Here is a 67,901-nt window from a genome sequence, read left to right on the forward strand (position 1 = left end):
TCCCGAAGTCGGTTTTGCGGTAGATTTGTATCTTTGGGGCGGGAACCCTCGTCGTAACGGGACATTGGTTTCTGCTTGTGACACGTGGGACGTGCCGTCGTAAATCCCCCCAGACTCATAGTTCACGCGCCCCCCGCTCCGACGGCGAGTTTTGCGGTTTTTAAAAACGAAACAGTTCGTCATGATTACTGCCGTGATGCTCAGACGTCATTCCCGAGAGCTTTGGGGTATTTTTCTGTGAAATAAATATCACTCAGAAGGGAGGTTTGTTGCTTCCGTCCATTTCAGGGAGGTGGCGCTGGTCTTGGACGTGCGCAGAGGAAAGAGCTCTAATGGGGGCCAGGAGGGGGCTGCTCCACGCTGTGCGACCTTGGGTGACCTTGAGCGACCTTGAGTGACCTTGAGCCATCGCCTGCCTTCACTTGCTTCGTCTCCCGTCTGCAGAATGGGGGGCCAGCTCCGTTATTCCCGAGACCCTTCCCGGCTCTGCCTCTCTGGAATTCAAGTTCATCTCCTGCCCCCAATCCTCTCTGGAATCAAACCTATTTGGCAGTTAATAATATTAATAATAATAATAAGCTAGGGCAGACCCCAGAGGTTCAGGGCTCAGCCCCACAAGACGGCCCCACTTCAGATGCCAATCACAAGCGGTGGGTCCCCGGTCACCCAACATGGCTGCACATGGGGGGGTCCCACCCCACCTCCCCACTTCAGGTTGGACAATTTGCCACAGCAGCTGCAGAATCAGGGAAGCAGTTTACTTACGAGATCACCGGTGTGTTACAGGGGACACATCGCAGGAACGGCCAGATGGAAGATGCACAGGGCAGGGTGTGGGGAAGGGGCGCGGAGCATCCATGCCCTCCCCGGGCGCCACCCTCCCGGCCCCTCCCGTGTTCCCCCCGCCGGAACCTCTCTGGACCCCTTCATTCAGGGTCTCTATGGAGGCTCCATCACGAAGGCACCATTGAGGGCATTGCTAGTCGTTGGTGATGGACTCGATCCCCAGCCCCTCTCCCCTCCCGAAGGTCGAGGGGGAGGCTGAGAGCGCCATCCCTCTGACCCCACGGTTGGGTCCCCGGGCCACCAGCCCCGTCCTGTGCTTGTAGGGTCTTTCCAAAGCTGCCTCATTAGCATAAACTCAGGTGTGTCACGGGCTTGTTACAAATAGCAAAGGACGCTCCTTTCGCTGTTGCGCTCTGGGGCTGTTTCAGAACCAAATGTAACAGAAGATGCGCCCTCGTATCACTTAGGAGGTTCAAGGGTTTTAGGAGCTGGGTGCTGAGAAATGGGACTAAAACCAAATATGTATTTATTATAAATCACAATATCACAATAATAATAACAACATAACCGAGTAACAGTCTGTGTCTGACTTGGCGCAGCCCCCGTGTCCCCGAGGGGAGACTGAGGCAGAGAGAGGTGACATGGCTCGCCCGGGGTCCCACAGACAGTGAGTGATGGCTCTGAGGCCTGACCCTGTGCCCTGTCCCTACTGGCCGCCCCAGGGCACGGCCGGGGGCCCACGACCCTCGGCCAGCTGCGGGGGAGCCCTCCCACTGTCCACACCTGGGACGTTGGGACCTGCCGGTGGCACGGATGCCGGGCCGGTTGTGATGTCCACACAGAGTCACCATCGGTTGGTGGCGGGGGCTCTGCCATCTGCCCTGTGACATCAGGCGAGGTATCCTTCCCGGAGGAGGCGTCTCGAGGGGAGGTGGCGAGGCTGCCTGGGGCGGGGCGGGGGGCTGAGGAGAGTAGAGCCGGTGCTGTGATCAGAGGGTGCCGCTCCCAGTTTGGGGGTGGTGGGCCCGCCCCACCGAGTCTCTGATTACCCTAAGGGGTTTCTTGAAAACCTCACTCATTCACTCACTCACTCACTCATTCATTCACTCATTTGCTGGGCACTGGGGGTCCCGCAAGGACCAAGGCCCCTCACATTGCTCCCAGCCCAGTGGGGAGCTCGACGCAGGTGCTGGGGCCTCACTGGGGACCAGGAGCCGAGCCCAGGAAGTGTCCCTGGAGGAAGGGTCCTCTCTGATGGGAGCCAGAGGGAGAAGAAGCAGTTAGTCAGGCCAACGGGCCGGGGAGAGGCGTCCCCGGCAGAGGGCCCCGCAAGGACAAAGGCCTGGAGGTGGGACAGAGCTGGGCGAGCCAGGAGCAGGAAAATGAAGGGCGAGAGGGGGCAGTGCAGCCTAGAGGGGGATGGGGGCGGCATCGGGCCGTGTGGGCGTTCCAGGGAAACCCAGAGCTAAATTAGGGCCTGGTCTTTCTTTTTTTTTTTTTTTTAGTTTACCGTTAGTGGCATTTAGTGCATTCACGATGTTATGCAACCATCACCTCTGTCTAGTTCCAGAACATTCCATCACCCCAAAAGAAACCCTGCCCCCATGAGCAGTCACTCCCCATCTCCTCCCCCAGCCCCCGAGGACCACGAATCCACTTTCTGTCTGTGGATCTGCCTGTTCTGGACATTTCACGTCAATGGGATCACACACTCTGGGATGGGATGGTCACTTTTAGTGACCTTGGGCCTGTGCGCTGTTTGGGGACAGGCGGGTGTGCACTGGGCGCCTCTGTGCCCCGTGAGCCAGCCCCGGAGGCCTCCCAGCGGCGCCCTGCCAGCGCCTCTATCTGGGTGCGTCACTGTCACCGTGGCCGGGCCACGTGCCCCACAAGGAGGCTCCAGGAAATTCCTGCCCCAGAAACTGGGCCAGAGGTCGAGCCTGGAGCTGGGCTTTCCCGGCCCCCTGCCGGGCGCCTGTCGGGGCTCAGGGGTCCCCCGTCCAGAAACAGACCCACGGGGACAGAGCGGGCCTGGAGGTGGGAGGAGGAGAGAGGCGGGGAAGACCCCTGTCGGGCCATATGTACCCCTACCCCTGGTGGCCGCTGGAGGCGAGAGTCACCGCCCCCAGCGACCTCTCCTGCCCTCTGTGCCAGGTCAGTCCTGCCTGGGGACAGGCGGGGAGTCCGTTAACCAGTGTCCACAAGATGAGTCGCTTTCTGTCCACTGCTGGCTGGTCCCGAGCAGCTCTCCTGGCCACTGCAGGTCCTGCTGGTGGAGTGGGGGGAGGGAGGTCGCAGAGGTCATGGGGGGCCAAGCAGGGGAGGGCCTGGGGGGAGGGCGGTGGGCTTCTTTTAAATGCTAACGGGGCGCTGGGGAGAGTTGGAACAGAGAGAGACCAGCTCTGGGTTTTCACAAAGCTCCGTGTAGAACCCCAGACTCAGTGGCTGAAAACAACAGACATTTGTGCTCATGGTTCTGGAGGCCGAGAGGGCAAGATCAGTGTCACGGGGCTAAACGAAGGGGTCGGCGGGCCCCTCCCGCCGGAGGCTCTCGGGGGGAATCGGGCCCCCCCTCTCCCAGCCTCTGGGGCCGCTCACAGCCCCTGGCTCATGGCCGCATCCCTCGTCTCTGCCTCGGTGTCACACGGCCTCCTGCTCTGGTGTGAGTGTCAAATCTCCCTCTGCCTCTGGCTTATAAGGGCACCTGTGTCTGCATTTGGGGCCCCCCCCAGATAATCCAGGACCGTCTCCCCAGTCAAGGGCCTGAATTGAATCCCACCCGCAAAGACTCTCCTGCCACAAAAGGGAAGGTGTTCACAGCTTCTGGGGGTGAGAACGGGGACGTCCCTGGGAACCATTCAGGCAGGCTTCCCAAAGGACGGAATTTGGGGGCCGGGGAGGAGGGAGGGCGAAGGCATTTGGATATCGGAGGCAGGAGCTCCATTTTCTAACTCCAACACCCTCCTTCTCACCCTTGGCCTCAGTTTCCCCACGTGTTCCACCAAGCGGCTTGATTCAATGATCTCCTGCTCCTTCCTGTCTCATTCATTCCTTCCTCTACCATTTAGGGAGCCTCTGCTTTCTGTGAGCCCTGCCCTGCTGGGCACTGGGGACACAGCAGAGAACAAGACACATGTGGCCCTCCCTGTGTGGAGGGAGGGGGCAGGGATCCAGAAAGGCTTCCTGGAGGAGGGGACATCCAAACTGAAACATGATGCTTTAGTCAAAGTTAGCCAGAAGGAGAAGGCCTGGGTGAGAGGAGGGGGTTCCTAGAAGAGAGATCAGCATGTGCAAAGGCCCTGTGGCAGCAGCTCAGACTGCTGAGGGGCAGGTAAGTGATGGGTGGAGCAGGATATCCTCTGTCTCTCCCTCTCTCTCCCCCCTCTCCCTCCATAAAACCTCCTGGGAGTGGGATCCCAAGGCCAAAGAGAGCCTCCCCCCATGGTTGGGGCCAGCTGTCCCCCCTCGCCCCCCATTATAAAGGTGAGGACAGTAAGGCACAGAGAGGCAAGGATGGGGCCCAGGACCCCCCAGGCGGCGAGTGGCAGAACCAGGATTCAACCCAGGATTCTTTTTTTAAAAAATTATTTTATTGAAGTCACATTGGTTCATAACACTATAAATTTCAGGCATATGTCATTATATTTCAGCTTCTGTATAGATGGCATTGTGTTCATGGGATTCTGAACCAGCAATTCTTAAATCCATTTTTAAATGGGCCATTTGTCTTTTTGTTATTGACTTGTAAGAGCTCTTTATATATTCTGGACACTAAATCCTCACCAGATATGTGACTCGCAAATATTTTCTCCCATTCTCTGGTTTGTCTTTTCACTTCCCTGATAATGTCCTTTGATGCACAAAAGTTTTCATTTTCATCAAGCTCCCTCCCTGAATTTTTTATTTTCAAAATATATTATTTTTCATAAAATATTATATTTATAATACAGTAGCAGTGTATGGTTGATTGTGGTGGTTGGCTGTTATTATTTTTAAAGGTTAATACATGTTTTAAATTTTTCTGTTTTAATTTATAATGTGGTGAATATTATCAGTGACTGTAACCCATTTAAACACTCTGGACCTTAAAGCCATCTTGGCAGCATCCCCCTTGGGGAGGGAAGTTCCAGGTATGGCCGGGGCCTCTGGGGCTGATCCTAGGGGTGGAGGGAGGGTGAGTTCCTTTTCCCCAAAGCCACCAGAGCCGGTCTTAATGTCAGGGTCAGGGCAGGGGACACACTGGGCGGGATATTTTTAGGGCGGTGGCTGGTATCTGTCACGTGGCCAGCCTGGCTGGGAGGGGGGAGGAGGAGAAAGGGAGAGAGAGCGGGAGGAGGGCCGAGGTGGCCGAGGTGACACCTCCCCACGCCCCCCTTCCCGCCGGCCCGTGACTAATTTAGGCAAAAGGCGGCACCACGCTATTTCCGTCAGGTGGGTGGGAACAGGTGCGGCGCCCTCCCCATAGGCCGCGGGCCGCCTCCCCCGGGCCGGCCTCCGGGCTGCCCGGCCTATAAAGGTTTTCTCAATGAAGCCGGGTCGCGCTGCTGGGTCGGCCCAGTGGTTCCCGCCGCCCCTCCGCGCCGAGATGAAGCACATCGTGGGCATCGGAGGGTGAGCGCCCGTGCGCGGGCGGAGGTCTCGGGGAGGGAGGCCGGGAATGAACGGAGGGCTGCCCAGCGCCTGGGGTCGCGGGGCCCGCCGCCCGATGTCGGAGCGCAGAGAGGGGTCCCTGCCCTCAGGGGCTGGGCGCCGGGCCCAGTTTTAAATTTCCAAATGGACATCACTTTTCGCCCTTAAACTCAGTGTCAACCCCAAACCCGGTGGGGACAGAGGATTATGTAGAGGTCAGGCAGACCCTGAAGGCGCTGGGGCGTCCTTGGGGGTGGACATGGGGGGACACCCCATCGGGGGGCAGGCACCGGGCAGGTGGGGCAGTGTGTAAGCTCCTGCCTTTGAAGCCACTTCTGCACGACCTCAGGCAGGGGCCTCGCCTCCCGGGGGTCCAAACTCTCCATTTTATTACCAACAATCAGCCTTTTAAGAGGATGCCTGGGCAGCATCTGGCATAAGCAGGGCTGGCTCCAGGGACAGGGGACGACCCACCCAGGCATCGCCCAGGGCCCTCCCCCACTTGGTCTACTGCTCTGCTGTCACCCTGTTGAAATTCCCAATACATATGTTGGATCAAGGGCCCCCACGTTTCATTTTGTGCCGGGCCCTGCACATTCTTTGCGGACTCTGAGCACGAGCTGTGCCTTTTATAACAACCCAAATTAACGCCAGGCATGTTCTAACCTGCTCCCCCTTAATATACGGGGGTGCCCCTCCCCCATCGGCCCTTTTTAAGGGCGGCGGCTTCCCCCCCACCACTTCCACACCCAGCTTTATGTCCCTGACACCTAGAATAAGAACAACGAGGTCACGGGGATACTGCTTTCTGGAAAGACCTGACCGCTAGCGTTCTCTGCCCTTTGTCAGTTCCAAGGGTCAAACGTCCTTGTTCCCTTTGCCGTGGGGTGACCTGGCGCTGAAGGGTCCCAGGGATTCGGGACTTTCGGCCCTAACACCGGAGAAGCCCCGGGGAAACCAGGACGAGTTGGTCACCCTAGTCTGCCAACTCCTTTTTCTTTTCTTTTTCTTTTTTTGTCTCTTCTCGATTACCACGAGGCTGTACCTCCACCATAAGGTGGCTGCCTCTTCCAGGTTTTGTGTGAACCGCTGGGTTTCCTATTGCAAACATTTTCTTCTCTCCCAGTCTGCACCTGACTTAACATTTTGACTTTTTTTAAGCCCCACGGAGGCTAACTCATGCTGGGGCCTCAGTTTCCCCGTCTGTAAAAATCAGCTCATGGCCCCACCTCCCAGGTTGGCAGGAGGGCTGAACCAAGTTTATATTTTTAAAATTTTTTTAAAAATATGCCCCTAGGCCTGTTTATTTTTTATTTTTTTATTTTTATTTTTTCCCCCCCAAAGCCCCAGTAGATAGTTGTATGTCACAGCTGCACATCCTTCTAGTTGCTGTATGTGGGACGCGGCCTCAGCGTGGCCAGAGAAGCGGCGCGTCGGTGCGCGCCCGGGATCCGAACCCAGGCTGCCAGCAGAGGAGCGCGCGCACTTAACCGCTAAGCCACGGGGCCGGCCCATGAACCGAGTTTAAATGTGGAAACCACGCTTAGACGTGGCTGCCGTGGGCTGAGACTGTGGGTTGGCTTTTTTTGCTAGTTTTAACATTCTCTGCCCCTTTTCTCTGCTTAGAAAGCCTCCTCTGACCCTCGACAAATAGAAACATCCTCTTAGGACCACAGTTTTGCGGTTCTGGGTTTTATTCCAGGGGGCCCCTTGGACCGGGATGGGCCCGGGGTGGGGGGGACCCGAGTGGCCTCACTCGATGCTCTCTTGGCAGCATGACCAACAGCGGCAAGACCACGCTGACCACCAGTCTGCTCAGGTCGCTGCCCAACTGCTGCGTGATCCACCAGGATGACTTTTTCAAGGTGGCCACCCTCGCCCGGGGGGTGTGGGGGAGGCGGCCCCCCGAGAAGGGGATCGGGGCAAGCGGCCGCCCTCTACTGCCCAGCGCCCGCGTGGGCCAGACAGGGGCCTCTGCCCGCCCTCCTGAGCCCTCCCGGGTGGCCCTGCGCTGACCCGCCCCGGGACAGCATCTCTCGGATGCCCAGCACTTTCCCACTGGACACCCGTGGACTGATGGGGAAACTGTGGTTCCAAAGGGGATGTGCCCCCGGGCCTTCATCCCCCTGCATCTCTGCTTTCCCAACCGCAGAGTGGGCTCCGAGCCCCTCCTTGGTCTCTGCAGAGGGTGAGGGCTAAGGAGTGATGGATGCAAAGTCCTCTCCCTCCTGCTCCCAAGAGTTGGGGAGGGGGGGTCCGAGTGCCAGCCGGGCGCCCCACTCCGCCCAGGACCTCGGAGCCTGTAAGCATCCGCTGTGAGGGGCTGGGGCAGCTCCACGCGGGCCCCTCGTGGGGGCTCTCCGGGCGCCCAGGGGCCCACCGAGACTGTCACCCAGGGCGGGGACTGAGCCCGAAGCTTGGGCCCCTCTGTTTCAGCCCCAAGACCAAATAGCAGTTGGGGAGGACGGCTTCAAACAGTGGGACGGTAAGGACGGTCGGCGGCCCCGTGCCCCTGCCCCGCGCTGTCCCCCGGTCCCCGGCCCCGCCTGACGCCCGCCCTCCCCCCAGTGCTGGAGTCGCTGGACATGAGGGCCATGCTGAGCACTGTCCAGGCCTGGGTGAGCAGCCCCCAGAAGTTCGCCCGCGCCCACGGGGTCAGTGTCCAGCCGGATGCCCCGGACACGCACATCCTCCTTCTGGAAGGCTTCCTGCTCTACAGCTACAAGTGAGCCTCTGTGGGGTCGGGCCCCAGACAGCCCCGGCCCCCCCCACTTCGTCAGACAGGAGCCGAGGCCGGGGTGGGGGTGGGGGGCAGCGGGAGGCCCGGGGACGGGGGCAGAGCTGGGCTCAGCTGAAAGGTCTGGGGCAAACAGTCGTGCTTCTTGGGGAAACTGAGTCCTCATTCTAGAACCTCAGCCTCCTCGAGCAGAGCAGGAGGCTGGGCTGGACCCCCGGCCTTGCTGTGTGACCCTGGGCAAGATGCGGTACCTCTCTGGGCCCGTCTAAACTGGGGGAGAGGGAGGGTTCCATCCCTGGGGGCTGCTGTGGGGACGTTCCTGGGGCACAGGAGGAAACTGGCCGATGCTGGTCAGCTCCCTGACCCCTAAACTCACCGGCCCAGAGCCCCCCAGCCCCACCACCCGGGAAAGTACCCTGAGGCCAAGCCCGTGGGTTGTGTACTGGGACCGCCGTTGACGGAAGGCCCGTGGTGCTAACCGTGTCCCCCACCCGGGCCAGGCCCCTGCTGAACTTGTACAGCCGGCGGTACTTCCTGACCGTCCCGTATGAAGAATGCAAGAGACGGAGGAGGTGAGCCTGGGGCCCGGCTGGACTCCCACACGGGCCCAGGAGACGGGACCACGCCTGCTGGGCCCCGGCCGCCCTGGAGGCTGACGGACAGCGGGCAGCAGCTGGCCGGCACTCTGCTCCAGAAGCCCACGGCCCGGCGCCTGGATGGCACGGCCCGCCCTGCCCCGCCCTGGGCCTCTCCCCCGCCCACGGGGTGAAGATGCTGGAAGTTGGGGCACCCAGGCCCAAGCGCGGGGCCCGTGCCTCAGTGGGGTCCCCTTTCTCAGTGGTGTTGTCCCCCCCCAAGTTCACGTCCCCAAGCTCTGCGTATGGCACCACCCTCGGGTGACGTGGGTGTCGCTCATTCTCCCCCATCTCCCTCCCCAGTACTCGAAGCTACGAGGTCCCCGATCCCCCTGGGCTCTTCGACGGCCACGTCTGGCCCATGTACCAGAAATACAAGCGGGAGATGGAGGCCAACGGCGTGGAAGTGGGTAAGCCCCTGAGTGAGAGGAGGCCTGGCCCTGGGGCCTCCCCAGCGGGACCACTCGGGAAACCTGGAAGTCCCTCCTCAAGTCTCACCGCCAGTCCCTCTTGCTTTTGGCCCCAGAGGCTGGTCTGTGCCAGCAGCCTGACTCCGCAGGTCGACCCGGCAGTCTGCCCGGCCCCTGTGAGCTGGCCGCCTGCCCCCTGGCGGCAGCCCCGGCGACCCGGCCCCGACTGTGGCCTTTCTGATTCCAGTGTACCTGGACGGCATGAAGTCCCGCGAGGAGCTCTTCCAGCAAGTCCTGGAAGACATTCAGAACCTGCTTCTGAACCGCTCCTAGGCGTGGCTGGAGAGCAGGGGCCACACGCGTCTCCAGCCACAGCGCGGCCAGGCCGGCGGCGTCCCAGCCGGACACCGCGTGACCGTTTCCCTTTGGGGACGTCTGTACAGGGGAGGGTGGAGGCCCCCCTCACAGCTCAGCATCTCGGGGCCCCGGGATCCCCCCCGAGATGCCTTTGTAACCTCACAGCCACTTAAGTATTAAACCTGGTCCTGTTTTTATAACCACTGGGGTCCAGCCTGCTGTGTTTGAGGCGCCAAGAGGGACCCTCCTGTCCCCTCGCCTTGGTTCGTTGGTGGCCTCTGGGGCTGGCACTGAGGGCTCTGGACAGCTACAGTGTCCACCTGTTGGACTTATACCGATGTGACCCAGGAGCTGCTTGGGGTCCTGGGGCCTCAGTTTCCCCAAAGGGGAAATTTCCTGCAAGTTTTCAACAGATGGTGCAACACGTGGCTGGGAAGTCAGCCGAGCCCAAGGTGCCCCTGACTCTCGGCTGAGCCCCCGGCGTCTCCCCTGTGATTGGAGCTGACACCCACTTCACGGGGTTATCAGGAAGCTGTCACCACCCAGGATGCTCATAAAGGACACACTTCCCGCCCCAGAACCACGTCCCCCCGAGCCCTCCCCGAAACCTCCGAGAGACAGTTTATCATTTCCGCCCATTGCCTGGACGGAGAGACTGAGGCTCAGAGATGGCCAGTGGCTTGGCAGAGCTGGAATTTGAACCCAGTCTCCTCAGATCCCATTCCTTTTGCCTACAGGAGGCTGGAAGGTCTGGTGGAGACTAGAGCCCTGGAAGGGTGGTGATAGGGGGCGAGAGGGGGAGGACGGGGTGCCCCTTGACCTGAGGGTGACAGCCCACAGCTGGCAGGAAAAACCTGCAGTCCAGACAGGTTTGAACAAACCCAGTGAACATATGGAAATTATGGGGGAAAGAAGAGAAAAGAACCAATTACCATATAACTCAGCAGTTCCACTCCTAGGAATGTGCCCAAAAGAACTGAAAACAGGTGTTCAAATAAAAACTTGTATATGAATGTTCATAGTAGCATGATTCACAGTAGCCAAAAGGTGGAAACACCCCAAGTGTCCATCAGTGGATGATGGGTAAACACAATGTGGTCCATCCACACACTGGAATATTATGCAGCCTTGAAAAGGAAGGAGATTCTGACACCTGCTCCAACATGGATGGACCTGGAGGACATGACACTCAGTGACCTGAGCCAGACACAGAAGGACAGACACTGTGTGATCCCCTCACAGGAGGTCCCTAGAGGAGTCACATCCACAGAGACAAAGTAGACGGTGGGGCCAGGGGCTGGGGGAGGGGGAGTCAGTGTTTCATGGGGATGGGGCTCCATTATGGGGGGGACAAGTTTTCTAAAACTGATTGCACACCCTATGAATATACAAAAAAATTTGAAGCGGACACATTAAATGGGTAAATTGTATGGTATGTTCACTCTATTTCAATAAAGCTGTTTAAAAAATCCTTTAGGATTTGATAAGAAAAAAAAACACCCAATGTGACTTTTATTTTATTCAGGGGCATTTTCAACATTTGTGACTTGAATCAAAAATGCATTAATGTTGCCGGCCCCGTGGCTTAGCGGTTAAGTGCGCGCGCTCCGCTGCTGACGGCCCGGGGTTCGGATCCCGGGCGTGCACCGAGGCACCACTTCTCTGGCCATGCTGAGGCCGTATCCCACATGCAGCAACTAGAAGGATGTGCAGCTATGACACACAACTACCTACTGGGGCTTTGGGGAAAAATAAATAAATAAATAAAAATTATTAAAAAAAAATGCATTAATGCCCATCTACTCATTAACAGCACGTTACCGTCAGGCTAATAAATCGGGCACCTGTCTTAATGGGGCCCTAAACGGTGGTTCACTCAACAAACGTTTATGGGTGTGTGATACGTGGATCTGCAAACTACGGTCCGTGGGCCGAATCTGGCCCGCTGCGAGTTTTTGTACAGCCTGTCAGCTAAGAATGGTTTCACATTTTTAAACGGTCAGGGGAAAATATAGCAGGAAGAATTAAATTTCGTGACACATGCAAATTATGTGGAATTCAAATTTCAGTGCCTATAAATAAAGTTTTATTGGCACGCAGCCACGCCCATTTGCGTATGTGTCATCTGTGCCTGGGCTACAGCGGCAGAGCTGAGAAGCTTCGACAGGGGTTCTCTAGTCTGCAAAGAGGAAAATACTTACTTTCTGCCCCTTTGCAGAAAATGTTTGTTGATCGGTGTGGTGGATGCCAGGGCTGGAGTGGAGGGCCACGGGGGACGGCTGCGACTGAGGTCGTGGGGTCCTGTGCCGAGTGAGACATGGGGCAGGACCAGGAGGAAGTGCCTGGGGGGCCTGCCAAGGCTTGCCCTTTACCACAGGCACGGAGCCCGGATAAGCTGATCTGCCCGTAACGGTGCCCAAAATAGTCCAGGATGGGACGGGGACTTGACAGAGGTGGCTCTGGGGCAGCCTGGGCCCTGCCCAGCCACCCAGCCTCCTGAGTCATTACGAGAACAGTAGCAAGAGGGTGACCAACGCAAAATAATGGAAGAAAACGTGTCATCGAGGATGTAGAGAAATTGGCATCCTTGTGCATGGCTGGTGGGAATGATGGCGCAGCCGCTGCGGAAAACAGGATGGCGGTTCCTCAAAAAGTTACACACAGAGTTACCATACGATCCAGCCACCCCACTTCTGGGTATGTAGCCAAAGAACTGAAATCAGTGTCCCAAATAGATGTTTGCACACCCATGTTCACAACAGCTAAAACGTGGAAACACCCAAGTGTCCATCAATGGATGATGGATACACACATGTGGTCCATCCACACGCTGGAATATTACGCAGCCATGAAAAGGAAGGAAATCCTGACACCTGCTCCAACGTGGATGGACCCCGAGGACATGACGCTCAGTGACATGAGCCCGACACAGAAGGACAGACACTGTGTGATCCCCTCACAGGAGGCCCCTAAAGGAGTCACAGCCACAGAGACAGAAAGTGGATGGTGGGGCCAGGGGCTGGGGGAGGGGAGGGGAGTCAGTGTTTCCTGGGGACAGAGTCTCAGCTTGGGGAGATGGAAAGTTCTGGAGACGGATGATGGCATTGGTTGCACAACAATGTGAATGTGATTAATGAACTAAACTATATACTTAAAAAATGGTAAAGATGGTAACTTCTACGTTATTGATATTTTACCACAATTGAAAAGGAAAAGATGAGAGCAGGAACAATAGGGTGACCAACTCACCCCGTTTGCCCCAACCGTCCCACTTTCAGCACTGCAAGTCCCCTGTCCTGGGAAGCCCAGGCAAGCTGGGACAGTGGGTCAGCCTACTCGGGGTCAACGGCCTCGAGAGGTCAGACTGTTCTGCGACCCACTTCTCTGGGGCTCAGAGAGGGAGACAGACTTGCCCAAGGTCACTCAGCAGAGCTGAGATTTGAACTCATGTCTGTCACCTGCCTACGCAGTGGCCTTGTCCAGCCCGGGAAGCACAGCCAGGCCGCTCCCGCTCGCCCTGTCAGGACTTTGTCTTCCCACCTACATCCTGGGAGGAGTTCTCTCATTGCCCCCAAGAACCACCGAGGGGCCCAGAGATTCCGGCCAGGCGGCTCTGGGCACGGCGATGCCATGGGCTAGGCTAAGCCGCGCCTTTCCCGAAGCCCTGCCGTCAGGGACAGAGCCCCGAGACAAACCATATCGCCCCCTCTCATTTCCACCAAGCACCCCCCTGCCTGGCGGCCTCCCCGGGCCCCAGGACTGGACGCCCTGAGATTGGGCAGCCCAGAGCGTGACAGGCTGCAGAACCCTGTCACCTTGGGCTCCCCTAGCCCTGCGAGGAGCTCCCCCAGTTCCCGGGGGCCCCCACCGCCACTGGTTTCCCACAGGTCCCTTCTGAAGCCATTCATTCTTCTCCTGCCTTCACAGGGGGCCGGGGCCGCAGACACCCCACAATTACCCATGCATTGACTAGTTTTCTTCACCAGTCTCGCTTATTTTATTGATTTGAACTACATTCGTTTGAAGAGGAAACTCGATGGCATCGGTGTCAATGGGAAAATGCAAGTTTCCTGAGATGCATAAGAACAGAGCACATAACTACTCTAAGTTAGAACAATTGCCCACAAATCACCTGAAATCATCCCAGGACACCCGGTGCCGAGCAGCCCACCTTCCCGAAACGTTCAAGGCTAAGAACTCTCAAATAGCTGCGATTCTGCCCCCCTGGGGACACTGGGCGATATCTGGGGACATCTGTGGTTGTCACGCTAGGGGAGCTCCTGGCATCGAGTGGGTGGGGCCCGGGATGCTGCTCGACCCCCCACAGCGCCCAGGACGGCCCCCCACAGAGAATGACGGGCCCCCTCGTCAGCAGTGCCAAGAAGGAGAGACCTTGGCCCAAGGGCAGAGAACGGGCCCAAACCCTGCCGTGTCCCCACAAGAAGCCCTTGGGAAGGGGCTAAGAGCCCAGGACAGGTCCAGACCCCGACACACGTCTACGTGCCCCATGTCCAGTGGCTGACGCCCTCCTGAGCCAAGTCACCCCCACCCCGAGGAACTTGGCTGGGCCTGCCTGCAGCCCCCCTTCCCTGATCCCTGCAGGGCCCGGGTGCCAGGGACCCCGTGGAAGGATGCCTCAGTATTGTGGGGGCCGAGGGGGCAGGCGGGACCCCACTGGGCCCCTCACCAGAACCTGGCTGCTCCTCCCTGCTGAGCCCCCTCCCTGCTGGGGAGACCCTACCCCACTCCAGCCCACCGCAGACAGACAGACAGACAGGCAACGTTCCGTGCAAAGTGCCCCACGGGAGCCCCCGCTCACCCCCCAGACTCTGCCCTTGTGCTCGGCCCCAAGTGTCCTGACAGCCATGGGAGGACAGAGGCAGAGGCCCCAGAGGTGGGGGGCGAGGCTGCATGCCCGTCCCCCCGCCCCCCTCTTCTCACTCTATTTCGGGACCCCCCCACCCCAAGCATTTGCCACTCTCGTCAAGTAGCACTCAGCCGGCCCTCTCCATCAGCACTTTCTCTGCTGGCGCCCCCACCCCCACCCGTGTCCCAGCAAGGCCAGAGCAGTCACCTCTGAAGGCCACCCCCACCTCGGGCGCCCCATCCCTCCAGCCGCCAGGCCCCTGCGGGGGCGTCCTTGGGGCCGACTGCGGGAGGAGCAGGCTGGTGGGGACAGACAGACCGCCACATGCCCTCTGCTGCCGTCCAGGAGCCCCCACATCCACGCAGCGCCTTCTGGGGGGCGCCCGGGAAGTGGCCTCATGGCCTCCCACTTCTCTTTGAGCTTCTCCGGCATCAACAAGGTCAGGGAAGGGAGGGGCGGCGGGGCCGGACAGCTCCCCGAGCACAGGCGTCTTGGGGTTCAATCGACGCAAACGCAGCTCATTTCCCGTTGGGCCTGTAAGTCCTGCCATAGAGGGACCTTCCAACTACGGAACCCCAGGGGCGGGGGGACACCAGCGCCGTGGCCACATCACCATCGCGAGACACACCTGCATTCTGGGGTCTCCAGGCCCGGGCGGGGGCCCCAGCTCTGTCCCCTCTGGGACGGGGGGGAATCGACAAGGAGAGGCCCAGCCCCCTCCTCCTCCTCCTCCTCCTCCTCCTCCTCCTCCTCCTCACGGCCCCCTTCCCCGCCGGGACGCCCCAGCCGCCGGGGACAGTTAAGCGCCCGAGGCCGTGTTTCGTGTCCTTTGCGTGGAAATATGTCACTTCACCACTGTTCTGTGTCTCACTTTGCGGCCGCCGAGCGGGGCCGGGCGGAGGGCTGGGGAGATGGTTTTGGTACTTACTTTTTTTTCTTTCACAACAGGGGGGCTAAAGGTCTCGGGGCTGAAGGAGCCGCTGGGGGCAGGCGGGCCCGGCTTTATAGGAGCCGCCACCCCGTGCCGGGCGGGCGCAGCCTCTTGCCCGAGTATGGTCAGGACCGCGGCGCCGGGGGCTGGGCCGGCCCCCCTTCTCCAGCACCTGCTCCGTGCCCTCTGACCTACAAGGCCTGGGCCTTGGGCCATGCCCTCTGACCTACAAGCCCCAGCACAGCGTGGGGATACCCGAGCCCCCCAAATCTGACAACACTCATGCTCAGGGGGCGCCCGGTGTGTGCTGGACCCCTACTCGTCCTTTCCTTCACCCTCGCCGCCACCCTGGGAGGCAGACGGACGCTTGTCCAGAGGCAGGGCCATCCTGGCACAGGAGAGGTGGCCGCACTGGCCAGTGGCAGGAGCCCAGTTGGGTGGCCTTCCAACCTGCGACCAGCTGACTCATCTTGCAGATGGTGTGTAACTAAATCCAAGCTGTGGGGGAAGGACTAAAATTAGGGCTCGGCCACGCGTGCTGGTAAAACCAGGAGGGCCCTCGATGGCCTCCCCGCTGCGCCCCCCGAGGACGAGGTCGGCTAGCCCAGCGCCCTCCTTAGCGAGGGGACCAGGCGTGGCGCCTGCTCACCCGCAGCCAGCCTGAGGGACCATCCCAACAAGCCGGTGCCATCCTCCCATGGGAACCAGGCCACCTTGCTCTCCGGTCCCTAAAACACCTGCCTCCCGCAGCCCCTGCTGTTCACTCTGTCCCCCAGTGCACCCCCCGAGGGGGCCCGCGGGGCCCGCGGCGTCCTCCCCCAGGCTGGGAGTCGCCGTGACTAATAAACCGCTGTCCACTCAACGACCAGCATCTGAGGGCGTGCATTCAGCCACCCCCATTACCCACCGTGGGACTCCCGCCCTCTCTAATGCGGTGACCAGGACGGGATAAAACACCAGCCGCTGACCCCACGGCCCACAAGTCGGCAGCCCAGCCGTGACAGCACTGCTGCCCCCGCACGGCCTGGCTCCCGGTTCCAGGCCAGGCCGTGCCCACCGGGAGCTCCACCCACCCGCGACACTGGCCTGGCTCAAGTCCGCCAGGGCTTTCTGCTTGCCCAGCCAAATACCAGACACCCCCGCCTCCTCTGCCTCCTAACCCTCCTCTCCGCTGGCTACTGGCATGGCCAAGAGGCTGTCTGCCCACGTGGAGAACTTTCCAGCAGGGCTGCCTCATCCTGAAGGCGGGCGCCTGATGGCCAGATTCCGCGGGGTAGCGAGACAGGGGCTCTGTCCGGGGCTGGGCAGTGGACGTTGTCCAGCTGGGAAATCGCACCACGGACACGTCCCGGCCTGAGGGAGCCGAGGGCTGGAAAGAGCCAGGTGCCACAATTCGAGAGACGGCCACGGGGGCCAGGCGTGAAATGCTCACGGGTTCCAGGCGCTGCGCCCAGCCGCGGGCAGCCGGGATTGCTTTGTTTCCACCTCGGAGCCCTGCATGTGTCGTGCTGTGGCTGCCGGGACGGATGACCACAAACTTGGTGGCTTAAAACGAGAGAAATGTATCCTTGCCAGTTCCGGGGTCCGGAAGTGGAAATCCAGGTGTCGCAGGGCCATGTTCCCTCTGCAGCTCTAGGGGAGGGTCCCTCCTGTCTCCTCCAGCCTCTGGGGGCCAGCAATCACGGGGGTTCCACGGCTTGTAGGAGCATCACTCCATGTCTGCCTCTGTCGTCACGTGATCGTCTTCTCCCCGTGTCTGCGTCTTCGCGTGGCCTTCTAAGGACCTCGTCCGCGGATTAGGGCCCACCCTGGTCCAGTGTGACCTCGTCTTAACTAATGACATTTGCAATGACCCTGTTTCCAGATAAGGTCACAGTCCCAGGTTCTGGGGGTTGTGACGTCAACATCTTTCGTGGGGACACACTTCAACCCACAATAGCCACCTCGTTTGTGACCCCAACTTATCTTTCTGACAACTGAGCCCAGTGTCACACTGCTATTGACTTGGAATCTAAAGGATAAGTTTCTATTTCTCTCCGCTCACCACCCGTCTGACACCGAGCGTCTGGGGTGTCCCCCCATTCAGCGATCCTGAATGCTATCCACCCGGAGTTAGTTAGCAGACCCCACAGTTCAGGGCTCAGCCCCACAGGACAGCCCCCCTTCAGACGCTGGTCCCAAGTCTGGGCCTCCTGTGCTTCTGACCGACTGGCTATAAATCAGGGTTCCCATCAGCCCCTTCTTGGGTTTGCTCATTTGCTAGAACAGCTTATAGAACTCAGGAAAGCTCTTACTATCACCTGTTTGTTATAAAGACTATAACTCAGGAACAGCTGGATGGAGGAGAGGCACAGAGCAAGGTGTGGGGAAGGGGTGTGCCACTCTCCTGGCATCTCCTGTGTTCACCCACCAGAAGCTCTCCAAGCCCCTTCCTTCAGGGTTTCCACAGAGGATCCATCACACAGGCAGGGTTAACTGAATCATTGCCCATTGGTGATTAACTCAATCCCCAGCCCCTCTCCCCTCCCCGGAGGTTGGGGGTGAGGCTGAGAGCTCCATCCTCCTGACCCCATGGCTGGTCCTCTGGCCACCAGCCCCGTCCCCAAGAGTCACCTCATTGGCGTAAAGTGTGATATGGTTGAAAGGGGCTTGTTATGAATAAAAAAGACACTGTGTTTCCTAATAGCTGCTTTTTGTGTGTGTGGTGAAATAAACAAAATGTAAAATTTACCATCTTAACCATTTTCAAGGGCACAGTTCAGCGACAGGAAGCACACTCACATTGTCGTGCAACCATCCCCACCATCTGTCTCCAGAACTTTCCATCTCCCCAAACTGAGACTCTGTCCCCATGAAGCACTGACTCCCCTCCCCTCCCCCAGCCCCTGGCCCCACCATCCACTTTCTGTCTCTGTGGCTGTGACTCCTCTAGGGGCCTCCTGTGAGGGGATCACACAGTGTCTGTCCTTCTGTGTCTGCCTCATGTCACTGAGCGTCATGTCCTCAAGGTCCATCCACGTTGGAGCAGGTGTCAGGATCTCCTTCCTTTTCAAGGCTGAGTAATATTCCAGTGTGTGGATGGACACATTGTGTTTATCCATCATCTGTTGATGGATGAACATACAGTATTTGTCTTTTTTTTTTTTTTTTTTTTTTTTGCTGCAAAAAGCTTTCTTGTTTCCCTTTGGTCCACAGCTTGGGAGAGGGCTCCAGGGTGCTTAAAAAGTGACCTAGCGGCTGCAGGGAGAGGCTCAGGCAGAAGCTCTGACACCAGGGGGCTGCCAGAGGGGCCCCTCAAAGGCTGCTGGACTGCGGAGGCTCCTAGTCACGCTGGAGGGGGAGCCTTTCGAAGAGATACTCGCCCAGCCCAGCCTGGGGGCCCGCGAGCCTGTGAATGCTGGTCAGGTGGTCGCCCATCTTCTTGATGAGTTTCACTTCCTCCTCTAGGAAGCGGTTCTCCAGGAGGTCACAGAGATGGGGGTCTGAGTGGGCAGAACCCAGAGCATGCAGATCCGAGAGGGCCTTGTTCCGATGCTTCTCCAGGGCCGTGGCAGCTTCCACAGCCTGCAGGGTGTTGCCCCACTCATCCTGGGACGGCCTCTGCAAGTCCTGGTAGAGGGCGCGGCCCTCTTTGGCACCTTCAAGAGACGCTCGGTGCCCTCACGCTTCTCCTCCGCCAACTCGCGGAAGAAGTGGCACACGTCCTCCAGAGCCACATCGTCGCGGTCGAAATAGAAGCCCAGAGAGAGGCAGGTGTACGGGGCCCGCAGATGCGTGTTGACCAGGCGGTTGACCGCAGCCTGCACTTCAGTAGAATAATTCTGATGAATCTGGGAGCTCATGCTTGACGGCAGTAAGGAGCTGAGCTCAAAAAATCGGTGTTGGTTGGTCCCGCCAGAGGTAGAGGATGGCTGAGCTGGTCCGAAGGCTACAACTGGAAGAGAGGCTGGAGGGTGGTCGGAGGCTGCAAGAAGGGGGCGTCCCTGGGTCTGTTCCGTCCAAACACCGTTGAAGCAAGAGACAGAGCCGGGGGACGCCGAGCGCGCTGCCTTTTTTGGGTTTTATATTTATTTGACAACCAGCCGTTAGTCTTCCTCCACACTGCCTGTAGATTTCTGCAAGTGGTGACGGGCACTCAGGTAGCCAATGTGGATCGCTTGTCTGGTGAATCTCCAGCCTTGCTACGTTTTCTGGACGTACGGACGGTCCTCACTTCTTCGGCCGGGCAGCTTTGCTGAGCCTGAAGTTGATGCACACGTCTGGAGCTCCCACCTCCTTCACGGCAAATTTCTGGACCTCTCTCACAGCCCACAGGGCAGGCTTCTTGAAGCCCCCTCCGTGGATGCGCTTGCGAACGTTGATTGTGTATTCTCTGCTCACTATCTCTCTGATGGCAGGCGGCCCTTTTTTTCTATACCCTTCTTTCCAGAGCCATTCTTCTGGGCCCAGGTTGGAATGACAATAGTTGTCTTTTTGTGACATTTCACTGAGAGTCATGTCCTCAAGGTCCGTCCATATAGTGGCAGGTGTCAGAATTTCCTTCCTTTTTAAGGCTGAGTAATATTCCATTGGGTGGATGGACCACATTGTGTATATCCATCATCCGTCCATGGACACTGGGATGGTTCCCGCCTTTTGGCTACTGTAACTGGCATGGTTTTAAGAACTTTAGAATCTTAATCCATTCCATCCTCAAAACCAACCCATGGGGATGACTATTATTCCCACTTTACAGATGGGGACACTGAGGCACTGAGAGGTAAGATAACGTGCCCAGAGTCACAGAGCTGGGGTTCTGGAGCCGGGCAGTGCGGCTCCAGAGTCCCCATCATGATCACTGTGCGCCCCTCCCCACCGTCTTTCTCTGCAGCTGGTATCTGAGAATGTACATACGTTTGCAGACCCTGACCCACCCCGGGACACCAGCCTCGGTGGTCCGGTCCAGCTCAGAGACTCCAGCTCTAGCGCTAACAGTAACTCAGCACTGTACCACCGTAAACCCCTCTACAAGCTCCCACCTAATCCTCACAGCACCTCCGATGGGCAGAGAGGAATCACCGCCATTTTGCAGTTGGGAATATCGGGGCCAGGAAAGGGTTGCCTGCCCGAGGCCATTCTGCGGTTTAGGGGCAGGGCCAGCAGCGGACCCCCGGCCGCCCTCGCTTGGCATCCTGTGCACGAGCTTTGCTTCATAAACAAACGGAAGCTTTAAACCCCTTCCTTCCAATGAGCCTCACACACCTGCACTGCAGGCAAATCCTGAACCAGCCCACAGGCAGGTCTGGCCCAACTCCCGCTACTGGGGGAACGGAATTCATGGCCCCCGCAGTTCCTGCCTCCAGCCCACCTTCAGAAGCAGGGAAGAAGACATTCCCATTTTGAAGAAGGCAAAACCAGAGGGCAGGGAGCCCCCACTCTGCAGACTTGCTGAATGATCCACTCTGCATCAGTCAGCTACTGCTGTGTAACAAAGCATCACAAACTTAGCAGCTCAAAACCACACACACCTTGTCTCAGTGTCTATGGGTTGGGAGTCTGGGCACGGCTTACCTGGGGCCTCTGCATAGGGTCTCTCAGGAGGCTGCAATCCAAGCCAGGGTTGGGTTTTATCTGAAGGCTCGACTGGGGAAGGATCAGCTTCTGAGACCACCTACGTGGCTGGTGGGCTTCATTCCTTGCTGGCTGTTCCTTGCCATGCAGACCTCTCCAATGTGGCGGCTTGCTTCAGAGCCAGCAAGGGAGAGAGTGTGCCAGCAGGACGGAAGTCACACTCTTACACGGCCTGATCACGGAAGTGACCTCCACCACCTTTAGTGTTCTGTTGGTTAGAACGGCCGCCAGGCCGGCCCACTCTCAAGAGCGTGAAGAGCTGGACCCAGGACCCTTGGGGGCTGTTTCGGGGTCTGCCTGCCACAGGCAGGATAAGCAACAGCATATCAGCCCTGCGGGCTCTGCAAGGGGACAGTGCTGTTTGCTAAGTGCTCGCGTGGGCAGGACACCCTGGTCAGCTGCTTTGCGGCCTCCGCGTGGTTCCGTGTCCTTAAACGACAAACTGAGGAAACCGAGGCTGCGCAGAGCTGAGCCGCCCAAGAGAAGCCAGGTCAGGAGGGGTGGGGCAGAGATCGTCCCCAAAGCAAGGACGCCTGCCTGGTACCCCCCGCACAGACGCGGGGGAATCGGCCCCGCAGGGTGGAGGTGCTCTGGATAATGATGGGGTTGGTGAGTCCAGAGTGAATTTCGGTTTCCACCCAGTCTTAACCAGAAAGGCTGGATGGGTGAGGCCCCGCCTCCACCCCCATCTGATGCAGTGCCCAGACTAGACGAACTTTGGCTGGATGGATGCTGTTTCCTGGCCCCCTGGGGACCCCCAGGGAGCCTTCGGCTACCCCCCTGGAGTCTGGAGACCCTCGGGCACTGCACGAAGTTCCTCCTTTTCCACGGGAGGCAGAAGGCACCACAGACTGGGGTCTATGCAAGTCATGCAAATTACACGCATTGGGGCGCCCCGACCCCCCACGGGCCGGCTGTGCTTCCCAACGTGATGTCTGGGAATTTGCTGCTCAGAGTCATGTCTTTAAGCCCTAAGGGACCTAAACACCAGACACCATGGACGGGCTGGCCCGGGCCACAAAAGGACAGTCACAGACCCACCACGGAAACCTGAGAAGGTCTGACCGGCCAACGAGCTGAAATTCATTGAAATTTTAAAAGTGGAAATTATTGACCAGAAAAAGAGAAAGATAAAAAAGGATGAGTCATATCATGAGTCGTATCTCAATTTTTTCAAAATTAGGTTAAAAACAAAACAAAGACAGAAACGTGCCCCTCAGTGTCCGGAACGAGGTAACAGAAAGATGAGCGGGCCGCTGAAGGCTCAGAACGCGGCTCCTGGGAAGGGAGGGAGGGCAGAAGGGCCCTCTGTGGGGCCACACTGCAGACCCCGAGGCTGTACAGGCGGCAGCAGCAGCAGGACGTCACCTCCAGGTGGGGCCCGAAGCCAGGCAGCATCTCGGGAGGCGGGAAGGGACAGGAGACCCCTCTGGGCCCATTCTGGCTGCCCGGAAGCTTCTCTCTCATTGCAACGAAAAGAACCCGAGTCCAGCTGAGCCCCAAGATCGGAGCAGCCTCTGAGGTCACACCAGAGGTTTGTCCTCTTCCCCCTGAGGAGCACGGGCACAGGCAGTGGACAGAGAAAGACACGAGCGCCTGGAGAGGCCGAGGCGCCGGGTGGCCACCACGGCTGGGGGCCCTGCCAGGCCTGAGCAGGGACACAGCTGGACATCAGGGCGGTGGGGCGTTATTCCCTTGGACTGACAGCGGGCACACGTGACACGACAGAGCTCCTGGAGGGCGCACACGGGTCCCACCTGCCCCAGGGACCAACCTGCGCACCAGGCGTCCTGAGCCCTGGCCAGCGGCCGCAGCTGGGGCACCAGCCTGCCTCCCCGGCTCCTCCCTGCACGCGGCTGGCTGGCTTCTGTCCCGGGAACCCCTCTCGGGCTCAGGGGGGCCGCACCGGTGCCCCTTGGGTAACATGACCCGCAGCAGAGAACTCGGCTCAGAGCGGCCACGGCCGGGGAGCACGGTTCACGGAAGCCTGGACCTCAGGCCCCCGTCTCTGGGGCCCAGACCCTGCTCCAGGGCGGCACCTAGTGGCACAGAGCGGCACTGCCACCGCAGCCCCTCAACCCGCTCTGGTCCGGCACGGGTTCCCTGAGGGCCCACCTCGTGGGGGTTCCCAGCCAGGGGCACCTGGGAAACACCAGCAGAGGGGTCAAATGGGGTGGCACGGAGCCTCGGGGGGCCCTGGGGCTCCCTGGGGAAGGGGACGCTGTGCCCACGGGCCCTTGCAGGGCATTCTGAAGGCGACTATGCTACGCGGCCCACTCAAGGGGGCCAGCCTGCACCTGACGGTTCACAAGGCGGCAGTGGAGAAGGGCCGGGGCAAGGATGGGATCCCCATTGGTGGCTCTGGCACCTCAGGGCAGAGCTGGCTCTTGATCCCCTTCCCCCGGCCCCCCGTCGGCGGGCCTGCCTCCCCCAGCGCCCAGGGGGCTCCCCAGGCCTCAGGGAGAAAGCAGAGCCTCAGATTTCACAGCTGTCGCCTTTACTGCATCCGGGCACCGGGCCCAGCCACGCTCCCCCCAGCGCCACCTGCAGACCCACGCGTCCTTGAGCTGGATCACCTCCTCAGCTCCGGCCCTGGCACCCAACCCCAGGCTGCGGCACAGCAAGGGTGTGGGGGATCGGAGAGCCGGGCTCACGGGGCACCTCCACCGCCGACGCTAGAGGAGCCGCCTCCCGCCTCTGGAAGACGGGGTGCGGGGTGTGCGGCAGAGGCCCCTCCAATTCCGAGCCCGGGGTGTGCCCGGGGCACTCACAACCCCCGCACCCAGGGCTCCATGCGCTCCTTGCTGAGCCAGGCCCTGGACTCGACGGCTGCCGCCCCGCCGCCCCGCCAGGCGTGTGGCCTGTGTCCACTGTGGCTGGTTCTGTCTTGGTGGTCCCGACCCCCGGCAGAGGTCTCCGAGTTCCCAAGGCGCCGCTGGTGCAGGAGAGAGGGGCTGGGCGGGGCGGGCGAGCTGTGCAGAGGCGGCGGCCCGGGCAGCCCATCTTCCCGGGGCAGAGCCGGGCCACGCCCACCCCTGGGCCGGGAATCCCTGGTCCCCGCGGAGCGCACCCCAGCCCCGCACTCCTCCCTCCTCGGCCCCAGCCGGGGGGCTCCCCAGGGCGGGGCCGGGGTGACAGAGGGGCCGGGCCGCTAGCGGAGGCTGCACTCCACGCCCTGCAGCTTCTCCTGCTCGATGGCCCGCACCAGGTCCTGCACGAAGCGCATCTCGGAGGCCAGCTGCTTGGCCAGGGCCTCGTAGCGGTTCTCGAGGCGGCTGAAGCGCCGCTTGAGCCCGCTGGCCCCCAGCAGCGCGCCCTTGGCCTCCTCCTGGGCCTGCCGCCGCAGCGCCTCGGTCTTGTGCAGCTCCTGCCGCAGCCGCCGCAGGTCCTGGCCGATGCTCTCGTGCTCCTCCCGGTACCAGGCCTCCTTCTCCTCATAGATGGCCGTCAGCGCCTCGATGTCCTCGTGGAAGAGGCGCCGGCTGTGCTCCAGCCCCCGCAGGCCCTCCTCGGCCGCCGCCACCTCCTCCAGCACCTTGGAGAAGCGCTCGAAGTTGATGTAGGTGTTGTTGGGGGGCATGCTCGAGTGCGACTTGATGGTGTACTCCTTGAGGCGGGCCGTCTTCAGGCGCCGCCGCTCCGGCTTCCTGCCGCTGTCCTCCCGCCGCACGTTCCGACGCCGGATCGCCTGCGGGGCAGGGGGAGCACGGCCTGGTGCGGGGGCCAGGAGGCGGAGGCCCACTGAGGGCCACGTCCGGCCCTCCACTTGCTTTTGTAAATAAAGTTTTATTGGCACACGGCGATGCCCATTCGAGTACCTATGGTGCGTGGCGCTTTCTGCTACAATGGCAGAGCTGACTAGCGCCAGAGACCACAGAGCCAAAAACGCCGACTCTCTGGCCCTTTATAGGAGAAGGTTGCCAACCCTGACCCTGGCCTAGAGGTGAGCCCTTTCTAGAAGTTTCACAGAGGGGCCATGGACTCCAGTCCCCCGCCATCCAGGCCCACTCCCCTGGGGACCCTCCCCAGACGCTGAAGGCTTGTCACACCTGCCATCCTTCAGTGGGAGCAGCCCCCTGACCTTACCTTGATCCAGGAATGCTCCAGGCTCTGGGCGATGGTCATTCTCCTCCTGCAAGAGCCCCCGCTCTGGTTAGTCACACGTGCACCAGCAGCACCGTCCTCCCCCAAGGCTGGCGGGAAGAGCCAGGCAGAGAGCAGGGAAGGGCTGTTCCAGGCTCTCCCCGCAACAGCTCTGCTCTCAGCCCCGCCTAGGGCCAACTCACAGACCCCTGCCCCTGGGGACCCCCAAGCCCCTAAGTCACCCTCAGCCCAGGGACAAGTCCCTGAAACCACCTTGAAACCACATGCAGAGAGCACCCACTCTCCTGAGCCACCCAGGAGGAGCCCAGCAAGGGGCCTGTGGGGCCTCCATGTTCTCTGAGGGGTTCTGTGAACGGGGTCGAGACCTAATGCTGGGGTCTCGCAAACTCAGGCACCCACGGGAGGGGCTGGGCGGGTGACAGGAATGGGTGGCGCTCGCCGGGGGAAGACGGCAGCCAACGGGGGCACCTCCCCATGAATGAGGGCTCCGTGTTGCAGGAGTTGTAGATTTTTTTCTAGAAAAAGTAAAATAGCTATCTAGAATTTTATGTGACACCTCTCATTTTAAAGGTTGACAACACATTAAAAGCTTCTGAAGACCGGAGTGGGCCAACGGAAGTCACCCACTGCTGTCTCCAGCCCACAAGGACGCCGTGCCTGATTCCCAGTGGCAGGGAGGCGGCGGCTTGCAGGGACGTGTCCTCGGCCCCCGGGCCACCCCCGAGCCCCACGGCCCAGCGCCCCTACTTGGGGTCTTTGACCAGGAGGCGGCGGATGAAGTCCTTGGCTAGCTCGCTGGTGTTGCTGAAGTACTCCTCGTCGAAGTCGTAGTTCACGGCCGAGATGTTGGTCAGCGTCTCCTGCTTGGTCTCGCCCAGGAACGGGGACGCGCCGCTCAGGCTGGAAGGGGACAGGGGCTCAGGGCCCTGCGCTCACTCCACCAGGCCGCGGCCGGGGGACCCCCCAACTCCGCCACAGAGGGGGCAGACGCAGAGGAGGCGGGTGGGGCCGGGCCACCCACGCACCCGCATTCCCCTGGAGCCCCCCATCCACGTCCTGGCCGCCAGCCAGGAGGCAGCAGGAAGTCATGGCCCAGCCAGACGCGCCGAAACGAGTGGGCCAGTCTCTGCGGAATCTCAACTATCTACGTAGACTCACAGTCTCAGAGCATTTGGGTCTCCCCCAAAACGTTCACTGATTCTGGGGGGCAAACTGGGAACTTTCTAGGGGGACTCCTGGCTGATGCCACCGCGGCGCACGGTCGGGGCGCCCACTCCCCATGATGGCATCGGGTGATACGCTGCACCGAGGCGGCCACAGCACAGCCCTGGTGGCTCTGGGCAGGGACCCGTGACTCATGGGGAGAAGCATATACTGGGTCTTCGTCCCGTCCTCAGGCACACGGCTCCCAAACCCTTGTAATTTCCTAAGCGATAGGAGCTCAGAAAGTGGGAGCGTCTTTGCCATAATATTCCATGGTTGTCCTGGATTCTGAAACAGCGCCAGGCTGACACAGGTGCCGGGAGTGTCTTTTTTTATTCATAACAAGCTCCTTCCAGCCACACCTGAGTTTATGTGAATCAGGTGACTTCTGGAAAGCCCTAAGGATACGGCTGGTGGCCTGGGGAACCAGCCATGGGACTAGAGGGATGGAGCGCTCAGCCTCACTCCTGACCTCTGACCTCCAAGGAAGGGAGGGGCTGGGGGTCGAGTTAATCACCAGTGGCCAAGGATTTAATCAATGGTGCTACGTGACGGAAAGTGGGGTTCTGGGCTGAACACAGCCACATTGGGAGGGTGGCGCGCCCCCAACTCCACAGGGACAGAAGCTCCTGTGCTCGGGACCCTCTCAGATGTCACCCTACGTGCCTCTTCCTCCGCTGTTCATCTGACTCCCCTATCTTATCCTCTGTGATAAACTGGCTCGTAAGTCAACTGTTTTCCTGAGATCTTCGAGCCACTCTAGAGAATCACCCCACCTGAGGAGGGGTCGTGGGAACCTCCGATCTATAGCTGGTGGGTCAGAAGCACAGGTGGCGACCTGGACTTGCGATTGGCACCTGAAGCGGGGCCATCCTGAGGGGCTGAGCCCTCCCCCTTTGGGGTCTGCGCTAACTCCGGGCAGATGGTGCCAGAACTGAACGCAACGCAGGACACCAGCTGGTGTCGGAGCTTCGCTCACGTGAGCGAGCCTGGACGGGGCCCGGCACCAGAAAGAGGACCCCGGTGAGACACCAGTGGAATCCGAGCGACCCCGGCCCTCTGCTGGCTGGTGTGCCCCAGGTTAACCCTCGGTGGACGAACGCTGTTGGCGTCAGACGTTAGCGTGGGGGAAGCTGGGTCAGAGGGCACGGGGCCTCCAGACTGTTCCTCCAACTCCTGTGCGGGTCTAAACTGATCCCAAAAAAAACAACACTAAAACTGTTTTAAAAACCCATTCCTCGGCCGGCCCCGTGGCTTAGTGGTTAAGTGCGCGCGCTCCGCTACTGGCAGCCTGGGTTCGGATCCCGGGTGCGCCCCGACGCACTGCTTCTCCGGCCATGCTGAGGCCACGTCCCACATGCAGCAACTAGAAGGATGTGCAACTATGACATACAACTATCTACTGGGGCTTTGGGGAAAAAAAAAAGAAGGAGGATTGGCAATAGATGTTAGCTCAGAGCCGGTCTTCCTCAGCAAAAAGAGGAGGATTAGCATGGATGTTAGCTCAAGGCTGATGTCCCTCACAAAAAGAAATAAAAATAAAAAAAATAAGGTAAAAACCCATTCCTGAAACCCAAAGGTCTGAGGGCCCCACTCATTCGACAGGAAGGGATAGCCCACTCGGTGCCATCTGAGGACGTGACCTCGGGGTCAGACCTTTTTCGCACAGAGGGGCCGAGCTGCCGGCCAGCGGACGAGGGGGAGGGAGGACACACTGTCTCGCCCGGGAGGGGGCCGGGCCTTCTGAACTCTCCAGAAGCCCCTGAGACAGGAACCACACCCTTCTCTCCTGCACAAACTCATTCACTCCCTCATTCATCCACCCGTCCCTCCAGAGTTCACTGAGCACTGCGATGGGCCAGAGAGACACGACATGGGTCCCGCGTGAAGCAGACAGATGCCCCTGTGCTCTGGTCGCTGTCCCCGCACGGAACCCTCCCCGACCCCGAGGGCCCAGAGGGGCGGCAGGGAGCCGAGCAGGTACTCACAGGATGTACGTGATGACGCCGATGCTCCTGGAGAGAATACACAAGAAGAGACGAGGGTCAGCTCGGCCAAGGGGGCGCAGCACCCCGACCCCTAGAGTCTCTAAATGGCGGGGGCCAGGGCCCAGCTTGCGGGCCAGGTGGGCAGCACGGGGCTGCAGGGCCTTGGGCCAAGTCCCTTCCTCCCACCCGCTCCGGGGGGACCTGGGACTAGAAACTTGAGCGGCCCTGGCCGCACCTGCCTGGCAAGGCTCAAAGGGCTGGGGGCGGGGCAGACAGAGCATTACGGCCCACAGACCACACAGACGTGGGGCCCTCGGGGGCCTGCCGTGCTCGCAGGCGGGGCTGGCAAACTCTTTCTAAAGAGGGTCAGACAGTGAATATTTCAGGCTTTGTGGGCCATCAACCATCTGTCACACATTCACCTGTTTTGTTTTTAACAACCCTTTAAAAACGAGAAACCATCCCTAGCTCATGGGCCTGCTCTGATCCGTGGGCCGTAATTTGCCGACCCCTGTTCTAAGGCTACAGCCCGTCCTGCCCACGCCCCAAGGCACTGAGACCACGAGGGCGGGCGGGGGCTCCCCCGAGGAGCAGGATGCCACGTCCCGGGCGTGCGGGGCCCCCACACTGCCCCGCACTCACCACATGTCCGCCTCCAGACCCAGGGGCTCGTAGTTGACGATCTCGGGAGCTGCGGGGACGGGGGACAGAAGGAGCAGGGTCAGGCGCTGGAGCGTCTACGGCGGCACTGGGGACGCGGCCTCGGGGCGGCACAGCCCCTCCGCAGGTGACTGGTCCCCGAGGGAGGGCAGGCACTCATGGGCAGGGCCAGCTCTCGGGCGGGAACGCGGGACAGAAGCACCAAGCCGAGGCCCTGAGCTCCCGCGGACCCGACACCAGGGATGGGAAGGGGAGCCCGCGGGCGGCGGGCCAGGCGGCCAGGGCCAGACGGAAGTCCTCCAACGCCCTCCCCAGCGCGCCCCCCGACGCCCCCGCGGGCTCACCCACGAACTCCGGGGTGCCGAAGATGTTCTTGAACTCATTCCCCGCTTCGATCTTGTGGGCGATGCCAAAGTCGATGAGCTTGATCCGTGGGTTTGGCACGTTCTTGTCCAGAAGCATGATGTTCTCCGGCTGGCGGGGGGCGGGGGGGGGAAGCGGGGTGCTGGGAGCAGGGCTCTGCGGCTCCTGCCAGCCCGGCGGCCCGGGAACAGCGCCCCGATTCTCCCCCTCGGCTGACCCCACCCCACGAGTCCAGGCCTGAGCCGGTGCGTCTCCCCAGCCCCCTGGGCAGCGAGGGTCGGGGGTGTGTATTCCGGGCCTGTGAGAGCCGGACCCCCTCCTCCCGGTCCCGTCCTCACCCGCTCCGGCCGGGCTCCAGCACCCCAGGGTGCCCCACTCCGTCCTGAGGCCCGCAGCGCTCACCTTGAGGTCGAAGTGGGCGATGCGCTTCGAGTGCAGGTAGTGGACGCCATCCAGGATCTGCTTGAGGAACTGGGTGGCCTCGTCCTCCGTCAGCGACTCCTTCTCGGCCAGGAAGTCAAAGAGCTCGCCGCCTGAGACCAGCTCGAGGATGAGCACGACGTCGGTCCTGTTCTCGAAGATGTCGTGCAGCGTGATGATGTTGGGGTGCCGGATCTCCCGCAGGATGCTCACCTCCCGCTCAATCTCCTCGCGGCTCACGCCCCGCCGGCTGGACGACAGGCGGCGCTTCTTAATGAACTTGGCCGCGTACTCCTTGCCCGTGCCCTTCTGCCGGCACTTCCTCACGATCGCAAACTGGCCGCTGCGGGGCGGAGGGGAGGGGACGGGAGCGGAGGTGAGTGGGGCAGCCAGAGAGACCCGGGCCACCACAGCCTTCTTGGGCAGCGCCAGCCCAGCTCCTGGCACTGTGCAGACGCACCATGCCCACCACCTCCGAGAACGTTCCTGAAGGTGTTCCTGTGTGAGTGCAGAGGCCCATGATATAATTGCCACCTGGCACGTCTACAACAGCAAAAGGATGGAAACAGCTCGATGCTGATCAAAAGGGAGCTGGAATCCATCACAGTAGGTCCAGCGGAATCTTACACAGTCATGAAAAAGAATGAGGCGACTCTCCGTGAGCTGACAAGGAGAGCCATTCCTGAGGACCCGCTCAGGGAAAGAGCTGCAGGACGACACGCAGAAGATCTTTCTGTTTGAAGAGGTATAGACTGTACCCACACGCACAGATGTATTTACGTGAGTCTATGCAGGAAGAAAGGTCTGAAGGCCACAGGCCGACCTGTTAACCACAGACAGCTCTGAGGAGTGGGACTGAGGGAATGGGGCCAGGGAAGGGAGTTTACTTTTTATTTGATATGATTCTATACGGATTCAACTTTTCACAGCGTATTTCGTCATTTTTAAAAATCTAAGAAGAAAAAAAGCCATTGACTTCAAAAGAGCTTCTTATTTAATAGGAAAGGCGAAAGAAATACACTCAGTTTCAAAACAAGAGAGAAGAGTGAGGATGTGGAGAAATCAGAACCCTCATAACGGCTGGTGGGAACGCAAAATGGGGCAGCCACTGTGGAAAAGTCTGGTGGTTCCTCAGAAGGTTAAACATGGGGGCCGGCCCCATGGCGTAGTGGTTAACTGCACGTGCTCCACCACTGGCAGCCCGGGTGCAGATCCCAGGCACGCACCCAGGCACTGCTTGTCAGGCTGTGCTGTGGGGGCGTCCCATATAAAGTGGAGGAAGATGGGCACAGATGTTAGCCCAGGGCCAGTCTTCCTCAGAAAAAAAAAAAAAGGTTAAACATGGAGTTTCCATCTGACCCAGCAATTCCATTCCCGGGTGTCCACCCAAGAGAAAGGAAAAATGTGTCCACACGGCAACTTGTACACAGACATTCACAGCAACATGATTCACAACAGCCCGAAGGTGGAAACAACCCAAATGTCCATCAATGGATGATGGATAAACACAGTGTGGTCCATCCACACACTGGAACATTATGCAGCCATGAAAAGGAGTTAAACCCCGACACAGCTACACCGCGGATGGACCTTGAACACACGATGCTCAGGGAGAGAACCAGACAAAGAAGGACACACGGTGCGTGATTCCATTGATGTGAAATGTCCAGAACAGGCACGTCCGCAGACAGAAAGTGGGTTCATGGGTGTCAGGGGCTGGGGAGGGGATGGGGAGTGACTGCTGATGGGATGGGGTTTCTTTTTGGGATTATGGAAATGTTTTGGAACTATCTAGTGGTGATGGTTGCACAACTCTGTGAATGTACTAAAGAGCATTAAGTTGTACACTTTGAATGAGAGAACTGTACGGTATGTGAATTATATCTCAAGACAGCCGTTACCGAGAGAGAGAAAGTCTATTTACTGCCCCCCAGGGAGCTGCCCAGTGTCCGAATTCCTTTGCTGTCTAGGAACTCGCTTAGGTTAACTTGCTGTAACTCAAGAGGTGACTGACAAAGGCCAGACAGTAAATATTTCAAGCTTTACGGGCCATGTGGCCTCTGTCACAATTCCTGCACGTTTTTACAACCCTTAAAAACAGTCAAAGCCCATTCCAGATCCACGAGCGGGCTGCACGAAGTGGCTAGGGTGGGATTTGGCCCACAGGCGGTGGTCGCTGAGCCGGCACCAAGAGGATACGGGAACGCACACGTCAGTGGACGGGCCAATCCCCAGGGAGCAAGCGCGTGCCCCGGACGGAACGCCAGCAGGGCACCGTCAGCGTCAAGAAGAAGGGACTACGCGACACCTCAGGGAAACGGGGGACAGCATGTAGAGGAAGGAACAGCGGAGACGGGCCTTGGGGACAGGAGGGGTCCCTGAAGTTGGTGGCGGCAGAGGGAAGACAGGCCAGGCAGAACCAGAGACAGACAGACGAGTGAGGGGCGCCTGTGCCACGCCAGAGGGGCTCCCAGAAAAGCCAAGCGACCTGACTGGGACCTGAGACATGCGTCTCAGCAAGCGGACCTTCCCTGGGAGCCCAGGACCACCGCAGCTGGCAGGCACCTAAGCCACGCCCGCACCAGCACCACACGAGGAGCACCCAGGGCGGGCCACCACGGGTGTGCTCTGCACACACTCGGGGGGTCAGGAGGTGGGTGAAGCTCGAGGTGGGCAGGTGGGAGGTGCAAAATCATGACTGACCATGGTAGATGAAATAATGGCCCCTCCAAAGACGTCCACGTCCAAATCCTGGGACCTGTGGATGCGTCACCTCACACGGCACAGGGGACTTTGCAGATGGATTAAGTCAAGGCCCCTGAGATGGGGATGACCCTGGATCCCCGGGGGCCCAGTGTCACCACAGGGTCCCCATCAGAGGGAGGAGGAGGGTCAGAGGCTGAGAGACGGGAGACGCTGCGCTGCGGGCTGTGCAGACGGAGGAAGGGGCCCCGAGCCCAGGACGCGGCCTCTAGAAGCTGGAAAAGGCAGGAGACGGTTCTCCCTGGAGCCTCCGGAGGACCAGCCCTGAGGATCCATTTTAGACTCCGGAGCCCCAGACCTTTCAGATAACCAATGCGTGCTCTTGTAAGCCACTAAACTGTGGTAGTTTGTTACGGCAGCAACAGGAAACTCCAACACTAACCTAAAAGCCAGGGACACAGGTGAGACGAGAAAGGCTAAGTGTTCCCGCTCAGGCCTTGCCCCCCACTCCCCAATCTGCCACAACAGCCCCCAGGTCCACTATGCTCCTGCCCCTCCAAGTCTGGGCTAACACTCCCCCCACGTGAAATGCCTCCCCCCGCCCCTCTGCCTACATCAGCCAAGCGAATTCTTCCAGGCCCGCCCCCCACCCCACGAAGACTCCCTGACGGCAATGACATCACAGGCCGAGTGTCCGCCACGCCGTGCTGAGCACTGGACGTGTGGCCTGAATTTCCAATACAAGGACTGCTCTCCTCCAGCTTGATTCCAAGCTGAACTCACACATAAAGATGAGTAAGACCGAGATCATGGGAACAGGTCAAAAGATGCTGTTGTGAGCTGAACTGGGTCCCCCCGAAATCTGTATGTTGAAGCCCTAACCCCCAGGACCTCAGAATGTGACTGCGTTTGGAGACAGGTCTTTAAAGAGGTGATTAAGTTAAAAGAAGTCATTAGGGTGGGTCCTAACCAATAGGACTGTGTCCTTATAAGAGGAGGAGAGGAGGACACAGACACGCACAGAGGGGGACCACGTGAGGACACCGGGAGACGGCCGTCTACACGCCAAGGAGAGAGGCCTCAGAGGGAACCTGCCCTGCCGACACCCAGATTTTGGATTTCCAGCCTGCAGCACTGGGAAAGAATACACGTCTGCTGTTTAAGCCCCTCGTCCGGGGCACTGAGCTCCGACAGTGGGAGCTCACTAACACAGACGTGCCGCCACTCCACGACGTGGAAGCCCACAGACTCAGCCACCACGGATTAATTTATTTCCTGAGAGTGTCGATTCGAATTTGAATTGAGAACACACACACAAAGAAACTCGCTCCCAGTTCACTGAGCCCTGTGACCCCTGGGACGAGACAAGGTGGCCCTGCTTTACTCGAGGTCTGTCCCCACGGTGATTCCGGCAGCTAATTCCCCAAAGACAGTTGATAATTAGGCTCGGGAAAGACAGCTCTGCTCGACACTGAACTGCAGCTCGTTCCCTCCTCTGAAACCGAGAGCTGATCACAGCGGCCAACCTCAGAGGGGCAAAGCGCGCGCCCGAAAGAGGACGATGTTTTGGGCGTGAGCACACACTCTCTTCCCAACACTCAGGTCAGGGGCTCGTCTTCGTCTGGACATCAAATGGGCCCAACCCCGGGATACGAGGGCAGAGCTGGCTGTCGGGCAGACGGGAACCAGGTGCCCACCTCTGATTCCAGCGCACCTGGGCTCTGGAGCCAGGGGGGCTTTGTCTCAAGGTCTGAATCCTCCTTTGCCACTTACAGTCTGTGTGCCCTTGGGCAAGTCCCTTCCCTTCTCTCATCCTCAGTTTATCTAGAAAACTTCAATAAATTTCCTATGTGGCCCACATCAGACGAGTTGCCTGGCTCTTTTTAACGGCTGCATAATGTTCCATTAACGGATGTGGTGTTGCTGTAACGGCCCAAAGAGGCTTCCCATCTTTCACTCATATAAAATCCCTATAGCATCTACTCCTATTCCTAGGTCATTGATCCGTGTAGCACGTATTTCCACTGAATTCATTCCTGGGAGTGGAATCGATGGGTTAAAGAGAACATACATGTGACATTTTGCTGATTTTTGCCAAACTACCCTCAGTAGGAGGTCCTAACACATTTTCAACAATAAAATATGAGATTTCTTTGGGGGGGGGGGGCGGGAGGTGGAGGCTGCATTCGCTACCTCTCTAACAGAGGAAATTCCTAAAGGAAGCACTTCAGGATCCCAAAGGAGCCACTCTCTCCGAAAAGGCCTGAGGCGGGGCTGAGTTATTTACATTCCTTTCTGGTGACATCATGGGGCCGGCCAAGGCAGATCAGGAAGGCTGGCCAGCAACAAACTCACCAAATAAGGTTTGAGGCTCTGGGAAAAAAAAAAAAAAAAAGAATGGTGCCTGACTGGTCTGAGGCAGGCGAGTTCCCAGGGGACCCGGCAAGGCCCGGCCAGGCAGGAAATCAGCTGCCCGGCTGGAATGGGAAACCTCCGCTTTTTCCCACAAGAATGCTCACAATCGGCAGGCGTGGGGGCCCAGACAGGAGGCCTTCCCTGGAAACGTGTGTTCAAGAGCTGCGGAGACGTAAATGCCTCCCACACGAGAGGATTAAAGAGACAGAAACTGCTAACCCAACTGCTCTCACACCACTTGCCAGGCATCGCATTCGGTGCCAAAGACACTCAGTTACGTTTCTTCCCAAAGGAAACGCACAGAGGATGTCAGAGCAGGAATTCACGGCCAGGGCTGTCTGATTCCAAAGCCCAAACTCGTTCCACCAGCACACACCCCTGACTCATTCCATCTTGGAGAACAGAACAAAGGACAGGACGGGAGATACTGTCCAGAAAACCCCGCAGTGCCTCCCCCAGCCCCAGAGCCCCGTCAGAGGGGCCTGCTCACCTGCCCAGCTCCTCCCCCATCTCGTAGTGGTCTTCCACATCTTCCTGCCTGAATGTGGACATGGTGGCCGGTCTGCCTTCCAGCACCTTCCGCTCCAGTGAAAGCCCAGTCACTGCAGCCTGGGGACGGGACCTCGGGGAGTCCCCTCGCTGTGACCCTGGAGGAGACAGAGACACAGGAAAGAAGGAATGAGATGCCACTACTCCTAGGTAAACGGAGCCACCTGCTCGCCAAAGATAGGTCTCACATCACTCCACGCTGAAGGCCCACTGTCCTCAGGGGGCACGTGCGTTTAGCGAGCCGGCCACTTTCCCGTGGCATCTCATTTAGACACCGTGCCCCCCAAAAGGTCGGTGTGAGCCCCACTGTGCCACCTTCGCCCCCATAACTCCCGCCAGGCACTACCTCTGGCTCCCCACACACTGCCCCCACCTGTCTCTGCCTTCTCCCAACCTGCTCATCCAGAGGCCCCACACATTCCTGCAAGCTCCCCCAGTCTCCACACCCCCAGACCCCGGGACTCCTGCCCAGCTTCCTAAGTAGTTCCAGTCCCGCACGCTCCCATCTCCCTGCCCATCAGCGACCTCCAACCCCCCTCGTCCTGACGCTCTCCCCCCCAGGGCCCCCCAACCTCGGCCGGTCTCTTAAGACCCTCCTCAGCGGTGTTCTCCCCGCACCCTGAATTCCCAGGAACTGGACAGCGGCTTCCTGCAAGCCCCTCCCCACTCCTGCCTCCCCCTGACCGCCCCCTCCTCGAAGGCACCCCTCCAGGTATCAGGGCCCCACCCCAGTCTCCCCCACCCCCAAACAAAGGGCCCCCGCAAAGGGCCACATCTGAGCCTCCTCCACGGTCTCTCGCCCCCAACCCTCGCACGAGCTCCAGGGCAGACCCCGATGACCCCTTCAGCGACCCCTCCAAGGACTCCCCAATCCCTAATGTCCCTGCTGCAGCGTCCCCGAGGCCGCCACGCCCCCCGCAGGCCCCGGCCCAGCCCCTTCTCCGGCCCGGTCATCCCAGGACTCCCCAGACGTCGCCCTACGTCCCCCAGGGCCCCCTTCACCCGCCGGCCTAGGGCCGAGCCCGCTCCGCACCCTCCGCTCACCGGTCCCTCCGCCGCGCTGGCCGCCGCCGCCTCCTTGGGCCCCTGCGACGTGCTGACCTGCGATGACGTCACCGCGTCCGCTAGTGCCCGCCCCCGGAGGCGGATCTCACCGCCCATTGGTCAGCGCGCCCGCCGCTCGTGACGCCCCGCCCACCGCAGCCTTCCCGGCCCAGGCCCGAAGGCGTCCGGCCCTCCGCACCTAGATGCCGCCTCGCCATTGGCCAACAGGCTCACCTCCCCGCAGCTGATTGGCTGTAACTGACGCCCGTCAAGCTTTCGTAAGTCTGCAGACCGACTTCCGGCCCCTGGGTCGCCCCGCCCTATCTCCTCTGACCGGGGTCCTGAAGCTGGGAGGCGCGAGGCTGAAGTCCTGCCCCCCGATATTCCTGGGTTTCTGGGCGCAGAGTACGCGAATCCAAAGCCCAGCTCCGGCGTGGCAGCTCCGGGGATGGACCCCAGGGCTGCTTTAGTCCCTGAGTGGCGGTTTCCTCCCCTGTAAAACGTTACCCCTATTCCAAATACATAAATAAAAACGCAAGTGAGGAGACCAGTCAGGTGTTGCCATGCATGCTTGAGGCTCCTTCTGCGACTCCTGTTCTTCTCAAGATACATGATAATAACAGCGTTTATTGAGCCTTAGCATGTACCAATCAACAACCTTAGGAGGAAGAATATATTAATATTTCCCCCATTCTACAGAGGGGGAAATTGAGACCCAGAGAGGTTAGGTATCTCACTCAAAGTCACACAGCGGGTAAATGGCAGGACTGAGATTCATTCCCAGATGGGCCCGAACCCCAAGCCACCTCAGAAGCCATTGGACACAAGACCCTATATCTTTCAGCCTTTGCCGACCACCCTAACATCAGCGCCGGTCTCCCCCTTGCTCACTGCACTCCAAACCCGTTTGTGTTCCTTCTGACTTCAAACATCTCATTCCTACCCAAGGTCTTGGCACGAGCTGTTCCTTCCGCCTGGAGATCGCCTTCCTCCCCTCTTACTTAACCCCTACACACACTCCAGTTCACAGCGAAAGCAGTGCCTTCTCCCACACCCGGTTTCCCCTGTTACTGCATCATACACTAACATGGTACATTTGTCACAACTAATGAACCGACAGCGACACGTTACTCTTAACCAAGTCCACGCTTTACTCGGATTCCTTGTTTTTCCTAACGCCCTTCTTCCGTTTCAGGATCCCACATGACATTTAGTCCTTAAGCTCCTTGGGGCCGTGACGGTTTCTCAGACTTTCCTGTTTTTGATGACCTTGACAGTTTTGAGGACTGGACAGGCATTTTGTAGAATGTCCCTCAACTGGGGTGTGTCTGATTGTTTTCTCATGGTTGGACTGGGGTGATGGGTTTTAAGGCGGAGGACCCCAGAGGTAAAGTGCCCTTTTCACCCCATCATATCGGGGTCTATTCCATCCATGTGACTTGTCACTGTTTATGTTGACCTTGGTCCCCTGGCTCGTCAGGTTTCTCCACTATAAAGTCACTCTTTTTTCCTCCCTTTTCTGTACGATATTCATTGGAAGCAAGTTACGTATGCACAGCCCACACGTAGTGAGTGAGGGGTTGGAACACCATTTTTCCTTGAAAAAAACAACTGACAAACTATAGTAATTCAGACTTGGGTATTTGGCAGACATTTTCTCAAAAATGAACAAATTGAGCCTGTCACTTCAAGGGAAACGGTTGACAGTATTTGTTGCCGACGGTAACATTTGAGCTTTCAAGCAAAATATTAAATTTTTTGACACCTGACAGTTTCCCGATACCTCGACACTTGCCTAATGAAATTGATAGTAACAAATGCGATTTTTCGGTATGGTTTAATGAAATGTGCCAACATCTGGAAGAACTGCAAACTTGGTTTACTACTTTTTTTTTGTTTAATATTTATTTATTTATCTGTTTATTTATTTATTTATTTAGTGTGTGTGAGGAAGATCAGCCCTGAGTTAACATCCATGCCAATCATCCTGTTTTTGCTGAGGAAGACTGGCCCTGGGCTAACATCCGTGCCCATCTTCCTCCACTTTATATGGGACGCCCCACAGCGTGGCCCGACAAGCGGTGCATCAGTGCGTGTGGGGGATCCGAACCCGGGCCGTCAGCAGCGGAGCGCGCGCACTTAACCGCTATGCCACAGGGCCGGTCCTGGTTTACTACTAATATTGCTACATAACCAGCGCATGATGTTACAAAATCATGTGGGAAGCAAAGACTCATTCAAAGTGCAAGACAGACCAATGGATTTTAATGTAACAATTACGAAAAGTTCATTAGTATGGTTTCAGATACCACATTGTAATTACTCCTTAAGAAACCAGCACTTGTTGAGTTTTGGTGTTGTATAAAAGAACATGCCCAATTAGCTGAAAAAAGTACTAAAATGCTTCTCTCTTTTCCAAGTATGGGAATGAGTGAGGCTTGATTCTCTCCAAATAGTTCAACCAAAACAACATAACAGATTTAATACAGAAGCAGATATAAGAATCCAGTTGTCTAGAAGGACGTGCAACTATGACATACAACTATCTACTGGGGCTTTGGGGGGAAAAAAAAAGGAGAAGGATTGGCAATAGATGTTAGCTCAGGGCCGGTCTTCCTCACCAAAAAGAGGAGGATTAGCATGGATGTTAGCTCAGGGCTGATCTCCCTCACAAAAAAAAAGAATCCAGTTGTCTTCTATGAAGCCAGAGATTTCGAAGATTTGCAAAAATGTAGAACAATGCTACTCTTCTATTATTTCGTTTTGGGAAATAGTTTTTCTTCCATAAAAATGTTATTTGCTATTTATGTTAAATGAGATGGGTTTGTTATTGTTATTTCAAAATAAATTCATTACTATTTTTGAAATTTCTCAATTTTAATTTCAAAATATGGTGAATATCAGCAGAGAGAACCCGTTTAAACAAAAGCAATTTGTTTAAACAAAAGCTCAGTAACGTTTCAGAGTGTCTAAGGGTCCTGACATCAAAAAGTTGGGAACTGCTGGCCTGGAGCAATCACAAAAATAACACCATTTAACTAAAATCGATAAATAAAATGAAACAAATCTAGGTAGGGAGCAATACACACACGCGCGCGCACACACATATTTGTAACATGTCTAAGCTCGGGTGGAATTACTCAGAAGACACAACGTAGTCACCAGATGGCAGCCCCCAGAAATGGAATCACCGTGCATGCAGCAGCTATAAATGCACGTTGACACAGAGGTGCTGTATTAGCAAGCCAAATACCACAGTGGCCTTGCCATCAGTATTTGGAAGTGGTGAAAAATTCTTGTAGTTCAACAAAATGCAGTTCAATCTTCTCAATTTATATAGTCATATCTCTGGCAAAATTATTTGGTATTAAAAATGTACAGGGGCTGGCCTGGTGGCGTAGGGGTTAAGTGCCCACACTCCGCTTCGGCGGCCCGGGGTTTGCAGGTTCGGATCCCAGGTGCGCACCGACGGACCACTTGTCAGGCCATGCTGTGGCGGGGTCCCAGATAAAGTGGAGGAAGATGGGCACGGATGTTAGCCCAGGGCCAGTCTTCCTCAGCAAAAAGAGGAGGACTGGCAGATGTTAGCTCAGGGCCGATCTTCCTCACAAAAAAAGTTAAAATGTACAAAACTAGCTGCAATGCAGTATCTATCCCGGATTGAATCCTGAAATAGAGAAAAGGGCATGCGTGGACATCCGGATAACACCCGAATAAACTCCGTCACACGGCTAAGAGTAACCTTCCAATGTTTACTCCTTGGTTTTGACAAATGCACAGTGGTTACATAGGATAACATCTCTGTAGGATCTTCAACTTTTCTGTAAATATAACGTTATTCAAAAAGTAAGTGTATTCTTAAAAAGTACAAAAAACACTGTATGTCAAGCAGTGTTTGGTTAAAAGTTGAGATAACTGCAGTTTTCCTCCACCACCCGTGACATTCTTCGGTTTCTTCCAGATCCTCGGCAGGACAGAAAGGGCAATGTGAAGGGAGCCCGTCTCAGCATGCCACATGTCTGTGTTCCAGCAGGAATTTCCTTGAGCACGAACACTTGGGGACAGGGACTGGGAGCTGGGCTCCAGTGTCGGCTTCCTCGCCACCAGGACTTCGGGCAATTGGATTTTTGTTTGTTTACGTGTCAAGTGGGTTCGTGATTACCCAGGGTCATTGGTTGGACTCGAGACGGTGCCCACGATGGGCCAGTAGCTGTCAGCTGACCCTCAGTATCAGGGAGCTGACTGCCCCCAAACTGAGGAAAGGGTAGATTTTCTTAGTTTTCCAAGAACACATGTATGGAACACAGGGATGACAAACTGTCACTTGGATCTGTGTCAGCTTCAGGAATATATCCAAGGCTCCAATACATACGTGTCTTGTGGCTTTTTATGGTGGGCATTTCCTCCCCCCGATATACGGAAAAAAACCTCTTCTGGAACTTTCTATGGGATACCTGTGAAGTTCTACTCCCATATAATTTCTTTACTATAAACAAGTGATTCAAGTTCCCCTCTGGTTTGGCTGCAGGAAGCCCAGGGCCAGTTACAGGCCTGATTCAGTAACTACAACAAAACATAGGGGACACGAGTGAGGGGTGGCCCTGGCCAGTCTGGGGACAGACCAGCCACACTGCCTGCCAGGAGCCCCACACTTGAGTACTTCCCTGCCCCCACCTGCCTTCTGGTGGACACTGGGGCACACGTGGAGAGCGATCACCTGTGTCTAATTCACAAATCTCAGGGAAGGTCTGAGTGCGCAAATCCAGACACTTTTTTTTTTTATAATTTATTTTTTTCCCCCAAAGCCCCAGTAATGGTATTCATAGCTGCACATCCTTCTAGTTGCTGTATGTGGGACGCGGCCTCAGCATGGCCAGAGGAGCGGTGCGTCGGTGCGCACCCGGGATCCGAACCCGGGCCACCAGTAGCGCAGCGCGTGAACTTAACTGCTAAGCCACGGGGCCGGCCCAATCCAGACACTTCTACAAAGGAACCCGGCTGTTCAAGACCCGTCACTAACGGGACACTGAACGGGGGGCCCACCACTTTCTCCGCGAGCGTGCTCGTCGGGACTGCAGCAACCCGGAGAGGGAAGTCCTGATGGCATGAGATCGTGAGGCCACCAGCCATGTAGGTTTGTCTACGTCTGCCCTGACCAACAGGGCAGCCCCTGCGGACCATAAGGTGAAATGGGTCCCATCCAGGCGCTCAGTGGGCGCCCCTCCGCCCAGCAGACACAGGACAGTCCTACTGCCATGAACCCCACTAGCCTGGCCTGGATCAAGTGTCTCCATGGACCCCCAGCCTCGGCCTGGGTGCGACATCTGTACTGATGCCTCAAGGTCCTAACGACCCCTCTATCGCGCACCACCCATGGCCACGGGCGCCGGACCGGGGCAGCAGTTCCAGTGGACGGAGAAAGAAGTCGCGTGGACGCACACTGCTCACCACCATACCAAATTTATTACTCCCATGGCACTAATACAGCTGGAGGTGCTCACGGTGACACCGCTCAAGAGTTCCCGCCTTCTAGCTTCTGTCCAGAGAAACATCTACCCGCTTGTTCCTTCCCCCCTTCCGGGGGAAAGTCCACTGTGGGTCGTTTACCCAAATAAACCTCTTAATGCATTTAAGTTTTTTTTTTTGGACATGTGAGTTTCCCTCTGAAATGAGAAAAAAAAAAAGTGTTGGGTGTCCCAACTCGCCTCCCCCACCCGCCGAACAAGTCCCTGCAGGGGGGCCTCGCTGCCTCTGAGATCCTGAAATAAATATCGGAGGGAACGGTCCCATCAGGCGTTGACGCTGAGCGGTAGCACGGAGCGGCCCCAGGAACTGGGCCGGCGGAGCGGCACTGTCTGGACAGTCTCAGGTGTCGTCAGGAGGGGAGGCTTGTCGTTGTGGGTGGGCGGCCGCGCGTGGGGGCTGTGCGGAGTCCCACCCGGGCGCAGGTGCGCAGGGCCGCCTACAACTTGTCCAGGAAGTTGTCCAGGGCCGGGATGCCCTCCTTCAGGCCCTTGCGTTTGCGCGTCTCGGCCACCACCTGGCAGGGGCGGCTGGTGCTGTCAAAGGGGTCTCCGGGCAGGATCTGCCAGTGGTCGAACACGCACTGCGGGAAGGCCTGGCCGCCCGTGTTGGACCTCAGGTCGGCAGTGAAGCCTGTGGGGAAGGGCAGGGGCAGGGTCAGCGGGCAGCCAGGACCATGGGAATCCTGACGGCTCCCTGGTCGGGCTCCAGAGGGAAGGGGGGGCGCTCAGGCACACACGAGAGGCTCCCTGAGTCCCGACCACCCAGTCGGGGCAGACCCTCAGCCCCCCACCCCGGCGTGCTCCCACTGAGGAGGGCTGGGCCTCCCTCCACCCCTTCTCTGGAGGAGCCTGAGCTACAGCATGGCGGCTCTGCCAGCCAAGGGCCTTCTTGCCAGTGACCAGGGGTCCACACGGAGACCGGGCCCCCACCTCCCAAAGAGGCAAAAGAACAGCAATGTGCAGAACACATCAAGAGCTCCCATCAGGCCCGCTCTCGACCTCGCACAGCGCCGAGAATGGGGGCCATCCTCCCAGACCAGGCTGGGGGCCAGCCTAAGAGGCTCCACACAACAAGCAAGGGCCCCGAGGGCCACGTCGGGCTGGCACCTACCAAAGGACTCGTTGACGGGCAGGTAGGCCTTCACGACAAACATGGGGGTGCCAGCCACCTGGGACTCCTCAAAGACGTGGCCGCGCTTCCTGTTCAGGACACCGTAGATGCCACCCACCACTTGTTCTGGACACTGTCAGGCAAAGAAAGGCTATAAGCAGCTGAGGAGCAGGAGGGGGCGGGATGGGACCGGGGACAGCAGCGGGCCTGGGTCTTCCTACCTGGATCTCCACCAGGTAGATGGGCTCCATGAGCCGGGGCTGGGCCGTGAGCACGCTGGCGTAGAGGCACCGCCGCGCCGTGGGGATGATCTGGCCACCCCCGCGGTGGATGGCGTCTGCGTGCAGGGTCACGTCGTGGACGTCGAAGCGCACGCCCCGCATGTTCTCCTCGCACAGCGCCCCCTGAGGAGGAAGGGGACCACCATCAGGCTCAGACTGTCACTATATCTCCTTGGGAACAGTCACCTGGTCCACTTCTCCAGTTCTCAGCCCAGAGAAACCTGGTGTGTCTCCACCAGCTTGGCCTCCCTCGAGTCCCCCCAGGAGGCAGGACCAGCAGCCCCAGTTCAAGAGGGAGCCGAGAACACGAGACCCCCACACGTGTGGGCCTCCAGGGCCCGTGAGGCCGCTGCAGCCCTCACCTCTTTGGTGGCCCACTGGAAGCCCGCCACCACGCTGTCCTTGATCTCGTTGAGGTACTGCACGCCCTTGGTGATGTCGGTGAGGATGTTGGGGCCGGTGCCATCAGGCCCGAAGCACCAGATCTTGCGGGCCTCGGCCACGTCCCACTCGTACTTCTCGGCCAGGTAGCGTGCCCGCTGCTTGAGCTCCTGGCGCGCGGACACCTCGCCCTTATCGATGTCCTCGGCCAGGCCGTCGGGGAAGGGCCGCGCCTTCATGTACAGCCGGTTGTGCTTGTTGGGCGACTTGGAGAGGCAGAGCACGTTCGACTCCTCGCTCACCGTCTCGCGGTATGAGACCACCGGGTCGGATTTCTGCGAGAGGAGCGAGGAGATCAGGCCCGCCGTAGGAAAGGACTTGAATCGAGGATGTCTTCCTGGCGAGGCTCAGAAGACAGCCGGGCGCGGGCACAGAAATTAGGATTGACCAGGCGGTGGCGCAGAGCCTGCCCGTCTCACTTTCACGCCAACAGCGCGCAGCCGTTCCCCTGCCGCAGGCTGCCCGCCGCCAACAGACCCTGTCAAATGGTCTGTCTTTTGTGAAATTCTACACAGTATTAACCCAAGAAAAAGCAAGACGCAAAAGCAGGCAGGGCCTGATTCCACTTCAGCGTATCTATAGATATTTCGTTACATAAAGACACTGCAAAGCTACTAAACAGTTAACTGAAGACACGAGAGAGACTTGCAGCTCTGTAATGGGAGGAACAAAAAGGAGTAAGAAGGGGCCGGCCCGGTGGCGCAAGCGGTTAAGTGCGCGCGCTCCGCTGCGGCGGCCCAGGGTTCGCTGGTTCGGATCCCGGGCGCGCACCGAAGTACTGCTTGGCAAGCCATGCTGTGGCGGCGTCCCATATAAAGTGGAGGAAGATGGGCACGGATGTTAGCCCAGGGCCAGTCTCCCTCAGCAAAAAAAGAGGAGGATTGGCGGATGTTAGCTCAGGGCTGATCTCCTCACAAAAAAAAAAAAAAAAAAAAAAAGGAGTAAGAAGCTTGAAGGAGAAAAGCGCGCGCTGAAATCCCAGATCACGTAAGGACAGACAGAAGCGAGCGCAGTTCTGTGAGGCGCAGAGAACGAGAACCAGCAGCCGGGCCTGAGGCTGGCTACGGGAACCTAAGCGTCTGCGCTCCTCAGAAACTTCCGTGAAACGGTTTTCCTAGCTTCTGGGAAGAGGCAGACCCCTGGCACTCCACGTCAGCCTCTGCTCTGAGGCGGCGCGCCAACGCTGGTTTCACAGGAGCGCGTTTATCGGGCAGGAACGGGTTGGGAGGAAGAAGAGCTGAGGGCCGCCGACAGGGTGGGCCCTCGGAGCAGCGCGCCACGTGCCCTCTGTGGCGGGGCCAGGCCTCCAGCACGGCCTCACCTTGATGGGGATGCAGGCGTGGTCCTCCTCCAGGTCCTTCAGGCAGATCTCCAGGTGCAGCTCACCGGCCCCCGCGATGATGTGCTCCCCCGACTCCTCGATGATGCACTGCAAGGGGCTGAGCGTTAGCGCCTGGGCGCCGACCCGGGGACAGAAGCGCCGGGACCCCAGGGCAGTCTAGGAATGGTGGAGCGCAGGATCCACGCTCCCCTCCAGCCGGGAACGCTCTTCTCCCAAAACAGGGCTTTCAGGTGAGCGTCAGGAGGCAGCAAGAGGCCTCGCCTGCCTGTTCTGCTGGTTCTCATCATTAATGTGCTAAACAGGTCCAGTCCACGACCAGCCTGTACAGCCCCAAGCAGCCTGTGAACGAGGGCTGGGCTCCGCGGTGGGAAACCACATTCCAAACGGGCAGCAGCTCTGCCAGGGCAGCTGAGGGCCCAGCACAGACTGCTTTTCCTAACAGCTGGAAACCCGTACTCTCACGAGAAGCCACCCGATCTTGGCAGCTCAGCCACACGGGACCTAAGCCACAGACAGACGGCGCCGCCTCCTGCTGGGGCAGCCACCCACCTGCACCATGGGGTCCGACTTGGCCAGGCGCTTCAGCCCCTCCACCAGCTTGGGCAAGTCGGCCGGGTTCTTGGCCTCCACGGCGACCCTGACGACGGGGCTCACGCTGAACTTCATCACGCGCATGTTGTGGGCGTGCTCGAAGGTGGTGATGGTGCCCGTCTTCACCAGGAACTGGTCCACGCCCACCAGGCCCACAATGTTCCCGCAAGGGACGTCCTCTATGGGCTCCACGTACCGGCCCATCATGAGAATTGTCCTGGGGGAGATACAAAAGGTGTCAATGTGCCCACGTTGGGCGCCAGATCCCCAGATGACTAGAAGACAAGCCTCCTGCGCCTGCAGTCAGTGGCCGGCCCCCCGCCTGGAGCAGCACCACCATCCCGACCAGGACCTGTTCTCCTGGCTCCATCTTACAACCAGGGAACCAGGCCGGGCCTGGCTCTTGCGCCCCAAGCCAGGCAGCCACCTGCTCGTTCCCGGATCCCTGTGGAGGGCTTCGCACACCTGACGCAGGCCAGGTGTGAGCACAAGAAGAAACTGAGCCGATAAAGATGGGGAGAGAGAGGCGGCCCCGTGGCTTAGCGGTTAAGTGTGCGCTCTCCTACTGGCGGCCCGGGTTCGGATCCCGGGCGCGCACGGATGCACCGCTTCTCTGGCCATGCTGAGGGCTCGTCCCACATACAGCAACTAGAAGGATGTGCAGCTATGACACACAACTATCTACTGGGGCTTTGAGGAGACAAAGAGAAGAAAGGCAGAGGATTGGCAATAAATGTTAGCTTACGACCAGTGTTCCTCAGCAAAAAGAGAATTGGCATGAATGTCAGCTCAAGGCTGATCTTCCTCACAAAAAAATAACAAACGGGGAGAACACTCTCCGGGCCCTGTACCCCTGGCCCGAGGAGCCAGAGGGCATGGAGGGTCTGTCTCCCCAGCACTGTGCCTGCAGTGCTGGTGGGGGCTCCACGGCACCTATCTCCACGGTCGGCACCTGCTCCCTGGGTACATGACACAACCGTGCTGCCACCACCCCAGGCTCGGGGACACCTGTGTCCCACGCAGTGCTGGGCTTCTGTCGGAAGCATGGCTAGCGGGGCAGGCACCCACTGCCTCCTGCTGCGCCCCACCCAGACAGGGCCCTCAGCCTCTCCGGGCACTTTGTTCACCCCCGCTCTGGCCTGTGGACAGGAGGTGGCCCTGAACCCCTCTCCAGAGGACGCCCTGACTCCCGCCCCCTGCGGCCCTGGCAGGTGCCACCGGGCCCTCACCTCTGGATGGGCTTCAGGTACAGGTCCTCCTTCTTGCCGGGCGTGTAGTTGGGCCCCATGATCCTGACCTTCAGGCCGGTGGACACGAGCCCCGAGAAGACGCGGCCGAAAGCGTAGAAGCGGCCCTTGTCCGAGGTCGGCACCATCTTGGAAATGTACATCATGAGGGGTCCTTTGGGGTCACAGCTTTTAATACCTGAGGGGCGAGAGAGGAAGCCCCAAAGGGGAGGATGTGACTACCCCCAGCTCCACCTCCAGAACCCCACCCCCCGAGGCGCGGCCCTGAGCCTGAGCACCCAGAGCAGGTGCCCGCGTACCCATGGCCGCCTCGTCGTCGGGGGGCCCCTCGTACAGGAGCTCGCAGCGGTATTTCTGGGCCGTCACGGGCGAGGGCAGGTGGATGGTGATCATCTGCAGCAGTGCGTCCCCAGCGGGCAGCCAGCGGCGCATCACAGCCTGCGGGCCAGACGGGAGGCTGAGCCATGCTCACCTGAGCGACCCTACCACACGGGGCCCCTTCCAGAAGGTGCGCGCCAACACTGAGGGCTCTGCACCCCCGCTGGCGACGCTGCCAGAGGCGGGGCCGGGAACCACGGAGGAAGAGCCCACAGGCCGCCCCCAGCACAGAGCCCTGACCTCCCCAGGGCTGCCTGACCCCGAGAAACGGCCGCGTGCCGCCGGGGCCCACCTTCAGGAGCGGCTTTCCCTCCTTGTCTTTGTCCTCGCTGTCCAGCTTGATGTCCAGCTTCTCGATCAGCTTGGCCGTCTCCTCTTTCCTGAAGTTCATTATCGCGTCGAACACCTGACAACCCGAGGGGACGGCAAGGTGGGCGTAGGAACCACTGGGAAGGCCAGACACCTCCCCCGCCCACCACGGCGACCCAGCGGGGCAGGGCGCACACGAGCCCCCGCAGCGCCCCACGGAGACAAGTCCTCCGACCCTCAGACACATGCTATCTCTCAGCAGCGAGGCGGGCTGCGAAGCACAGACCCTCCCGTCTCACCCAGCCCCCAGCCCAGCCCAGGAGGCACGCTGCCCCAAGGCCCAGGGGTCAGGGCCAAGCCCGAGGCAAATGTCCTGCTGCTAACCTCAGTCTCCTCCCAACAGCCACCTTGCTCCCCAGCTCTGCCCGGCCCCACTGCCGCCTGCCACACACCACGGCGGGGCTGCTCACACGTCCTCCAGGGGCCGCCGGCCCTAGGGCAGCCCAGGGGATGCATCCTCCTCAAAGAGGCGCAGTGTGCAGCTCACCTTGAAGATGGGGTCCAGGATGAGCTGGCAGAACGTGCGTGGCAGCTTCTTCCCATCAGGGCTGTTGGCAGACTTGCTGAATTTGCCGTTGGCTGGATCGAAGTACCTGGTGGAGAGGACCCGAGCCAGGTTAGGGGGACCCAGGTGGGCCACTGAAGCACAGGGTTGGGCGAGAGCACCCCACAGGCATCTGGTGGTTCAGAGCAGTGTCACAGACGCCCCGCCACCCCCATCGGCGGGCTGCAGAACTGCCCGTACCCCCAGAGCACTCACCGGTCCCCCCACAGCTTCTTCATCATGTCCTCCACTTTCTTGGCCCGCTCCGCAGGCCCCAGTTGGCCCTCGCCCTTCGCAGCAAACTTGGCCACATACATCTCCGCAAACTGCTTCAGGGTGAAGGCCCAGCCGTGCAGGCCAGACCCGAAGCCCACAGTGCCAAGGACGGGGTCAATCTGAGAGGGCAGGGGAGAGCCGTGAGCAGGGCAGCGGGACAGAAACAGCGGCTATGCAGGCCCTGGGCACCGCGGGCCTCAGACAGTGGATTTCTTCAATAGCCATCAGGTCAAAGTGAAGAAATTTCAGTCATCACGTAGACGGTGCCCAACCCTGCCTCCACCCGAGAGAACAGGCGTGCAAAGACCCTGAGGGCAGGCCCCACAAGCCCTAAACAGATGCTGTGCCACCTCCCTGAAAGGCCAAGTGCTACGTGAAGTCCTTTTCATAAACACTCCATCCCCTGCCGTCACCCCATGTCCCCGGCAAACCCACCTCCAGCTCTGAAAAGCCCCCGTGGAAGGTCGCAGCCCACCCAGCAGACGCAGGAGGTGCCAGAACAGCAGCGGAGACGGGGCAAGCTGGCTGGGCGACCGACCTACCATGATGTTGCCCATGGGGCCGCTCTCGCCCTCGCCGTAGGTGGAGATGATGACGTTCACGTTCTCCACGATGCGCTGGAAGGTCTGGTAGAGCTCCTCGGGCTCCAGCTGCAGCTCGAGCAGCGCCCGGTCCATCTTGTTCATCATCAGCACCGGCTTGATGCGCTCGGCGATGGCCTGCCGCAGCACCGTCTCCGTCTGCACGCACACGCCTGGCGGGACGGGTGGCTGTCAGCCAGGGTGGGGACAGCCCAGGGCCCGGGCGCGCGGGGGGCCCGCTGCTTACCTGACACGCAGTCCACCACCACCAACGCCCCGTCGGTGACGCGCAGGGCGGCTGTCACCTCCGAGGAGAAGTCCACGTGCCCGGGGGAGTCAATGAGGTTGATGAGGAAGCCAGAGCCATCCTTGCTCTGCTTGATGAAGTTCAGGTCGTTCTCCGAGAGCTCGTAGAAGAGGGAAATGGCCCTGAGGAGAGCGCACAGTTTAGCTGGGGGGAAGCCACAGCTCAGCTTGGTTAACTACCCTTCCTAGGACCCCTGGGGTCGGCCGAGTTCCTGACCCAGGGGAGTCAGGATGGGGGCTTTTCACCCCTCAGGGAGGCTGAGACCCAGCGAAGAGTCAGGCCCGCAGCCCGGAGCAGACCTGCAACCCAGTCCCTCCCCCTGCGTTAATTACTCACCCCGGAGACAGACCTCAGACTGCCCACACAGCAGCCAGCCCACCCAGAGGACTCTGCCCAGGCAGCACCCTCTGCCAGGGACGCCCCCTCCCTGCTACCGGCCACAGAGGCCGGCTCCCCCGAGCCCACCTACCGAGCCTCCGCCCTGATCCCTCCCAGGTTCACACCTCTGATTCCAAAAGTTAACTACGTCATCAGGTGAGGTGAGACCACAAACCTGAGACCATCCTTCACCAACCCAGCCCTCCCCAGTTCCTCTCCCTCCAGCCCAGGTGAAACGACTCAGACCAGAAAACCCAGAAGAACCTCACGACTTAACCACCAAAGGTAACTGACAATTACAGTCACTGCTTTGGGTTCTCGCCCTACTGACACCTGGACCCAGGACACTTCCGCAAAGGATGCTCAGCATCTTTACGGCCCAGTGGCTTCCTCCCAGACCTCTCCAGACACTGCCACCGGTCCCTTGGCCCCGGGAAGAGGAACCACCGGTGAAACCCCTTCCTCTCCAAGGCCCCCACCCCCCAATATTCCCCATCACTGCGCCTCCACTAGCCTCACAGCTTCCTGACTCCCATTAGGCTGAACTGCACCCTCCCTCACAGCTCAAAACGCCAGCCCCCGGGTGCCTGACTCATCCTCTCCCAAGAGGCTCCCCGGAGAGCGACGGTGTCTGCTGTGTGTCTCCCCACCCCCGGGGACCGCTCCAGCCTCCCCACAGCCACCTCCCCTCCTCCCTCCCCAGTCCAGAGGACGCCGGGCTTGCTCACGTCGACTTGATGGTGATGCACCGCTCCTGCTCGTCCTTCCGGGTGTCCGTGAAGCGGGTCTCCCCGGCGCGGGCGGAGGCGATGATGCCCGCCTTGCACACCAGGGAGTCGGTCAGCGTGGACTTGCCGTGGTCCACGTGGGCGATGACGGACATGTTCCGGATGTTGGCCTTCTTGTCCATGATGGCCCGGATCTGGTCGACGGTGAAGTTCACCTGCGCCAGGGGGGAGGGGAGGCTCAGGCCGGCCCTGTGTCCAGGAACCAGGCTTGGCACTGGCGCGGCGATCGATAGGGTATGCCAGGCCCGCGGCCAGGAGTGGGCTGGTCCTGGGGCAGCCCCAACGCCCCCGCCTCTCCGTGACACTCCTTTAATACCACCCGCCCTCATCTCTGAAAGGCCAGGTTCCAGCTGTCACTTAGAAATGACAACTCGGAATAGGGGCTTCCGTGTGACTCTCCAAGAGTGACAACAGATTTCCCTCAGGTGGGGCACCCATATGGCAGGTCACGGGGTCCACTTAAAGGATACGGGAGGGATGAAGCCCCCCAAAACCTCCCCAGGTTTCCCCCAAACACAGGACCTCGTTAGAGTCCAAGGTCACCTCTCTGGCTGGGGTTGAGACAGAGCCACCCACCGCATGAGAGTCCTAAATGTCACCCCCGATCGGGGGGGGGGGGGGGGGGGGGCCTGCGCAGCGCGCACACGCGCAAGCCCCCCTCGTGGCTCCGGGGTCAGCTGTTGACGATCGGGAGGCAAAGGAAGGCCAAGGAGCCAGACCAAGATTAGGAGGAGTCGGGGGGCTTTACAGGGCAGGCTTCCCTCGTTTTGTCACCTCGCCGGCGCCCACGGCCCCCGACAGTAAACCGATCTCAAAATCGCGGCCCGCGGATTACATAAGGCGGCCCCCGGTCTCCCCGCTCGCCCCGCGACGCCGCCATTACAGCGTCTGCCACATCATCACACACCCCGCTCCCCGCCTCCGCCTCCGCTCCAGCCGGGCCGGGGGTCCCGCGAGGCGGCGGCGTCCCCGGAAGCGGAGAAGGGGCTCGGCGGGCAGCGCGGCGCGCAGACATGGCGGCGGCCGCTTCCCCAGCCCCGGGCCCGCCGGCCCCGCCGCCGCCGCCATGTCTTCTCTCGAGCCGGGCGGCCCCAGCGCTCCAGGCTCGGCAGCGCCGAACCCCGCGGAGGCCCCGCCGCCGTCCCAGGCCGCCAGCCGGGCGGCGTCGCTCACCATGGTGGCGGATGGCGGAGGATTCTCCCAGGCAGATCCGAGCGAAGCGAGCCGCGCCGACGATGGCGGCGACGACGGCGGAAGAGAACGCTGACGTCAACACCCCGCCTTTTTATAGGCCGACGCCGGTTGGGCGGATCATCTGACCGCGCTGCGGGGGCGGGGCGAAGCGACGCCGCGCGCAGGCGCAGGGACGTGGTTCTCGGGTTAACCCCTTGGGCGCCGGCGTGGATGCTCTAGGATCCGCGTTCCCCGCCTGGGTTTGCTCGGGGCGGTGGTCTGCCCCGAGGTGGGTACACGCCTCGGGGACTCAGGGGCACAAAGCGAAGAGCGCCGTTTTAGCTGAGCATATTCATCAAAGCAACTAGATTAGCTCGCAAAACGCCCAGCACTTCTATTGAAAGCAAATTTCCACGTGAATAGGTTGTGGATTATCCCAGTCTTTTGGTTTTGATATTGTTATGGAACATGATACCATGGGGGGAAGCTGGGGGAAGGGTACTCGGGACTTCTCTGTCCCCTTTTTGCAACTACCTGTCTGTAATGATTTCAAAATAAAAAGCTTTTTAAAAGCAGGTATTAATCATTTACTCCAGAAAGACGGATTGAGCATCGACCATACCAGGCATTGCTATAGGTGTGGATTTAGCAATTAAAAAAGCACCTTGCTAGGCGAGCTCCACCACTTTACGTGTTCTCTGCCTCAGTTTCCCCGTCCGCACAATGTGGATAATCAGTACTCCCTCACTATTTGGGGAGAGAGTTAAATTAACTAAACACACATAAAGGGATTAGCGCCGCGCCTGACACAGTTCTCAATACACCTCAGCTATTTTAATTAGCTATCACTGCTATTAATAAAGCATTTACTTCAGGGCCCGGTTTGCCGTGTCTCGGGCACGGGGCTAAGCGCTTCCTCCCCTGCGCAATCTTTTTCTATTCATTTCGTCTCCAGGGGGAGGCGCAGGAAGACTGTTTTGCATTCGTGTCCTAATCTGACCCTAAGAAACAGTTGTGTTTCCGATCTTTGGCTCGAGGGAGAGAATTGGCATTCAACTCAGCAACCTTTTCCTTTGTAACGGGTCCAGCCCCATGCCTGGTACGTAAGTATTTCTTGCATCAATGAATGATATTCTCATTAGCGCGAGTAAACCCCCTTTGGTAAAGCTTCCTCTAAACTCGCTCTTGTCGAAAGGAAACAGACGACGGGGCTCTTCCTGCGCTGGGAGCAGAGGAGATGCGCGTCTGCGGAAAGCGATGCAAATTCGCGTCTGGACTCTAAAATAAGCCTGTGCGCTCCTCCCTCCCGCAAATGCTTTCGCATGTTGCTTTCTAAAGCTCTGTCACAGCCCTGATTTCCTTTAATCAATGATTGCTATCACCCCCACGTTCCCAGGGGGGAAACTGAGGCAGGGAGGAGCTCCTCAATAAACATCTATGGAATGATCGAGGCTCAGAACGGCAGAGGGAGTGGCAGGCAGCAGATATCGGTTCCCCGGGCTCCATCGGGGGGGGGGGTCTTTAAACACCTACACCTGTGTTCGTGACAAGTTTTATGTTAATTTTACAAGGCAAGCGCATGCGCCGTGTGGAGGACGCGTTTTCAGCAGATGGGTATCCACTTTCCCATTTTTCATAATTTTTTTTTTAAGCTTAAAAGGTGTTTCAGCCCCACGGCAGCAGGGATGGGGCCAGATACTGGCAGAGGACCTCTCCCCACTGCTATCTCCAGACCCACGTTTAGCAGAAGCCTGGGTGGGGGGCTGGGGCTTCAGCAGAGAGCAGAAGCAGCCACAGCCGGGTTCAAGGTCTGCAGTCATAAATACAGGCGAGGGTAAAGGGCGGGGAAGAACCTCGAGAAACAAGTTACCTCTGCAGGGAGGCTCGGCTGCGCATGCGCCCGCCCCCCCCCCCCCGCGGCGCGGGGAGGGCGCGGAAGCGGCGGCAGCGGCCCCTGCTGGCCAGCGGCCACCACTGCAGCCCGTTGGATCTGCCCTTTGATGCTTATGGGGCGCTCATTAGATACCAGCCACCGACTTTTAAATCAATTAATTCAGTTAATCCTCTCCCCCCAACCCCGGGCTTTTGGTGAGCTCGTTTAAGCTGGAGGAAATTGAAGCCCAGAGAAGTTAAGATTTGCCCAAAGTCACACAGCTAATTAGAGCCAAACCAAGCGACTCAAAAGGCATGGTTTAGTGGTAGCATAGACATACAATGGAATATTACTCAGCCTTGAAAAGGAAGGAGATTCTGACACCTGCTCCAATATGGATGGACCTTGAGGACATGACACTCAGTGACATGAGCCAGACACAGAAGGACAGACACTGTGTGGTCCCCTCACAGGAGGCTCCTAGAGGAGTCACATCCACAGAGACAGAAAGTGGATGGTGGGGCCAGGGGCTGGGGGAGGGGACGGGAGTCAGTGTTTCATGGGGACAGAGTCTCAGTTTGGGGAGATGGAAAGTTCTGGAGACGGATGGTGGGGATGGTTGCACAACAATGCGAATGTGCTTCATGCCGCTGAGCTGTGCACTTAAAATGGTTACGATGGTGAATTTTATGTTATGTCTATTTTGCCACAATTTTTTTAAAAAGGCATGGTTTAATCAAAGAGCAATTCTGCCACACTACTATTTCCTAGACGTAGCTCAGATTTGGTTAACCAAAGCAAGACATCTTGAGTTTAAGTTCTGCTTCTGCCCTCACTGGCTGTTTGACCTTGGGTGTGTTACTTAACCTCTCTGAGCCTCTGACTCTGCATGTAAAATACTGAATAACAGAACCTATTTTATTATGGGGCTCTTGTGAGACTTAAAGAAATTGATACCTGGCATACAGTATTCCCTATTTAAGAGTTTGCTCCTGTTACGGGCTGAATTGTGTCCCCTAAAATTCATATATTGAAGTCCCAGTACCCAGGACCTCAGAATGTGACTATATGTGGAGGTAGGGTTTTTAAAGAGGCAGTTAAGTTAAAATGAGGTCATTAGGGTGGGACTCTGGTCATCATGGCTCGTGTCCTAATCCAATAGGACACGAGCAGTATTGGTAAGATGAAGACACAGACAAGCCCAGAGCAAAGATCATGTGGAAACACAGAGAGAAGACCTCCATCCCCCAGCCTCCAGATAAACCAGCCCTGCCGGCACCTTGATCCCAGACTTCTGGCCCCCAGAACCGCAAGACAATCAATGTCTGTTGTTTAAGCCGCCCAGGCTGTGGTATTTGCTGTGGCGGCCCTAGCGGACTAAAACAGCTCCTACAATGGGACAGAAATATTAGATTTTATTGCAACCATTCCTGCTACACGCATTGATTAGTACCTACTACATTCTGGGTCTGGGGTGAGGAGAGTGAGGCGTTAAGAAGGCTCCGAAAAACTCGGTCATCGTGATAATAATATTTAAATACCATTTTTTTTTTTAAATCCCGAAGAATGCCAAAAGTCCCTGAGGAATAGAGCATCCAGATTTGAAATAAAGACAGGACCAGTATTACTGATTTTTGCTTGGTTTCAGGGGCCGATGACTGCAGACAGGTCTTCGTTAGATGGTCCCACTAGATGCCCTGGGCAGTGGAGCAGTGAATTCTCCCACAAATAACGTCAGGAAGCGGTGTCATGGTCCTCTCAAGGATGGTTGAGCAAACGGGATTTAGGGAGATCTGGTGAGGCTGTATCGTCAGAACAGGGGGTCCGGGGAAAAGCTGGTGAGGGTAGTTCGAGGGCTCCCAGCACGCCCTTAGGGACTAGGTTAGAGCCCTGGGCAAACAGTTTTGCATTTCTTTGCTGGTAAACTGCCCCTGGGACCTCCCAGCTGGGGGACTTTCCACCAGGCCCCGCCCCTCCCCGCCTGCAAATAAACCCATCGGCTTTGCAGCCCAGCTCAACCCTTCCGCCTGGAATTCCTCACATCCCTCAGACCCGGTGCTCATTGGTCCAGCAAATGTTTCCGGGAGCCTGTGGAAACACAGAAGCCCTGCCCTCGGGGAGCTGATGGGCTGGTGGAGGAAAGAGTCAATCAAATGTTTGCACAAGTTGAACCTTTCAAATTATGCTAGGAAGGAGAGAGAGAATGAGCGAAGGAAAGGGTAGAACAGGGAGGGCTATGATCCAGCCTGGGGGGTCAGGGAGGGCTGCCCGGAGGAGGTGATTCTTTTTTTTTTTTTTTTGTGAGGAGATCAGGCCTATGCTAACATCTGCCAATTCTCTTTTTTTGCTGAGGAAGACTGGCCCTGGGCTAACATCCACGCCCATCTTCCTCCACTTTATATGGGATGCCGTCACAGCATGGCTTGACAAGCAGTGCGTCGGTGCGCGCCCGGGATCCGAACCAGCGAACCCTGGGCCGCCGCAGTGGAGCACGCGCACTTAACCACTTGCACCACCGGGCCGGCCCCAGGAGGTAATTCTTAAACTATTACCTGAGAGATGAGAATGCATCCAAGGAGCAAAAGTGAAGGAGGCATTCCAGGGAGAGGGAACAGCAAGTGCAAGGGTCCTGGGGTGGGAGACACAGTGAAGAAACAATGCAGTGTGGCTCTCTGTACCACTACCTGTAACACAGGGAGGGAGTGTAAAAAAAAGAAGAGGGAGCTCTTTAGATGGATGGGCCAGGACAAAAGTCAGCTAACTTTTTAAAGGGCCAAGTAGAAAATATTTCCGCTTTTCAGGCCACACAGTTTCAATCACAGCTCCTCAACTCTGCCTTTATAGCACCAAGCAGCCACAGACACACATAAATAGGCGTAGTTGTGTTCCAATAAAACTTTATTTACTTACGGACGCTAACATTTGAATTTCATACAATTTTCATGTACACGAACAATGATGCTTCTTTTGATGTTTTTTCCCCAACCACTTAAAAAATGTAAAGATCATTCTTAGAACAACGATGCTTCTTTTGATTTGTTTTTTTTCTGCAACCACTTAAAAATGTAAAGACCGTTCTTAGCTCACGGGGCATGCCAAAGCAGGCAGCAGGGCAGATACTGCCCCCAGGCCGTAGTTTGTGACCCCCTTGCTCTAGGAGAAGAGCGTCGTTATAATTTGTCATCCAAATAGCAACACTTTTTGTTTGCAAAGTTGTGATTACAGTTTAACCAAGAAACAGGAAGAGCATAGATACAATGTATAAAATCTGATGGCTTTCACAAACTAACAGGCTCCTGTAACCCAGATGAAAACAAAGATACAGAATAACCAGCCCCCAGAAATCCTGCGTCTTCCAGGCACTCCGGCCCCACAGACTCCCACCATCGTATCTTCTAACATCACAGATTTTAGGGGGGCCTATTTTTGAATTTCGTTGACGTTGAATCATGCTGTGTGGCCTCTTCTGAACCTGGCTTCTTGCACGCGAGGTGAATACGAAGATTTGGGCATGGGGTGGATGGCTGAACTTTGTTCTCACCGCTGTCTTCTCCTTCGGACACCCTGGCACAACGGATTTATCTGTGTGTTTCACTGCTGGTGGGCATTTGGGTTGTCTCCAGCTTGGGGTGGTTATGACTAATGCTGCTATGGAACTTTCTAGCACGTGTGCCGGCAGCATTTCTGTTGGGTACATACCTAGGAGTGGAATTGCTGAGTCATACACTGTGCCTGATTCCGGCTTGAACGGATGCGTCTGTTTACGAAAGCGCAAACCAGGACAATTTTGAAAGCAAGAGGGACGTCGATTTAATTACAGCAGGGTGATTGATGGCTGGAAACCAGGCTGGTCCCAGGCCCCTGGGATATGTAGGTCCCCTGTGAACAGGGGAGCATGTGAGTGGAGACCCCAATGAGAAGCCCCCATACATCCTGTACCCAGGTAAGCCTCGTTTGTGAAATGGAACCGGTAATCCCCGCCCTACATCACTGGATCGCACTCGGGGCGATTCTGCCCCCAGGGGATGCTGGGCCACGTCTGGGGACATCTGTGGTTGTCACGGCTGGGGGGTGCTCCTGGCATCGAGTGGGTGGGGGCCAGGGATACTGCTCCACTCCCCACAGCGCCCAGGATGGCCCTCCATAGAGAATGATCTGGCCCCAAATGTCCACGGTGCTGAGGTTGAGAAAAACCCTATAAGTGGTTATTTTTTTACTATGCTCCAAATCTTTAGAGTGCACATGGTATTCATTCACCCAACACATATATAGTGAGCCAGACACTGTCTGTCTGCCAGACATTGAGATTTTGGGGACACAGGACAAGCAGCCCTCTGCTCGTGGGGCTTATATACCAGCGGGGCAAGGTGGGGCAGACAATAAATAGATGAGTGAAATATGTGGTATGTCAGATGGTGAGAAGCACTATGGCGGGAAGGGGAATAGGATTAGGGGATGGAGGTCCAGGGGGCAGATGGCAGGACTTATTTTATATGTGTAAGGAGCTATCGGAGCATAGATCTGAAGAAGGCCAGGAAGGGAGCAAGTGTGCGTGTCTGGGGAAAGGGCATTCCAGGTGGAAGGAACAGCCCAGCCCGTGCAAAGGTCCTGGGGCAGGAACGTGCCTGGCGCGTTGGAGGAACAGGCAGGAGGCCCGTGTGGCTGGAGCAGAGTGAGCGATGGGGAGAGAGGGAGGAGGGGACGGCAGTGAGTGGACAGGGCAGGTTGCACAGGGTCTTGCAGATCACAAGGGCGACTTGGACTTTTCCCTGAGGCAGGTGGGAGCCCTGGAGGGCTGTGGGCAGAGGAGGGCGGGACCTGACTCAGGTGCTCACAGGCGCCCTCTGGTGGCTGCTTCGGGGAGGACAGATTAGGGGGGCACGGGGTCAGAGGTGACTTCATGCTGGTCCAAGTGGGCAATAATGAGGGCTGGCTCCAGGGTGGCCCTCTTGGAGGGGTGAGAAGTGGGCAGATTTAGGATAGATTTTGATGACAGAGCAGACAGTTCTGGCTGACGTGTTGAACGTGAAGAAGGAGAGAAGAGTCTAGGCTGACTTCAAGGTTCTGTCCAGAGGAAGGCGGAGGGAGCTTCCATCAGCTGAGACGGGAGGAGATTCAATGGGCAGGACAGAAAGCTGGCGTGGGCACGGTGTGTGTGCGACACCGTGTGGTCCCACATGAGGACATGGACGGTGGCCGGACACCGAGTGTGGCGCTCGGGGGGGGGGGGGGGGCTGGGGGGTGTTGATTTCCGAGTCACGTCAGGATTGCTGGGGTAGGACACACGTGGTAGGATTCCATTGATATGAAATGTGCAGAACACGCAGATCCACGGAGACAGAAAGTGGATTCGTGGGTGCCAGGCGCTGGGGGAAGGGGACGGGGAATGACCGCTGATGGGGACGGGGATTCTTTTGGGAGTGATAGAAACGTTTTAAAATTAGAAGGTGATGATATTAACACTCTTTAAGTGAATTGTATACACTTGAACCTCTCCACTCTGTCCATTTCTCTTCATCTTCTCCGCCCCCACTCCTCGCCCTGGTCCAGGACCCCATCATTGCTCTCCTGGTGACTGCACCAGCCTCCTCCCTGGCCTCCTGCCTCCACTCCTGTGCCCCGCAATCCATTTTCCACAGCTGCCTGAAGGATCTTTGCAAACACAAATCCCACCTTACCCCACGCCCTGGTTAATTTTATGTGTCCTCTTGGCTGGGTCGTGATGCCCAGATATTTGGTCGAATGTTATCCTGGCTGTTTCTGTGAAAGTGTTTTAAGACGAGATTGACATTTAAATCGGTGGACTGTTAAGTAAAGCAGACAGCCCTCCCAAGTATGGGTGAGCCTCACCCAATCAGTTGAGGGCCTGACAAGAACAGAAAGACGGACCTCCCCGAGCAAGAAGGAATTCTGCCAGTAGATGGCCTTCAGACTCGAACTGCAACCTCAGCTCTCCCCTGGGGCTGAACGTTCAGGTGCATATCTTCTCACGCATTCATTCTCCTAGGCAACCTTGGCAAGTCACTTAACTACTTTAGACCTTGGTTTTCCCATCTGTAAATTGGAACCCAGAATAGTACCTATTTCATGGGGTTAAATCAATTTGGGAAGCAATGGATTAGGGGAAGAAGAAACCGTGCTTTTGTTTCTGTTTAACATTTTGTCCCTAAAGGCAGCCAAGGGTAACTTTTTTCTTTGTTTATACTTTTAAAAAATTGTGGTAAACTATACATAACATAAAACTTACCCTCAGTTCTGTTCCACGTCTGTACAGACGCCAGCATCACACTGTTTTAATTACGTTGCTTTACAGTAAAATTTGAAATCCGGAAATGTGAGTTCCTGTTTATTCTTCTTTTTCAAGGTTTTTTTGGCTCTTTTGGGTCCCTTGAAGTTCCATATGAATTTTAGGAGGAGTTTTTCTATGTCTGCAAAAACGTTGTTGGGATTTTAACAGAGATTTCACCAAACCTGTAGATTGCTTTGGGTAGTATTGACAGCTTAATAATATTAAGTCAGGCAACCCGGGGAGTAGGAGAAAATATTCGCAAATCATATATCTGATGAGGGATTAAGGTCCACAATATATAACAAGCTCCTACAGCTCAATGACACAAAATACAAACAACCCAATTTAAAAAAATGATCAAAAGACTTGAACAGACATTTCCCCAAAGAAGATATACACATGGCAAATAAGCACACAAAAAGATGAGAATCCTAATCACTAATGCTTTGGGAATACAAACCAAAACCCCAATGAGATATGGCTTCACACCCAGTAGGATGCCAATTATTAAAAAACAACAAACACACAGAAAATGGCTTGTGTTGGCGAGGATGTGGAGAAATTGGAATCCTTGCGCACTGTTGGTGGGAATGGAAAATGGTGCAGCCGCTGTGGGAAACAGTATGGAGACTCCTTAAAAAATTAAACATAGAAATACCATATGACCCAGCAATCCCACTCCTAGGTATCAACCCAAAAGAGTTGAAAGCAGGGTCTCAAGAAGCTATTTGTACACCCACATTCACAGCAGCATGATTCACAATTGCCAAAAAGTAGAAGCATCCCAAGTGTCCATGGAAGGATGATGGATACACACAATGTGTCCATCCAGACACCGGAATATTACGCAGCTTTGAAAAGGAAGGACATCCTCACACCTGCTCCAACGTGGATGGACCTGGAGGACATGATGCTCAGTGACATGAGGCAGACACAGAAGGACAGACACTGTGTGATCCCCTCACAGGAGGCTCCTAGAGGAGTCACACCCACAGAGACAGAAAGTGGATGGTGGGGCCAGGGGCTGGGGGAAGGGATGGGGGAGTCAGTGTTTCATGGGGACAGAGTCTCAGTTTGGGAGGATGAGAAAGTTCTGGAGATGGATGGTGGGGATGGTTGCACAACAGCGTGAATGTGCTTCATGCCACTGAGCTGTGCACTTAAAAATGGTTAAAATGGTAAATTTTCTGGGTATTTTACCACAATTAAAAAGTTTTAAAAAAAGAAAGAAAGGATGGAAGGAAAGAGGAAAGGGAGAGAGGAGGAAGGAAGGAAGGGCCCAATTTAGCCAGACAACTATTTTTGTACAGCTCATGAGCTAAAAATGTATTTGTTCTCTTTTAAATGCTTGACCAAAAACAAAAGAACAATAGTATTCCATAACACGTGAAAATTATATAAAATTCAAATTTCAGTGTTTCTAAATAAAGTTTTATTGGCACACAGCCACACCTGGTGGCTTACATATAGTGTCCACGGCTGCTTTTCCCTGGGATGGCAGAATTGAGCCGTTGCTACACACACTGCATGTGGCCTGGAAAGCTGAAAATATTTACTATCTGGACCTTTCCAGAAAACGTTTGCTGACCCCTGACTCAAAGCTGTCTGGCACATAGCAGGTGCTCAATATATAGAGAGATTATTACTGAATATCCGATGGAGGAGTCGGATGCAGTTTACAGCTGCTGTCTTTGGAGAGTCAGACCTGGATTAAGATTCTGGCTCTGCCCGTCTGGGCAGGTTGCTTCCCATCTCTGAGCCAGGGTTTCATCAGCAGAAAACCGGGGTCAACGAGAATGCTGATACCATGGAAAGAGCTCGATCTGGCGGTTCTGGGAGAGTTAGGGGTCCGCAGTCTTAGCTACTGATTTTCATGAATCCTTCCTGAATACATCCCCACAGACTCCTCAGTCAGCAATTCACACTGCATGGTATTTCATCTATTTTTCCCCACGCCCTCCCTGTCATTTTAAAGCAAATCCTATACCAATTCTTTCATAAATATGCCCGTACATATTTTTCCACATTAAAGGCTCTTTTTAAAGCATAGACAGAATACCATCATCATATGTTAAACCATGTTGGCTGCAAGGATCTACACGAGTGATCAAATTTCACAGACGTATCCCCCCCAAAGTGCATGTAGTAACTAGCGAAATGTAAACAAGGTCTGTACTGAGTAGATTATATTGTATCAACATCGATTTCCTGGTTTTGACAACACACGGTGGTGGTTATGCAAGATGTTATCATTGGGGGAAGATGAGTGAAGGATATGAGTGAAGATTGAAGTGAAGGATATGAGAGACGAGTGAAGGATAAACTCTGCACTATTTTTGCAACTTCTTGGGAAGCTTAAAACTATTTTGAAGGTAAAGAAGTTGTAATAAGAATAAAACAGAACCCTGTAGAATCAGGGTTTGGGGGAGGTGAACCAGGTCATGCGTGCAATTCCACAGCTGGATTCTGTCTTGACTTAAAATTTTGATATTTTCATCATGGATTTTTTTTTTTTGGTAATAATTCTTATTTTTAAAAATATGGCACTCACATACTCGATGACTAAGTTACTCGGGGGCGCTCCCTTAAATTTCGCCTAATTCCTGCCCTGAGAGTTACGATCTCAGGAGACGGGCCCTGGAATATATATTTTGTTCTCTCGCTTTCCGCTTTTGACACGAGAAGGTTTGAGCTCCGCTGCCCGCGGGCACTGGGGAGCCACGGAGGGCTCTTGAGCAGGGGAGGTTCCGGTTCGTGCAGATTCCAAGGGTTGACTGTGGGTGGGAAGGCGGGACTAGCGGGGAGGGGTCGCCTGCAGGAGTGAGGGATGCACGAGCTCCGGGGAACTGGGGAGGGGGTCCCGCATTTCTCAGCCCGGGGCCAGCCAGGGGGTGCAGCGCCCGCTCCCCATCTGCCGCGCCAGGACCCGGATGTGCAGCGCGCGGGGCGCCGGGCCCGCCAAGGCTGCACCGTGCTGCGCAGCGTGCACTGGCGGCCGCCGCGCTGGAGCAACCGTCCCCTCCCCCGACGCCGCGGGGCGAACGGGCACACACCCGGCGGGCGCCTCGCGACGGGGGTTGTGGCCGCCGCCTCCACCCTCTCTCGCTCCCCAGACGGGACCCAGCACGCGCCCTGTTCTGCGCGGGGCTCGTGCCCCTTTAAGAAGCCAGACGCGGCCAGGGGGTAGGCGTGGTCGCCTCGAGCGAAGGGGGGGGCGGTGTCGGGCCGCTCTGATTGGCCCGAGGCCCGGGCGGCGGCCGCGCGCGCCTGCGCAATGCGCGGCGGCGCGCGCCCGGGGGAGGAGGGCGCGCGGATGCTAATTGGCCGCGGCGGCGGCCCCGCCCGCGAGTGGCGGGCGGTCACGTGACGCGACGGCTGGGGGCTCCCGGCGCGGGGGACGCTGGTGGCCAAGATGGCGGCGGAGCTGGTGGAGGCCAAAGTGAGTGAGCGGCGGCGGCGCCGGCCCGGGCGGGCGGGCGAGGGGGGCGGGGGCCGGGCGGCGGGCCGAGGGCTGCGCCTCCCGCCCGGGGCCCCACGGCGCGGCCCGCCCGCGGCTCGCCGCCCGGCCCCCTCGCCCGCCCCCGGCCCCGGGGCCCCGGAGCGGGCGGGGGGCGGGGAGGCCGGGGGCGGGGCCTCCCAAACCTCACCCCAGTCCTGGCGCCCGGGTCGGCCCCCGGGCTCTGGGCGGGGTCCCCCCACCGGCCCGAGCGGTTACGGTCCGGGGGTCCCCAAACCCGGGGACAGGGCCGCGCCTCCCACTTGGAGGCACAGTCCCCGCGGCCAGCGTGACGGGCCGCGCTGCTCGCCCCGAGCCGGGGTCCCCGCTCTTCCTCCGGGGGGAGTGTCCTGGCCTCCCCGCCCCCCGGGGCACGGAGGGCGGCATGTGGGGCTCAGCCTCCCCGCCCAGCAGGCCGGGCTGGGGTTGGCGACTCCCTGCTCAGAAGGGTCCCCTGACCCTCCTGCCCCCGCTTCCCCGTCCGGGGTGATGAGCCAGGGTCCTGAACCGCCCCCCAACACGGTGTGTCCTCTCGGGGTCTGGATCCAAGTTGGGGTCTGGAGCCCCTGAGCAGCTTCCGCGTGGGTCTCAGAGCCCCGCCCCCCTCCTGACACCCTCCCTCTCACCCCGGGAGTGGGCGCGGTGTTCACGGAGCCTGCCCACCTCCCTGGGGTCGACCCCTGACCGCTGTTCTCGGGCAGAAGCCTTTCTAACTCTCTCCTCTCGGTCTTGGGTCCTGGGCTCTGCGTTCCTCTTCCCTCTTTCCCCTCGGGACAGCATCTACAAGGCTTGGGACTCTGTTCCTGGGGGCTCTGAGCCCCGCACAGCGGGATCAGACCCCAGACTGGATGCTTCTGTACCCTACTCTATGGCGAGTGTGTTCTCAGATCAGATTCTCTCCCCAGGCAGCCCCCAGACCCTGCTTTCGAGCCCCTTATGCCCCCATCTCTGGCTTCTGAGCCGCCCCCCCACCCCGCCTTTCTGCTGTTCTCTTGTGTTGATTCTTGGACGGTCCCCAGCTGGTTCCAGGGGAGGTCTCTTTTTTTTCAGGTCGGTTCTGGTGTTTCTCTCCCCATACTTCTCCCATACTTGGGGTGCAGGTTCCACGTCCCCTCTCCTAGCTTGTGGCCCCTCTAAACCTCCTGGGACTGAGCTGGGAGCATCCTTGTCCCGGAGATGTGCCTTCTCCCAGGTGCCTCCCCCGAGGGGAGGCTCCAGAACCCTGGCCCTGGACTAGACTAGCGTTCTTCCCTAACTCCCTGAGAAGTTTACTCAAGGCCGCTGACCCCAGGGAGGTGGGGGGCTGGACCTTCGCAGGACCGAGGCACCCCCCTTCTCCCCCTTCTGGTCTCCCCTCCCCGAGATCCTGACCTGTCATCGCTTTCTTTTTCTCACTCTTCCCTTTCTTTACATCTCTCCTCTCTCCTGCTGGGGTCTGAGATGCAGCTCTCGAGCTTCTGGGATTATAGGTGTTACCCTCCCTTGACCCCACAGCGCCCGCCCCTCCAATACCTACCCCACACACCCTTCTGCCCCTCTCCAGGGTTTTGAGAAATTGAGACTTGCCGTGGAGGTGTGGAGGTCTGAACTCTGTAAGCCCAAGGTGGCAGCCCGAGGGCCCGGAGTCCCCTGGAGCCCTGAAATTTAATCCCCTTATGGGGCTGTGGCCTGTGACTCTGGGCCCCGCCCCCACCCCAGCCATAGGGTAGGGTCTGCACTCTTTTTTTACCATCCAGTGCCTTGAAACATGATCTGATGAACTCTACTTGACCCTCTGGTGGCTGGGGCTCCCCACCCCAATTAAATCAAGTTGACGCTTTTTTCAAGCCTCTGTTCGGGGGGGATCTTGGGGACTACAACACAATTTTCTCTGGTGCTAAAGAGCCTTATCCATCAGCCTCGCCCTCACTGTGGAGGGCCTTCCCTCCACATGTAATTGACATGTCTCCCTCTTTTAGGGGCTTTCCCAACCTCTCATGTTAAGAGCTGGAGATTTTATTTTTGGGGTGCAAAACGGGCAGGTGTGAGGGGAGTTGTTGATAACTTGTCGATAAACTCGAAACCTGAGACTCTTCACCCGAGGCCCCCGAGGGGGGTTGAGAGGGAAGGGGTGGTCTGTGGACTCCCCGAGCTAGTGGGTAGCATTTTGCACAGATCTCTGATTTCCTGGGGAGAGGGGCCTTAACTTTCCCCAGACGCTCTGAGGAGCCCGTGGTGGGGCGGGGGAGAGGGGAAGCGAGGCGTGGCTGCCGTATCGAGGCAGAGGTGTCTCCACGCGGCTCCAGACAGGCCCGGAGCTGAGACTCGGGAAGCCGTTGGGGCTGGCGCTGTTTATAAACACAGATCTGAGTGGCAGGCCGGTCAGGGTGAAGCCACGGCAGGAAGTGATCTGCGGAGCGCTCGGGGCTTCTTCCTGAATGTTGGTGTCCCCCTCGCGCCGCCACCCCCCCAGTGTCAAGGGCAGGCTCCTCGCTGGTGGCAGCTGCCGAGAAATCCGAGTCGTGAACATATGGCAGCTTGAGGGGTGTGCCCCGGGATGCTCAGGCGGCTCTCCAGGTGTCCAGCCTGGGGGAAGGGGCCAGGCCTCGGCGGGTCAGGGGCTCCAAGGGGCGGGCTCATGTCAGAAGATTGGGGTCAGACTCAGAAGGGCCGGGCCCACCTGCTTTCGGCTCCCTGGCGGGCGGTCCGCTCACAGGACAGTGCCTCTGCCCTCCGAGGCCTTGGGCCTCTTCCAGAAGAAACATCTCGTCTGCACGCCTTTTTTCTCCGCTCCAGGTAGGAAGTCAGGCCGAGGGAGGTGAAGCCTGTTTTCAAAGCGCCCTGGACTCTGAGAGTCAGCAGACCACTTAGGTCCTCGGGCGGGGGGTGTGCCGGGGGTGAGGGTCCCCCAGGCCCCCAGACAGTGGAAGGAAATGCCCTGAAGAGCCCGATGGCCCCGGGTCCAGGCGCCAGCCCCGCCACTGACACGCGGGGAGACCCCGGGCCAGCCGCTTCCCTCTCGGAGCGTCAGCCTTCTGTCCTGCATCTTGGGCCCGGGTCCTCGTGGGGCTGGGCACGCGGTGGACACTCACTTCTGTCTTGCGGGAGGAGGAGGGAGAGCCTGCGGCCGGGCCAGGCTCCCCCTCAAGGTTTTGTCACTCTGAATCTGGACGGCCCCCCCAGCAGGGGCCCACAGTAGAAGGAGTCTTAGGGAGCCCCCTCTGTGCCCACAGGTGAGGTGCCCAAAGGGAAGGGGGCCCGGCTTCGTCTGGGAACCCATCGCTCCTGAGCCCCAGGGCCGCCCTCAGACTCCCCGCCTCACCCTTAAACAGCCAGGAAACGGGAAACACCAGAACCTTCTGGCAGTGAGGCCGCTACGTAAACACCTGGCAGGGTTCCCACCCCCCTCCGACTGTCAGACCTTCTCCAGTTGAGTTGAAGCAATTTATTGGTTTCTTGGGGTGGTGTCCTGCCCTGGGCCCGCCAGCTTTCCACGGCCACTCTTGTCACTTGCGCTGCTTTTTTCCCGGCCCCCCGGAAGGGTGTTTTTCCCACCACGTTTCATTCATCCCAGGCCAGCCTCAGGGCTCAGCGTGGGTGGCCCCGAGCTCCTGCTGGCCCATCCCTGGAAGACACTTTGCCTGGGTAGCATATCGGGGAACCCTCGCTTGCCTTGGTGTCCCAGAGTCCCATGGAGGGCAGGCCACCGCCAGCCGGCCCCAAGAAAACACTGGATCAGCTGAGCTCCTGTGTTTGGTTTCATTTAGTTGGGGGGACTCTGCTGGGTATTAAGTGCCAGACCGCATTCGTCACTTTGCCACAGCTCAATTAAAAGCACCCACGGCTGCCGGATTCTGCCAGCCTTTGCCTCAGACGCGGGGTTCTTGATCAGGGCTGATCCTGCCCCCAGGGACACTTGATGTCTGGGGGACATTTGTGGTTGTCACACTGGGGGTGCTCCTGGCGTCGAGGGGGTGGGGGCCTGGGATGCTCCCCAGCCCCCCACAGCGCCCAGGACGGCGCCCCAGGGCCAGCATCAGTAGTGCCGAGGCGGAGAAAGCGTGCTAGAGTGATCAGGGGACATTCCAATGACTGTGCTCGGCTCTGTGTCCATGCCGGGGGCAGTGTAGTAGAGAGGAGCCGCCCCTGGCTTCCGAGGCGGCCTGGGTGAATCTTGGCTGTGATGGGGCGCTCACACCGGCGTGGCAGGGGTGTCTTAGGGCTCAGTGTTAAGTACATCAGCGCATGTCCAGCTCGGTTCCCGAAAGGTGATTGGTATCCAGTGAGTTGTGGCTACCATCCTCTAGACCAAAGGGAAACATGGTACCTCATCTGGTCCTTCCTGCATCCTGGTGAGATGGAGCCTGTTGTCCTCCCTGACGAAGAGCCCGAGGGTCAGAGAGGCCAGCAGTGTTCTCAGCTAGGGAGTGGCTGAGGCTGTTTACCCCAGTTCCTGCCCTGGGGATGCTTTCAGGCGGAAGATGGGCAAAGAGAACCTAAAATAGAAGGCAGCGGTGTGTG

General features: G+C 58.0%; 4 protein-coding genes, 1 non-coding gene and 1 pseudogene across 7 annotated transcripts in view; 2 read left to right on the top strand and 4 right to left on the bottom strand.

Annotated features, from left to right (window-relative positions):
• Nucleotides 1–5,344: 5,344 nt before the first annotated feature.
• Nucleotides 5,345–9,752, top strand: NMRK2 (nicotinamide riboside kinase 2). 2 transcript variants are annotated; one of them, XM_058537550.1, is made up of 7 exons: nt 5,345–5,397; nt 7,190–7,280; nt 7,852–7,900; nt 7,984–8,140; nt 8,653–8,724; nt 9,091–9,197; nt 9,445–9,752. In XM_058537550.1, the coding sequence occupies exons 1-7, from the start codon at nt 5,372–5,374 to the stop codon at nt 9,528–9,530; spliced, it is 588 nt and encodes a 195-aa protein (XP_058393533.1). In that variant the 5' UTR covers nt 5,345–5,371; the 3' UTR covers nt 9,531–9,752. The 2 variants fall into 2 exon arrangements, with proteins under 2 accessions (XP_058393533.1, XP_058393534.1); XM_058537551.1 differs by lacking the exon at nt 8,653–8,724.
• An 8,477-nt stretch (nt 9,753–18,229) lies between these two features.
• On the bottom strand, nt 18,230–22,042 carry LOC131403304 (ferritin light chain-like; annotated as a pseudogene).
• A 70-nt stretch (nt 22,043–22,112) lies between these two features.
• On the bottom strand, nt 22,113–36,457 carry DAPK3 (death associated protein kinase 3). Its single transcript, XM_058537548.1, has 9 exons — nt 36,412–36,457; nt 35,309–35,465; nt 29,683–30,043; nt 29,262–29,391; nt 28,900–28,948; nt 28,258–28,284; nt 25,814–25,966; nt 25,049–25,094; nt 22,113–24,650 (listed from the first exon to the last, which is right to left on the bottom strand). Exons 2-9 carry the CDS (start codon nt 35,368–35,370, stop codon nt 24,114–24,116), a joined length of 1,365 nt encoding a protein of 454 aa, XP_058393531.1. The 5' UTR covers nt 35,371–35,465; nt 36,412–36,457; the 3' UTR covers nt 22,113–24,113.
• A 5,398-nt stretch (nt 36,458–41,855) lies between these two features.
• EEF2 (eukaryotic translation elongation factor 2) lies at nt 41,856–51,846 on the bottom strand. The gene is made up of 15 exons (XM_058537544.1): nt 51,744–51,846; nt 50,511–50,725; nt 49,345–49,526; nt 49,059–49,270; nt 48,457–48,635; nt 48,184–48,289; nt 47,620–47,733; nt 47,249–47,387; nt 46,932–47,127; nt 45,661–45,919; nt 45,091–45,198; nt 43,691–44,044; nt 43,269–43,451; nt 43,048–43,180; nt 41,856–42,567 (listed from the first exon to the last, which is right to left on the bottom strand). Exons 1-15 carry the CDS (start codon nt 51,744–51,746, stop codon nt 42,374–42,376), a joined length of 2,577 nt encoding a protein of 858 aa, XP_058393527.1. The 5' UTR covers nt 51,747–51,846; the 3' UTR covers nt 41,856–42,373.
• LOC131403487 (small nucleolar RNA SNORD37) lies at nt 48,712–48,776 on the bottom strand. Its single transcript, XR_009219379.1, has one exon. It is a non-coding gene; the product is annotated as a small nucleolar RNA SNORD37 (small nucleolar RNA).
• Nucleotides 51,847–63,257: 11,411 nt separating the features above from the next.
• Nucleotides 63,258–67,901, top strand: part of PIAS4 (protein inhibitor of activated STAT 4) — a 24,567-nt gene continuing 19,923 nt past the window's right edge. The window contains exon 1 of one of the 2 annotated variants that reach the window (XM_058537546.1): nt 63,258–63,344. In XM_058537546.1, the coding sequence (XP_058393529.1) occupies nt 63,318–63,344 (27 nt within the window). In that variant the 5' untranslated portion in view covers nt 63,258–63,317. Of the gene's footprint in view, nt 63,345–65,677; nt 66,177–67,901 lie in introns of those variants that run through there. The other variant, XM_058537547.1, reaches the window with a different exon arrangement.

Source organism: Diceros bicornis, unplaced genomic scaffold (genome assembly GCF_020826845.1).
Source record: "Diceros bicornis minor isolate mBicDic1 unplaced genomic scaffold, mDicBic1.mat.cur scaffold_67_ctg1, whole genome shotgun sequence".
In the NCBI taxonomy this organism is placed as follows: domain Eukaryota; kingdom Metazoa; phylum Chordata; class Mammalia; order Perissodactyla; family Rhinocerotidae; genus Diceros; species Diceros bicornis.

Coding starts and splice junctions, on each gene's coding strand:
- NMRK2 (XM_058537550.1), top strand. CDS start 5,372: ATGAAGCACATCGTGGGCATCGGAGG. Junction 8,141..8,652: donor TTCCTGCTCTACAGCTACAA/GTGAGCCTCTGT, acceptor CACCCGGGCCAG/GCCCCTGCTGAACTTGTACA. Junction 8,725..9,090: donor GAATGCAAGAGACGGAGGAG/GTGAGCCTGGGG, acceptor CTCCCTCCCCAG/TACTCGAAGCTACGAGGTCC.
- DAPK3 (XM_058537548.1), bottom strand. CDS start 35,370: ATGTCCACATTCAGGCAGGAAGATGTGGAAGACCACTACGAGATGGGG. Junction 28,949..29,261: donor CGGCACCCCGGAGTTCGTGG/GTGAGCCCGCGG, acceptor CCGTCCCCGCAG/CTCCCGAGATCGTCAACTAC. Junction 24,651..25,048: donor TGGAGCATTCCTGGATCAAG/GTAAGGTCAGGG, acceptor CCTGCCCCGCAG/GCGATCCGGCGTCGGAACGT.
- EEF2 (XM_058537544.1), bottom strand. Junction 49,271..49,344: donor GGTGGTGGACTGCGTGTCAG/GTAAGCAGCGGG, acceptor CCGTCCCGCCAG/GCGTGTGCGTGCAGACGGAG. Junction 43,452..43,690: donor TCCAGTGGGCCACCAAAGAG/GTGAGGGCTGCA, acceptor CTTCCTCCTCAG/GGGGCGCTGTGCGAGGAGAA.